Source organism: Leptodactylus fuscus, chromosome 9, assembly GCF_031893055.1.
Source record: "Leptodactylus fuscus isolate aLepFus1 chromosome 9, aLepFus1.hap2, whole genome shotgun sequence".
Classification (NCBI taxonomy): Eukaryota; Metazoa; Chordata; class Amphibia; order Anura; family Leptodactylidae; genus Leptodactylus; species Leptodactylus fuscus.
In genome coordinates this window covers 7,856,288-7,917,235 of record NC_134273.1, presented here as the reverse complement: position 1 = coordinate 7,917,235, position 60,948 = coordinate 7,856,288, and the positions used below count along the sequence as shown (strand labels likewise).

At 42.7% G+C, this 60,948-nt stretch overlaps 1 protein-coding gene across 1 annotated transcript; it reads right to left on the bottom strand.

The window, feature by feature from the left end:
* Positions 1 to 14,549: 14,549 nt before the first annotated feature.
* Positions 14,550 to 31,169, bottom strand: ALG6 (ALG6 alpha-1,3-glucosyltransferase). Its single transcript, XM_075287737.1, has 14 exons — positions 31,044 to 31,169; positions 27,928 to 28,012; positions 26,880 to 26,969; positions 26,380 to 26,468; positions 25,564 to 25,646; positions 24,694 to 24,758; positions 23,500 to 23,685; positions 22,028 to 22,163; positions 19,222 to 19,307; positions 18,649 to 18,733; positions 18,434 to 18,504; positions 16,704 to 16,772; positions 16,423 to 16,621; positions 14,550 to 14,826 (listed from the first exon to the last, which is right to left on the bottom strand). The coding sequence occupies exons 1-14, from the start codon at positions 31,120 to 31,122 to the stop codon at positions 14,629 to 14,631; spliced, it is 1,521 nt and encodes a 506-aa protein (XP_075143838.1). The 5' UTR covers positions 31,123 to 31,169; the 3' UTR covers positions 14,550 to 14,628.
* Positions 31,170 to 60,948: the final 29,779 nt, after the last annotated feature.

The window sequence follows — 60,948 nt, the reverse complement described above, 5'->3', positions numbered from 1 at the left end:
AGAGATAGAGGCGTAAGGAGAGAGATTTGTATGGAAGCTCTAATAGGTTTTATTAAATAAAAATACTATAAAAGACAGTAATGAATAGGCCGCAGGATTCGCACCCAGGCTGGAGGGGAGAAGGAATTATTCTCACCCAGATTGGATTTATATTACCTTAGACTTTTTATTGACGCGTCTTATATATTAGGTGTGTGGGGGGGGGGGTAGAGGGAGAATATTGGCCTGTCGTAGCCACCTAGGTGGCCGCTGCTATACGGAGGAATTTTTTGTTTATTTTTATCTATTAATTTTTTTTTTAGCTGCATTTACGGTTCTGTAGGCTTCAGAGCAGCGCTCCTTTCTTAGTGGGAGCTATATAATATGTCATAATATGCTGAGGGAGAATATTGGCTTGTCGTGGCTGCTGCTACAGGGAGGAATTTTTTGTTTATTTTTATCTAGTAAATTTTTTTTTAGCTGCATTTACGGTTCTGTAGGCTTCAGAGCAGCGCTCCTTTCTTAGTGGGAGCTATATAATATGTCATAATATGCTGAGGGAGAATATTGGCCTGTCGTGGCCGCTGCTACAGGGAGGAATTTTTTGTTTATTTTTAACTAGTCATTTTTATTTAGCTGCATTTTTGGTTCTGTAGGCTTCAGAGCAGTGCTCCTTTCTTAGTGGGAGCTATATAATATGCTGAGGGAGAATATTGGCTTGTTATAGCTGCCTAGGTGGCCTCTGTTACATAGAGGAATTTTTATTTATTTATTTATTTTTTAGCTGCATTTATGGTTCTGTAGACTTCAGAGCAGCGCTCCTTTCTTAGTGGGAGCTATATATGTCATAATATTCTGAGGGAGAATATTGGCCTGTCGTAGCTGCCTAGGTGGCCGCTGCTACAGGGAGGAATTTTTTGTTTATTTTTATCTATTAATTTTTTTTAGCTGCATTTATGGTTCTGTAGGCTTCAGAGCAGCGCTCCCTAAGTAGTGGGAGCTATATTATATGTATAATATGCTGAGGGAGACTATTGGCTTGTTATAGCGCCTAGGTGGCCGCTGCTACATAGAGGGATTTTTTTTTGTTTATTTTTATCAATTATTTTTTTAGCTGCATTTACGGTTCTGTAGGCTTCAGAGCAGCACTCCCTTAGTGGGAGCTATATAATATGTTCTAATTTGCTGAGGGAGAATATTGGACTGCTGTACCTGCCTAGGTGGCCTCCGTTACATGATGGAATTTTTTGTTTACTTAGTTCTGGGGGGGTTTTAGCTGCATTTATGATTCTGTAAGCCACAGAGCAGCGCTCCTTTCTTAGTGGGAGCTATATATAATATGTTATAATATGCTGAGGGGAAAACTTTGCTTGTTATAGTCGCCTAGGTGAGCTCTGTTACATGGAGGAATTTTTTGTTTATTTTTCTCTATTAATTTTTTTAGCTGCATTTATAATTCTGTAGGCTTCAGAGCAGCGCTCCCTTCTTAGTGGGAGCCATATTATATGTTATAACATGCTAAAGGAGAACTTGGATTTTTATAGTCGTCTATGTTACATAGAGTTTTTTTTTGTTTATTTTTTATCTACTTACTTTTTTAGCTGCATTTATGATTGTGTAGGCTTCAGAGCAGCGCTCCCTGCTTACTGGGAGCCATATAATATGTTGGGTGTTGAGGGTGAATATTGGCTTGTTATAGCCCTCTAAGTGGCATCTGTTACATAGAGGAATTTGTTTGTTTATTTTTAGCTGCATTTATGATTTTGTAGCCTTCAGAGCAGCGCTCTCTTCTTTGTGGGAGCCATATAATGTGTTATTACATGCTGAGGCAGAATATTGGCTTCTTTATAGCCGCCTAGGTGGCCTCTGTTACATGGAGGAATTTTTATTTTTTATTTTATTGAGCAGCATTTATGATTCTGTAGCCTCAGAGCGGCGCTCCCTTCTTAGTTAGAGTCATATTATGTGTTATAATTGGTGAGGGAGAATATTGGCCTGTCCTAATTGCCTAAGTGGCATCTATTACATAGAGGAATGTTTGGTGCATTTGATTTTTTACTTTTTTGAGCTGCATTTACCATTCTGTAGGCTTCAGAGCAGCGCTCCCTTAGTAGTGGGAGCCATAAAATATGCTACAATATATTGGTGGTTGAGGGAGAATATTGGCCTGTTATAAGCCACCTAGGACAGTCTCTACCCCAGCAGAGTTTGCACCTAGTTTATGATGTAGTCGTAGTCATAGCAGATGTGAAACTCGACTACAACATAAATTTGGTGCAACACCAGTGTGGAAAAACTCAGTCCAGTGTTTATTCTAGCAACAGCGCCACAACTGCAGAGAGGATGAGTCTGGTACTGCAGCTTAGTTTCACTAAAGTGAATGGGGCTGAGTTGCAATACCCTGCACCACCTGTGAAGGGTTGGGGCGTTGTTTTTGGAACAAAGCATCCACGTTTGCCTCAGCCATGAGGCGATGTGGAACTACGACGGTCGGTGCATGCTGGGTGTTGTAGTCCCACTGCACAAGTTACCAGACTCGGGCTCCTTGCCGCACCTTGTCTCGACTCCTCCATGTCGCTGATGATGAATACCCTCCATATTGTGTTTTATAATGTCACCCTCCCGCTGTACGCCCTTTAGATAAGAGAACGCGCCGTACGGTTATTTGCTGTATCGGATTGTGTGAGTAAACACAGTAATTCAGATTTATTTAACTGGAGCTTAATGGAGGCGTCTGATGATGGAGTGTTCCGGAGCCGTCACACATATCGCCGAGCTCACAGACAATTGCGCCTTGTGTTTGTCTAGCTCCAGGGTTCCCGTGTATTTCACAGGGACGCAGCAGCTAATATGACCCTTTATTTTCCTCCTCCCGGTCTGTGTGGTCTCTTTTATGGGATCGGTCGCTCTCAGCTGTCGCCGAGCAGGTTCACAAACATAAACTTTTCCCAGAGTTACCTTATAAACCTGCAAACATGGCTCCTGGTAAAACAACTGTTTGCCTTACATTAAAGGGGCCTCTCAGGTTGTGGGGACATCTGTCCACCGTGCCTTTAAGATGCCCCAATAGGGGTGAATTAGGGGGCAAGGAGTGTGCACTATGGTCTATGGCGACACTAGGGCTTTAGGGGGCCTGATCAGAACGCTTCCCCTATAATGTAGGCTCTGGATGGCAGTAGTATATAGGCTGTGTATGGCAATATTATAGGCATACTATATGGCAGTAGTATGTAGGCTGTGTATGGCAATATTACATTTACTCTATATGGCAGTATTATCTAGGCTCTGTATGGCAATATTATATTTACACTGTATGGCGGTATTATGTAGCCTCTGTATAGCAATATTATATGTACACTATGTTCCAGTTGCATGCAAGCTGTGTATAGTAATATTACATTTGTTCTACATGGCAGTATTATGTACACTCTCTATGTCACTATCATGCAGGCCTTATATGGCAATAGTTTATTGGCTCTATTACACAGGTTATATTGTATTGGTTCTGTATGATGATAATATGTAGACTCTATATGACATATGGTATTACTTAAAGGGGTTGCCCAGGAATTACAGATAGGAGGGCGGGGCAGGTGAAATATACCCCCCCCCATCATACTCACCTGTCCCCCACCACCGTGTAGTCCAGTGCATGCCAGGTATTGTAAGCCGCACGTGACCACTGAGGCCACTGATTGGCGCCTAAGAAATGGAACCCAAGATGTATGTGAGTGATGTCACCGACTCATACAGGCCGGTATGACTTTTTTTTTTTATGTTTCATCTGCTCCGGCCTCCTGCCCAAGTGCTTTAATTCCTGGACTATCCCTTTAAGCTCAATATAACTGAGCTCTGCCTCCTACAAACATGGGAGGCCCCCTCAAATTTCCTGAAATTCCCCCGAAATGTAGTCTGAGCTTTAGTTTTATCTGACGGACTACCTGCAGTGTACAGACTGTAGAGATAAGATTCTGCACCTGGCAGACTACCTGCCCAGTACAGGCTGTAGAGATCAGATCCTGCACCTGGTGAACTACCTGCACAGTACAGGCTGTAGAGATCAGATCCTGCACCTGGTGAACTACCTGCACAGTACAGGCTGTAGAGATCAGATCCTGCACCTGGTGAACTACCTGCACAGTACAGGCTGTAGAGATCAGATCCTGCACCTGGCGGACTACCTGCCCAGTACAGGCTGTAGAGATCAGATCCTGCACCTGGTGAACTACCTGCACAGTACAGGCTGTAGAGATCAGATCCTGCACCTGGTGAACTACCTGCACAGTACAGGCTGTAGAGATCAGATCCTGCACCTGGCAGACTACCTGTACAGTACAGGCTGTAGAGATCAGATCCTGCACCTGGCAGACTACCTGTACAGTACAGGCTGTAGAGATCAGATCCTGCACCTGGCGGACTACCTGCACAGTACAGGCTGTAGAGATCAGATCCTGCACCTGGTGAACTACCTGCACAGTACAGGCTGTAGAGATCAGATCCTGCACCTGGCAGACTACCTGTACAGTACAGGCTGTAGAGATCAGATCCTGCACCTGGCAGACTACCTGTACAGTACAGGCTGTAGAGATCAGATCCTGCACCTGGCGGACTACCTGCACAGTACAGGCTGTAGAGATCAGATCCTGCACCTGGCGGACTACCTGCACAGTACAGGCTGTAGAGATCAGATCCTGCACCTGGCGGACTACCTGCCCAGTACAGGCTGTAGAGATCAGATCCTGCACCTGGTGAACTACCTGCACAGTACAGGCTGTAGAGATCAGATCCTGCACCTGGTGAACTACCTGCACAGTACAGGCTGTAGAGATCAGATCCTGCACCTGGCAGACTACCTGTACAGTACAGGCTGTAGAGATCAGATCCTGCACCTGGCAGACTACCTGTACAGTACAGGCCGTAGAGATCAGATCCTGCACCTGGCGGACTACCTGCACAGTACAGGCTGTAGAGATCAGATCCTGCACCTGGCGAACTACCTGCACAGTACAGGCTGTAGAGATCAGATCCTGCACCTGGCGAACTACCTGCACAGTACAGGCTGTAGAGATCAGATCCTGCACCTGGCGGACTACCTGCACAGTACAGGCTGTAGAGATCAGATCCTGCACCTGGTGAACTACCTGCACAGTACAGGCTGTAGAGATCAGATCCTGCACCTGGTGAACTACCTGCCCAGTACAGGCTGTAGAGATCAGATCCTGCACCTGGCGAACTACCTGCACAGTACAGGCTGTAGAGATCAGATCCTGCACCTGGCGGACTACCTGCACAGTACAGGCTGTAGAGATCAGATCCTGCACCTGGTGAACTACCTGCACAGTACAGGCTGTAGAGATCAGATCCTGCACCTGGTGAACTACCTGCCCAGTACAGGCTGTAGAGATCAGATCCTGCACCTGATGGACTACCTGCACAGTACAGGCTGTAGAGATCAGATCCTGCACCTGGCGAACTACCTGCACAGTACAGGCTGTAGAGATCAGATCCTGCACCTGGTGAACTACCTGCACAGTACAGGCTGTAGAGATCAGATCCTGCACCTGGCGGACTACCTGCACAGTACAGGCTGTAGAGATCAGATCCTGCACCTGGCGGACTACCTGTACAGTACAGGCTGTAGAGATCAGATCCTGCACCTGGCGGACTACCTGCACAGTACAGGCTGTAGAGATCAGATCCTGCACCTGGCGGACTACCTGCACAGTACAGGCTGTAGAGATCAGATCCTGCACCTGGCGGACTACCTGCACAGTACAGGCTGTAGAGATCAGATCCTGCACCTGGTGAACTACCTGCACAGTACAGGCTGTAGAGATCAGATCCTGCACCTGATGGACTACCTGCACAGTACAGGCTGTAGAGATCAGATCCTGCACCTGGCGGACTACCTGCCCAGTACAGGCTGTAGAGATCAGATCCTGCACCTGATGGACTACCTGCACAGTACAGGCTGTAGAGATCAGATCCTGCACCTGGTGAACTACCTGCACAGTACAGGCTGTAGAGATCAGATCCTGCACCTGGTGAACTACCTGCACAGTACAGGCTGTAGAGATCAGATCCTGCACCTGGCGGACTACCTGCCCAGTACAAGACTGTAGAGATCAGATCCTGCACTTGGTGAACTACCTGCCCAGTACAGGCTGTAGAGATCAGATCCTGCACCTGATGGACTACCTGCACAGTACAGGCTGTAGAGATCAGATCCTGCACCTGGTGGACTACCTGCACAGTACAAGGCTGTAGAGATCAGATCCTGCACCTGGTGAACTACCTGCACAGTACAGGCTGTAGAGATCAGATCCTGCACCTGGCGGACTACCTGCACAGTACAGGCTGTAGAGATCAGATCCTGCACCTGGCGGACTACCTGCACAGTACAAGGCTGTAGAGATCAGATCCTGCACCTGGCAGACTACCTGCACAGTACAAGGCTATAGATATCAGATCCTGCACCTGGCGGACTACCTGCACAGTACAGGCTGTAGAGATCAGATCCTGCACCTGGCGGACTACCTGCACAGTACAAGGCTATAGATATCAGATCCTGCACCTGGCGGACTACCTGCACAGTACAGGCTGTAGAGATCAGATCCTGCACTTCTCACAACGGAGTAAACTTCTCTTGCTGCAAACTTTTTGAAACTTTTCTCATAACTGTTTTAGCCTCTCACCAGACGGCTCGGCACATAAGGAGTTAAGCAAGCGTGGTGCCCTTTAAAAAGGATTCCTTGCAATGTCCTGACGGGCAGCAGAATGCCTTCATCGTGTCAGTATTATGTGTGCAGCGAGCACCTCCCATGTCCGCAGCACTTCATCTGCACATGCTTCCTTGGCCCGCAATAACTTATTTCATTGACCATATTTTATATCAAACAGATCCGAGGGGGAAAAAAAAACACCCGGGGGGCGATCGCCAGGACATAAAACCGCATCTGCCTCGATCATCTTAAAAGAGAAGTTTAAATGCTTGTAAATCTATCTGCCCGGCGAATACCAGCTCTGGAGGGCTGCGAGCAGGGGGCAGGTGTTTGGCTAGATTTAGTTTCTTGCGTCTAATTTAAACTTAACACTGTACTCAAGCGGCTAATCTCAATGTAAATAGAACATATCGGAGATGCAGGACGCCCGCCCCCACCGCCGCCGGACCCAACATCTGGACCGCTCAAAGATTGCGCAGAGTCAGCCCAAGCCATAAACCGCCAACATCTAAAAAAAAATTGGCAAATAATTCAGGGGTTAAGAGACCATTTTGTCAGCTTAAAGGGACGGTCATCTTCTTTCCGGTACCGGTATTGTTCTGTGTGTGCAAACTGACCCAATGCACACACCCATGTGTTAGGGGGCATAAGCGCTGAGCAAAACTCATATTCCGGTCCATTTTAAGGCCCGGGCTCAATGCTGGAAATGAATGGGACACAAAAATCCTGTCCCCTTAGGTATAGCGGCAATAGCCGTCCAGAAAGCTTTAGCAGAAGACGGCAGGAGAGGTGCAGGTTGCGCTCCATGTACTTTGTCATTGCAAAACTCGTTGACCTGCCAATAACACCTGCAAGGAGCAGCCGCCGGGGAATCCGCTGATCGCACCAGGGTCTGCACTTACCAATACCTGATTTTGCCCAGGGATACCATGGCCAGGCAAGGGAAATGTACAACTTAGTATTATTACATGGTGGCTGTTCGGCGGAATGACCGTCCATTTAAAGGGATTTTCCAGGACTGTAATATTGATGACTTATCCTTAGAGTTAAGGAGGGTTGAATACCCAGGAACCCTACAGATCAGCTGAGATGACTGCAGTGTCCAGGTGAGCACTGCAGTCTCTTCACTAAATACTAAGCACAGCGCTGTACATTGTGCAATGGTTGTGCTTAGTATTGCAGCTCACTTGAATGGGGCTGAACTGCAAATAGGCCATGTGACCGCATACTGGGATATCACGGCTTGTGAAGTGGAAGCAGCACACACCCAAGTTGCTGCTTTGAGCACCTGATCTTTGGGGGTCCCATGCATTAGAGCCCCACAATCAGATAGTGTTCTATCTCCCAGCTTATCACCTTGTAAACCCCTTTAATACAAGGATGACCCCATTCCTCCAGAACTGAGCACAGCTCTCAGTTCAGACTTACAGTGGGAGGTCTCAAGAAGGGAAACTCCCTTTAAGATGCCCTTACGCCCTATAGAGTGTTTGGCCAACGGTTATCTTTAAGACGTGGTAGATGAGGCCCTGGCACAGTTTTTGCATTGGGGCCTAGGAGTTTAGAGTTATGCGCCTGCATGCAACTTTTACTAAGACAAATTTGCAATCATTCCTCACCTTCAGGCCGGGTTATTATAGGAAGGCCCTGCAGTAATGTTTATGAGGCCCCCCACCCCTTCTGTCCACCTGGGGTATATAGAGAGTAAGCAAATGTTTGCATTCTCCATTAATTAGTCTTCGCAGACATTGGGCTATGATACAGTATACGGGCCGGCTGTAAGGGGCTCGCTGAGTGAGGAGGCTCGCACCAGCCGCAGTGTCAGTTGTCAGTGGCTGCATCTCCATGCTTGACCTTGCAGGTCACATGTAATACAGAAAGGTCGCGGGCCCCATATAGCATATATCTGCCGTGTACGTTGTGACAGGATAATGTTCCCAGTAATGTCCTGTCTATTAGCAAACATTTGTCACGGATCTCCTCTTAATATATTCATTTTAATTGAATTTTTACCGTGAAATTAAATTACTTTTACAACCGACCCCGAATAATATTTCATTAGAATTGAAAACAAGTGACAGCGGCAAAAGATCGGATGGAACTACAGGTCGCAGAACGGCCTCAGGATTTATGTAGTAAATGCTGCATATCTGCCCATGCGTCCTGCCTAACCCTCAGATGGCGCAGTGACATCATCTCAGGCACCAGGCAGAACTCATACTGGACTGGATAGAGCCATACTGACTACCTGAGTGGTGTTATCCTTTATATATAGACTTAAAATACTATAAATCTGTGATGGAACATATAAGATAAAGTTGCATGATGGCGCATCCTGTAGAAATCATACAGAGGCTTCCCACAGGGGTGTACGAGCCCTCAGATACACCGTAAAGATGAGAAAGTGGAAGGGAAAAAAAGAAAAATATCCTACATAGTCTTTGCTTATTTACCATGGGTGCTAATCGTGGTGACTCAAAATACTAGAAATCTGTGTTGGAGAACATAACAAAAAGTAGCACGATGACGCGATGATCCTGAAGATGGAGATTTCCTTTTATAAGTAAAAGAGGAAAAAAAGAGGAAAAATAGGAGTTGAAATCTGTGGCTCTAGATGTCACATTCTAGACTATATTTGAAGGCTCTAGATGGCACATTCTGGACTAGACTTGAAGGCTCTAGGTGTCACATTCTAGACTAAATTTGTTGGCTCTAGATGTCGCATTCTAGACCAGATTTGATGTCTCTATGTGTCACATTCTGGACTAGATTTGATGGCTCTAGATGTCACATTCTGGACCAGATTTGATGGAATTAGATGTCACATTCTAGACTAGATTTGAAGCCTCTAGATGTCACATTCTAGACTAGATTTGAAGCCTCTAGATGTCACATTCTGGATTAGATTTGATGGATCTAGACGTCACATTCTACACTATATTTGATTTCTCTAGATGTCACATTCTGGACTAGATTTGATAGCTCTAGTCACCATATTCTGGACTAGATTTGATGGGTGTAGAAGTCATAGTCTGGACTAGATTTGATGGACCAGTCTTTAGGTCTTTGCATAATAATCTTGGATCCTATTAGTGGAGTTGTCCCTTAAGAGTAGACTTTAAAATACTCTTAAATCTGCGTTGGGCCATTGAATACAAAGTTGCATGTTGGCGCATCCAGTAGAAATAATAGAGAGGCCTCCTGGAGCGCGGCAGAAGGAAAACATGACGGGATTCTTCTAGTAATGATTCTCGTCTGCTCAGCATTTATACCGTAACCTTTGCTTTCAGACTCACATATGACAAAAAATTGCAAAAACAATGGGCGTTTTTGAGTGGCCCTTTCTTCTCTGTCTTGTTATTTTGTGTCATTTACAGTAAAGTTTATTATTTTACAAACCCCCCACCACCAGTGAATCATGCCCAATTTTAATATCTGCTGCATAGTACACAGGCGCCCACGCGTCCCCCATGGAATAATGTCACCCATTGTAGATGAAAGCCGGCCAGTGGGAGCCCAGGACAAAAGTGCTGAGGGTTTGGAGGACAGACATTTCTTTCTGGACGACGCGATGAAAACAAATGGGCCCTGGTGTCTCGGAAAGGCCTGACTCTGAGATCACACATCCCACGCTCGGGGTGTTTATGTACATTCAGCTACAAAACCTTCATTATTGCGGCAGATTAAACAATTGTCTTTATGCTCCTCCTGGTAACAATGTCCGTGTTGTTGGGCGCCCGGAGGTGTCTGTACACAGGGGCTACCAGAAACGTGAAACAGTTGACTTTAGTGGAGACGCCCACCCCAAGAACTGGGAGAAGACGTCTTCTGGAGCCAGTGGGACCTTTCCAGGCTCCTGACAGTGCAAGAAATTCTAGCACGTCCTGTGTGTAGATAATGTAACCCCCGGCGCACTCAGGGCCTGCAGATTTATTATGGTAAGAAAATGTAGCAAAAAATATTATTGTATGATGACCAATTCATTTGATTAGGGGCCATGCAATACCACATTTCTCCTGTAGAGGCCACTGTAGGAGAAAGTTTTAGTTATAGAACTTGCGACGATCAGCTGAGGTTCTCTTCTTTGTACCTTAGTATTTGGGCTCTTTTAGGCCTCTGCTCACAGGTATAATATAATACCGCTCTGGTGTAACCCAGGGGAGGGCCGTCGTATTTACACCTGATCAACTTTGCCTTTATTATATTAGTTCCTATGATTTTTTTTTAAGCTTCTATTTTGGAGACAAATCTAATATATAAAATGATACAATATTCTGACAGTCACGACGGTCCTTGGCGCTGCTCTGCTCCTCCTTAAAGGTGTTGTCCAGGATTAGAAAAACATGTCCGCTTTCTTCCAAAAACAGCGCACACGTGTCGTCTATGGGCTGTGTCTAGGATCGCATCTTAGCTCCACTGATGTCAGTTTAGGATACAATACCAAATACAACCTGTGAAAGTAGGTGGCGCTGTTTCCAATTCTGGACAACCCCTTTAAGAACATAAAACACAACCAGTAATTTCTACTTAAAAGAAGTCTAACCATATTGTACATTGGCTGCCATTGTGGGGTGTCTAAAGTAGGATGAGGCCACCACCAAACTTCCAGAGGTTGTCCAGGATTAGAAGAGCAGGACTTCCAAAAACAGCGCCACCACCTTCCCTGTCTGGTCTTGCATCTTGGCTCCATTAAAAACTCTCTCTCTATATACTAGCATTTCCCGTGACTTCGTCCATGCCGCCCCACACCCTTCCGTCAACAGCTCACCCCCCCACCGTGCTGTATATATAGCAGCTGTGGTCCGGCAACCCCGAAGCACCCTCGCGCGTGCGTGTGACCACGTCCGGGGGCCCTCGTAGTACCGTGGGGCCATTCCTCACTCTTTGGCCCCTCCCACGTGCCCCCGCTCCCAACCCCAAATGGTCGCCACTTTGCCCCCCCCTTACCCGCTGCTCCCCACTCATGCCACCCATCTCCCTCCTCCCCAAACTGCGCTGTCGTGCGCACACCCATCCCAAGGGCCTCTGCCTCTACAGCACAGCTGCTCGCTCCGGGGCTTGCAATGGGAGGCATGTGCTACAACGTCCTTAGGCCCACGGCATTGTGTGGGCGGCACTATCGGAAAGCGGCTGAAGCAGAGCAGATGATGTCATCTCTGCTCCATTAGCCTTGCGGAACAGCGAATTCGGGGCTTATGGTGGCGATGTGTGGGCATTTAGCGGCTTAACATGTAGCCTATGTATCTTTCCAGGTTCCAGGGTATGCATGTTCCAAATATGAGCCGAATCCCTGCAGCCGTTTTTGCGTGTTTAAGGAACAAACATGCAAACACACAAACTTTGACATATTAGTAAGTAATTATAGGAAGGATTTCCATTCTGTGTAATTTCGCAGCGGTGTAGACTATCCCTCTGATGTTCAGGGGGGGGAGGGGAGGGGGGGGTAACGCCCTTCTTTTTTGCAACATTTTATTTTTGCCATTTTTCAGCCTCGTTCGCATTTTCTGTGTAATCTGTGAATTTTATTGGCAGCGGCGTATTGCTATTGATAAGTCTGTGCGGTTCGGCCGCTGCCAGAAGATGATTAGATCAGCATGTGCCACAATACGCGCGCCGGTTATTACTAGAGCGGCCTTGGAGGTTTCAGATGTACAATACAGGACGGCCATGCTGGACGTGATAGATGAGTTTTTGGTAAATTTATAACATTGACAATAGAAGCCGGAGCTCAGGAGACAAGTGGAAGTGAAGGTGATCTGACGCCAGCAGGACAACGTATAGAAGAACAAAAAAAATAAATAAATAACGCACAAACTTTACTTTGAAATGACTATTAAAGGGATTTTAGAAAACCCCTTTAATGTGATCCCTTCCCCCTCCAATGATAAGATGATTGTTTTTCTAATAAAACCTATTAACCATCTGTAGGAAGCGAAGCTGCAATTAAGTGTTCAATTTCCCTGCAGCGCCCCCGCAGGGGAAGTGAAGAATTACAGTGTCCATTTAACTCAGTGTCTGTGCAATGTATGGACATGCCAGGTCCCCCAGAGCAACAGCAAATCCTGAAATTCCCCATAAAGTAAGGCAGGGTTCACACGAGCGTCGGTGTCCGATGCTAATGTCTGAGCAAAATCTTGTGCAGAGTTTAGCATCGGACACTAGCTGTATATATTTTGTTTTTACATCACACAATATGATTGTCTATAAAAGGTACAAAAAAAAAATAAAATTATTTTCACGCTAAGAAAAAAAAAATTGCACTTGAAGAATGATATTGATGCATTTTTTGCTTATTTATGTTTTCTGTTATACACGACACAGGTAATAAGTAACCCTGACAAATGTGTAGTGAATAATCCCATAGTGGATAATAAGACATAACAAGCCCATAACAGATAAGGAAGATGAATGATGACGTTTACCCGCAGCGAGATCTCTCCCATGTGACCCCTTCGTACATGATCAATATCTAATCCATTGTGGCTCTGGTCACACTACATTAGGATTTTCAATATGATCTGCTCTATGATCAGCCCTGAGCTGTTCATTCTGCCGGGAGGACTGAACTATTCCGGTCCCGGAACACTACAAAGACCAAAACTGGGAACTATGGGGGGGGGGGGGGGGGATCAAAATTTTTTGGAGAGAGGCAGCGAGTGTCATGACTGGAAGATAAGACCCACTGTAGGGTCAAGTTCAGATAGACATGAATTAAGATTTATACAAGGCTTGTTACAGCCCAGTTGTGTTCTTCTATCCTTCCTACTACTACTTTAATTAAATTTTCTAATTATTATTTTCATTTTATTTAATTTAAAGTTTGGATGTTTGTTCCTCAATCACGCAAAAATGGCTGAACGGAATTGAATTAAATTTGGCACACAGATAGATTGTAACCTCAATTAAAACATCGGCTACTTTGTATCCCGGTAAATGACATGGCTTCACGACTGTTATGAATTTATGTTCACATACTATATTACATTGTTCCTGCAGCAGCCTAATCTCAGCCAGGGCTGTTATCTCTCTATGTAACCCTCAGTCCATTATATACAAGCATTTGCATATTATCTGATCTGCTCCAGGCAGTGCTAACACATTGAGATGGGAAAACCCCTTTAATCCAAATTGGCAGTTTGCTACTTTTAAACATGCCGGGAAAAAAAAAGAATCTAATTTGTTGCAAAATTCTAAAACAACGAGAGCTATGAAGGAAGCCAAGCTCTCCTCAAGCGGAGCTGACGGGGATCAACACGCTCATTATATGGCATCCCAGTGAGCTGCCGGAACAATCACAGGCACAGCAGGAGGAATGAGTTCAGTGGCAGTCCAGCTTGACAGCTGCCGAAACGCCAGAGCAGGTGGATCATCGACAACAACAACGCGCTCATTATATGGCGTCCCAAGGAGCTGTTGAGATTCCGGAACAATTACAGGCACAGCATGAGGAACAAGTTCAGCAGCAGGACAGCTTAAGAGCTACCGAAACACCGGAGCAGGCGAACCATCAACGGCAGCAATTTGTTGAATATAGGCGAATCATCGGCGCCAACAACACGCAGACGAAGTCAAAGTAAATGACATATATGAGTAAGAATATGTTGAGGTTGCCAAGTTGTTATTTTTAAATTTTTAAATAGATTTATCCCTTTTCAATTACCAAACCATTTATTTTCTTGGTCATTGTACATACTTTTAAAAGATGGAAAAAAATAAAAAAAAATTCCAGGCTTCTCTATTAGAGCGCAGGCAGCTTTTATTTTTAATATTCAATATTTTTTACATAAAAAAAATAATCAAATGAACAAACCCTTTATTTGTCAAAAAATAGTTTATTTGGTCCTCATCAATATATACCATTTTTTATAAAAAAAAAAAAAGTTTTTTTATAAAAAAAACAAAACAAAAAAAAAAAAACAAAATCCAAAAACTAAGCCACTTTTTTCTTGGGTCTTGCATCCACGTTATCCCAAATGTGAACAATACTGAAGTAGAAGAAGAAGATTAGGAAATGAATGCAGGAAATGACGGAGATCACGACCGGGAAGAGATCGGGGAGAGCAGGGGGCGGAGTCAAGACGCAGCTGGTGGCGGTCAGCGCTGCCATGGTCAGCATGGAGGAGAAGAACTGCAATGACAGAGCGGCGCTAGGATTAGAATAGGCTGCTAAGTGACAAATTAGGTTATGAGCCCCTGGGCGGGAGTGAAGGGGTTAAACCCGAAGCATTTACACATCACACATAGTTTTGATTTAAATATATAGCACTCATGAGGCAGATTTAGCCGTCTCATGTGCCGTTCTCCAATGACCTCCAAGCATTTCACACATCATCCAAGAAGCATTGCAGGGGCCAAGATGATTTACTGAAGCATCTTGTCTTGTAAGATCACTGGATCTTAAGACACCGCGGAGAGGTTTTAAAATACACGGAAATTGTAGAGTCAATGGCAAATGTTATTTAATAATCCGATGGGCGAGTTACAGAGTAATAATCAATGGCAATGACCAAAGGTCAATATCTCCGCATATCAGACGTTACAAGGCGATTAGCTCTGCAGTCCGGGGTCACAGGGTCAATACCTACCGGGTCATAAATACAGGGGGCTTATAGGGTCTCTTCGGGTGTATAGGATTGGAGTAGGACATAGCACTTGGTAGGGACTGACACGACTTGTGGAGATCCAGGCTGTAGAGCAATGCTTCCTGGGAAATAGATGCAAAGTGGCTCTACTCTCTAGCACCCCCTATAGGCAGATCTAGGCGGCGTTGGTCGAGGCCGCAGTTTTTCTGAGCCTGAGTTAGGAGTGGATTTACCAGTACAGAGAGAAATATGGCCGTGAATGAGTATATTCATGTCTGGGTTTTTTTGTATGGTTGGGTGACATACCAGTACTGGACCGTACCAATTCTCCCTGTGAAGGTTCAGCTGGTGTCAACGGGATATACAAAGTGATTACAGGTCATGTCTAATAGTTCTATGCTATGTGGGGCAGGGACATGATGGCCTTCCTAAGACAGAGGTCAGCAACTATTGGTACTCAGGCTACAACCCTGACAATGTGGATTTTTAATACTACAGCGTTGCAGATTTTCAGCCTTTGCAAAGCATAAAGTGAAGTCCAATATAAATCTGCAACAAATCTGCACACAATTAAAAAAAAAAAAAATAATAATTACCAGTTTGTGTCTACAGCTCCTCTAAAGATCTGTGTACCTTCATGGTTATAGACTACACAATACACCCCCTCCAGTCTCATGTTATTCTTTCTCTTGCATTGTCATCAAGAAGAGGGGGCAGAAGTACTGGGAGTAACAGGATCTGAATACAGAGGTTATGTCAGTAGTCTATACCCATGGAGATTTTTAAAGGAGGTTTCTAGGACTTTTTAAATGATGATCTATCCCTCAGATATCCTGCGGGTCGTCTGTTTGATGTTCCCCGACAGTCACTGCCACGTCACAGGCCACGTAATGTCATGTTCATCAGTCACATGGCCCAATCGCAGCTCAGTCAAAAGAACAGCTGCTGATACAAATCTAGGACGCCGTGCTTGGTAAGGACCGAAGACACAAACAACTAGTCAGCTGGGGGCGCGGGTGCCGGACCCCTGCCGATCTGTAATGGAGGACCTAGGTCATCAATTGTGTAGCCTGGAAACCCCCCCTAATATATCCTGGCACATATGAGGACGAGCGTTTTGCTGGAGCACCAGGGTTACGTACCAGCAGTTTCACCAGAGATTCGTTCATTCTGAACCAGGGAAGGTATCGTCTGACACAAGTGCAGAACGGCCTCAACTTCAGGGAATCTTCAGACGTTTTCTCATGAAACGATAAGAAGGTGGCGCTCGCCAAGAGGAAGATCAGAGTAGTGATCATGTACGCCATCACCAGCCCGTCCTTCTGTAGGAGCGGCAGCATGCTATGGGGGAGGGGGAAGTCAAGGGGTCACAGTCAGATCTCAGGACATGTGCGAATAATTCATTACAGAAATGAGAAGTTACCTGAAGGTGGAGGTGACCAGAAGCCAGGTGGCCATGAGAGGAAGCTCGCTGAGGAGTAAGCAGGCCGGCCTATAAGAGAAGGGGGATTACTGGGATCATCCAATACCAGCGCCTGTATAGGGGGGATATACATCCCAAGGACAAGGTCAACGTCCAAGCCCCCCTCCCCAATGGCCGTGCAGTCGTAGACTAAATAGAATTTCTAATAACGAGACTATTTTATCTAGAAGTTTCTTAGGTGTCGCTTGGTTCGGGGTCAGTAGAGTGAACGTCACCCAACTTTTCCTAAATAGCCACAACATGCAACTCTGGCAACTTAGAGTCCAGGAAAAGTTGGGTATTTGTTGTAATGGCAGCTAAACGGTTTGCCACTCAGCTTTCCTAGAAACAGATAGGCTGAAGTACATATTGGCAGGAACAGCGTCACACTTGTGTAGGCACCATGTGTGGAACTGCAGCTCAGTCTTGGTCAAAACAAGCTGCAATACCAGAACGGCCCATGAACCAGGGTGGCGCTGTTCCACATACAAAACAGATCCGTTTTGCCAATGTTATACAACCACTTTAAAAACGGCCTCGGCATCATGCTGATACTTGTAGTCCCACAACAGCTTGAGAGCTGCAGGTTCCTAAGAAACTTCTGGTCATTTCCTCAGCACAACAAAGGTGGTGTCACTTCCTCCTTGTGTTATTTGTGGCTCCTTTGACAAACTCCTTTGTGGCCGTGCGGCTTGTGAAGTGCTGAGTAAACATGGCGGTCAGGACAATTACCAGAGATTAGGCCTTTCACATCTCATTGAGAACCAGTCAATGAAACTCAGCAGTGGTCTGTCAGAAAACTGGCCCGGCCGCCCCGCACATCCTCACCCCGCTGCTCAGGTCAATGACAACCCTCGAAAAGAGGAGGAATAATATTTGCAGAGAGGAATCCCATTGAATGCAGTGAAGCCACCCGACCCCCCCTCTACACCTCTGGGAAAAAGGCCAGGGGTCAGGCATTGACATTGTATATTGGTCATCTGCAGTTTGGCCCCGGCACACGAGGTTAGATATATCTTACAGTGGTCAGTGTCAGGCAGGAGCGTCAACAGCCCCAATAAATTCATCATTGACTTAACAGATCAACATAGAAAAGGTATATGGAAAGATATATGGGTATATGGAAGATATATGGAAAAGATCCTTGGGGTGGGCGGGCGGACAAAACTATGGGATCATCTCCTAGGGCACATAATAACAGATAGGGACACATTGATGCTGGAGGTCCATTGGATCTGAAGATCAGCGGCACCTTTTTCTGTCTACTTTAGATGCTTCCAAATTCCCTGAATTTAAAGGGGTTGCCCTGTCCCGCCCTTAGGAGAAGTCATGGTTCAGCTCAGTCTCATTGAATTGAATAGGAGAATGAGGTGTAATACCAAGTACAGCCACTATACAATGTATGGCGCTGTGCTTGAAAGGTAGTGACAAGGCTGCAGCAATGGGGGTCCAGTGGGCGGTCCTAGTTAGTGATTGACAGTTCTCTATACACATTCATATATGGAGGCCTGGAAGTCACAGACTAGGACCACCCACTGGACTCCAATGACAAGTTATACAGAATCTTTCCCCATAAGACTATCAATCCGTTCCGCTCCTCTGGGTCTATAAGATGATGTGGATTAGACATCATGTACAATGTGACAGGATCCCTTTAATGATGGGCGCAATGAATGGAGGGAATTACTTACAGAGACGCCAGCAGGATGGACTTCTCATGGACCTGAAAGGAGAACAAGAAGAAGGAGAGGGCGCAGTTCACCTAAAAGAAAAGCAAGTCATGAGCTACAGAGGGACAATTCCTGAGCAATGGTGGGGGAGGGGTGAAAACCTAGATGGAGAGATAGATAGGAGAGATAGATAGGAGAGATAGATAGGAGAGATAGATAGGAGAGATAGATCTTACCAAGGAGAGTTTGAAGCCCCTCATGGTCGGGTGCGCGGTCAGCTTCATACAGGACGGTAACACACCCAGCAGTGTACAGGCAAAACTGAATAGGAAATGAACATAGAAAACAGATGAACATATTTCTGCTTAAAGGGGACTTTAAACCTCTTCCACCAACTCCAACTCTTTCCATCCTCCTATAGCCGCCCCTCCACCAATTCTGGAGCAGTTGGAATTTTTCCTCTAGCCCTCACCATTCCTGAGCAATCATTGCTGTTAATTACAGGACAGTTATGTTTTCTACTGTAAAGTGGGCGGTGCTAAAGTGGCACAGCAAGACAGAGACCGCCCACCTGAGAAGAGAGCATAACCGTGCTGATTGCTCAGGAACGCTGGGGGCTAGAGAAAAAAATTCCAACCGTGCCAGAACCAGCAGAGGGGCGGCTATTGAATGATGCAAAGAAACGGAGTTAGCGAAAGGTCCCTTTAAAGAGAATCCTGACTAGCACTAGGCTTTGGCGGCAGGAACATGGTTTGCTCCAGGCCCCTGGTCACATGTAGTATCTGTCTATTGATGTCCCCTAGATTTACCTGAGTTGTAGCTGAACCTCCGGAGATAGAACGCTCTTGATCTTGAGGAGGACGCTGAGACTGCACCAGACGTTGGCAACTTTATCCTGAGAGGAGAGGGAAATAGTAATGTTGTAAAAAAATATCACCCTTTGCATGTCCCCTGACACATTATATGACAGGTGTATTGTACGCCGGTCTTTATGTCCCCTGCACAGAAAAGGACAAGCTTAAAAGGATCATGCTGTTGGGGGAGAAGGGTCAGATCTATTGCAGGAGTCCAGTGGGCGGAGCTTGACACAAATTCTCCTTGGTGTACCGTAAATCCCTTTGCTCCGCCTCTTCATACGTAGAAAACTAAAATACTCATAACCGTAGGCTGTCTAATCTCATGTATGCTTCTATCCATATACTGAGTGATATTGGTCGCTCCTCATATTACGCTTCGCTCCGATTATTTTAGGCAGCGCTGGCCCTTTAAATGGTTACTGGGAATGAGATGAATGACTGGGACGGAGAATCTCTGCTGAACCTTCAGCATTCCCCTGTAAGAATCCGCCTGCCGTCCCTGGGGTCTGAGCCAGCGTTACAGTGTCACATAGCCGGCTGGCAGTGACGGGGTTAACAGGCCATAAATCAGGGGCGGTAAGGACATTAACAGTTGTGCTAGGATCGCTTTCAAAATTAAATTCGTAACCACAGCGATCGTGTCAGCGAAACTCATCCGTCAGGCAGCTGCTAACTCACAGCTGTGTGTACACGGGCAGGGAGCGGAGACATCCTATATACTCTGCCCCTAGTCACCAGCATACAAGATCTCTGCTTGCTGGCAGTAACATGGCGGCCTGCAATCACATTAACCCCCTCCTGCAATGTCATTAATGAGGACTCTGACACCGATACATTGTAGCAACCACCAAGCAGTGAGTGATGCCTCAGTTTAGGTATCAGCAGGGAATAAGAACCTGGACAGAGACCGCTGCTGCAGCCGTTTTGTGCAGATATGAGATTTCCTACACTGATACACTGTAACAAACCAATCAGCTGTGAGAGCAGGACCAGGAGAGGAGAGAAGGAGAGGAGAGAAGGACAGTGACTCCTGAATGGGAATAGGAAGGTTTCCATTCACTGACAGAAAGCGGTGAAGATCTGGAACACGAGACTGAGTAAGGCTTCATGCAGATGAGCGAGTGTGTGCAGCCCAAGGGGGTTATGATTCATTTTTAAAAAGAAGGCGCATGGATGAAACCCCCCTAATCAATGGGGGGGGGGGTCAGATCTGTTCAGGATGAGTTTTATAATTCCTGAAATGAAACATCGTAATCCGCCCCAGACCGCACACACTGTCATGACACCTAATGTGAAACATGTAGAAGGTGGCGGTAGAGAGGGAAATGGAAGGATGGAAAGAAAGAGAAAGGAAGGAAAGAACGAAAGTGCAAACGATGGATGGATAGAAGGAGAGAAAGAAAGGAAGAAAGAAAAAGGAAGAAAGGAAGGAAGGAAGGAACAGGAAAGAAGGAAGGAAGGAACAGGAAAGAAGGAAGGAAGGAAAAGGAAAGAAGGAAGGAAGGAAAAGGAAAGAAGGAAGGAAGGAAAAGGAAAGAAGGAAGGAAGGAAAAGGAAAGAAGGAAGGAAGGAAAAGGAAAGAAGGAAGGAAGGAAAAGGAAAGAAGGAAGGAAGGAAAAGGAAAGAAGGAAGGAAGGAAAAGGAAAGAAGGAAGGAAGGAAAAGGAAAGAAGGAAGGAAGGAAAAGGAAAGAAGGAAGGAAGGAAAAGGAAAGAAGGAAGGAAGGAAAAGGAAAGAAGGAAGGAAGGAAAAGGAAAGAAGGAAGGAAGGAAAAGGAAAGAAGGAAGGAAGGAAAAGGAAAGAAGGAAGGAAAAGGAAAGAAGGAAGGAAAAGGAAAGAAGGAAGGAAAAGGAAAGAAGGAAAGTGCACACGATGGATGGATAGAAGGAAAGAGAGAGTAAGAGATGGAAGGAAAGAGAGAAAGAGCAAGATGGATGGAAGGAAGGGAAAGGTAGCGAGAGTTGAAAGCAAAATGAGCGCGAGATGCAAGAAAGGAAAGAAAGATAAAAGGACAAGATAGAAGGGATGACAGAAAAAGCAAGGAAGGAAGTTGAGAAGAAAAACAAACAAACAGCCAAACAGATGTCAGATGAGAAATAAAGACAAATCGCTATCAGAGAGAGATTCCTTAACCCCGTCATGGCCGAGACCTGAGACAGGGAATTCTCAGATGTTGTGGATTACAGGATTGGTTACAGTGCACACATCTATATGGGTGTAAATCTTCTGCCCTTTTTACAGCGCCCGCTTCCTCCCAGCCCGGATCCTCCTCGGTCCCTTTACAGCCCTGACAGGAGGAAGCAGATTTGCAGCCAAGACGGACAAGGGAAAAAAAAAAAAAAAAAATGAAATTGCAAATCAATTTTTCTAGAAAATAATTGTGGCATTAAAGCAGCAGAATGATTCCGATAAAAAATAATTATGGCTTTAAAAGGCAAACAATTAGCATAGCACATTACAGGCTGAAGACTAGAGAGCGGGGAATGGCTGCCGCGTTTATGAGGCTGCGCTGGCACGCACGCCACCATGGAAGCTAGCTCACTGGAAAATATCTCTGGGCTTTAATGAGGCCATAAGCAGAATATGCCGGCACACGGCTCCGAGCCAGGGGTTAAACACTAAAGGGGGCCGGTGAGAGCTCCCGGGCCGGGGCCACTTATTACTGAAGGGGGGGGGGGGGGGCCCTACTGCAAATCCCTAAAGGTCACTGGCAAGTGATTCTAGTGTATGTGAGACAGAACAGAGAACACTTCACCGACCTCAAAGAGTCCGCGGCCCACCGGGAAAAGTCTTCTGAGGACTTGGAGGATTTGTTCTATGTCTGTCAAGAAAGGGATCCAACAGAGGCTGAAGGCGGTAATTACCGTCACCCCGATCTTCAGCAGCAGAAGGAACCTGTGGGGGGGAGAGAGAAAGCGGCCGGGCCGAGATAAGACTCCTACAGGAAACCTCTGGTGACAAAACACGACACGGTGTCAGGATTAAGTGGACGAGGAACAGTCAGAGACTCATTGTGCGACATTTACAAGAACTGAGGTTGGAGGAGATCTGAGGGTCCTACAAGGAAGACTCTAGGGGGCTCAAGATAACGGTCACTTAAAGCGGTCCTGGGACTATGATATTGACGACCTATCAATATGGGGTCCGACATCCTGCACCCCCACCTAGCAACTGTTTGAAGGGCCTGTGAGTGCTGCATCCTCTTCTGAAGTCAGTGCCATCATGTCCATAGATCACATGGCCCGTTTGTAGCTCAGCCCCATTCAAACGTAAAGGACTGAGCCGCAATACCAAGCATAACCACTATACAACATATAACGCTGTGTCTGGTATACAGCAAAGAGGTGGCAGAGCGCCTCTGAACACATCACATGATTCACATAATGTGAAAACCGCCACAAAGCACACAGCCATTTAGCACAATAGCGAGAATTGACCATGGACTTTGCACCAGTTTTTGCATATTTTGGTGCCCAATATTTTTGGAACTTTTTGCACTTTTACAGTTCTATCATTTTGTGGGCAGGGCTTAGCTGTGGGGGCGGGTCTATCTAGACCTGACATTTACTATAATTTACATCAGCTATGAGCTGATGTAGATGCAAATAGAGGTACAGAGGAGCCAAATGTATCAAGAGGCGAGTAATTTTAGGTATCTGCTTAGAACTAGCAATGGGTGAGGGAATCGAGGGAATAATTGCAAAGTTCATCCAATCTGAAAGTCCCTTTATACTCTGGGGTGTCTCCCCCTAGTATAGTAACTGTAGGCCCAGGGCTGGTGCAGAAAACAACTCGCTTGGTCTTCAGTCTGAGAATCTCCGGCCTCTTCTGTGATGTCAGCAGCCCCGGGTCACCCCCAAGACCTGTGATTGGGCCTCTGCGGTCACATGGGGAGCACAGACATGACACTTTTGAAGCACCATGATATACCCTCTCCTATAGGAGGCCCAAACCTCGGGGCTGCTGACGTCGCAGAGGAGGCCGGATATTGGTAGAGTCACATTAAGGTGAATAGGAGCCGTTGATTCATTTTCTGCACCTCCGATTATTACACTTTGGGATCCCTGAGATATAAGAGACCCCAGAATATAACAATGGTTTGTGAGTGATGAACCCCAAAAATTCGGAATAAACCAATTTGCTCATGTCCACTTATTAGCTGTTTTTAGCCTTTTATTTTTGGGTTTCCTGAGATAGGACATTCCCTCCCCCCACCTTTCCACACACTTACCCCCAGCCGGTAATTCCCTTCTTGATACAGGACCCCAGGAGGAAGCAGAAGAACGGCAGCGAGTGGTAAAGCTCCATTTGTTTATAGTTCAGGGCGAGGCAAAACGCCAGCGAGCCGAAGGCCTCGAAGCCACGTGACAGCGCGACGATCCCCCACAGGGCGAAGCCGAGACTGACGGAGTTGTATGTGTGTCTGTGTTAAGGGTAACGGCAGTAGGACATGCACATTTCTTGGTGCGGGGAAAACACAAAAGTGCGTGCGGGGTCAACACAGTAAGCGCACACCTTGTATGGCGGGGTGGTAAGATAGGGGGCGCCACATGCTGAGTTTAGGGACAGAAATTATTCACAGTATGGGAGGAAGCTACAGCTAAAGAGGATTTAAAGGGGTCTCCTCACTTCTATGGGACTGACAGAGTTAACTATAGATCACCTGCTGTCCCACCAAAGTCACACGTACAACAATGCTCCATTTACACAGGGGCGTGGGACACCCCCCTCCCCCCATTCTTGTGATCACTGGGGGTCCCATGGGTTATAGGAAACTTATTCCCTATCCTGTGCATAGAGGATAAGTGTTGTGGGTGACAAATCCCTTCTCAATGGGATTTCAAGGACTTCTGACTATAGGATCATGGGGAGTCTGACACCCAGAACACCCACTGATCAGCTGTCTGAAGAGACCGCACTGTGCACCACAGATTCTTTACCGAATACCAAACACAGTATCCTACATGGCGTTAATGGCTGGGCACGGAATGAAAACATTCACTTGAATGGGACTGAGTTATTGCATCACATGACCAATGAATAGAATATACTGACAATATAAGGGCAACAGCCTCTAAACAGCTGATCAGCAGAGGTCCAGGGAGTTGGATCTTTATCAATGGTCTATCCAAAATCCCCGAAAACCTCTTTAAAATGTGTGTAAAAATGGATAGCGTATTGCTAGCATATGCATCACTGGTGGGGGTCGGACCTCGGAAACCTGCATGAATCTTGATAACGAAGAGGTCACAGCACTAACCCGACCAACCAGTGTGTGCGGCCCTGCTCACCGATGTCCTGTACAGTGACTGGTGGGGGCGCCGCAACATTAATTGCCCCTTCATTCTCACAATTGGTCAGGCAATTGTGTCGTCAATTTATAAGACGGGGACACGACTTTATAGGGTTTGTGCAAAAAGGATATTGGAAATGTCCATAGTCTATCAGGATGAGGCCGGGATAAAGCAGGATACAGAACGACAACAGCGCCTAAGATGAGAAACCGGGAAAAAATAAAAATCAGAAAAAAAACCCAAAACAACCCACAACATAAAGTGTCACAAGTGTAACATAATACGAAGAGGATTCTACAATCCAGATACTGCAGTCAGGGGGTCGGCCGTTACAATATGGCCACTGCAGTGCTACATGTGACCATGTAATGGTGGAGACCAGACTCTGAGATATTCTGTAGAAACATTGTGTCAGTATTTAACAACCCCGTATAACACTAGAGAATTACTACAGAATTTAAAGATTGAAAAAAACATGGCTGCTTTACTTCCATTACAGCGCCACACCTGTACATGGCTGTGTCTGGTATTGCTGCTCAATTCCACCGACGTGAAAGAGACTGAGCTGCAATATCACACATAACCTGTGGACAGGGGTGGCGCTCTTCCTAGAAGAAAGCAGCCATGTTTTCAATCTCTTGCAGAGTAAGACCTTCTCCATAGACAGCCTTTGTCCCATGAATCCGATTGCTGTATTAGGCGACCCCCTTTTTTGGAGTGGTACTCTGCCCTGGATAACTGGAGACCCCTTTTAGGGCCACTCTTTCTTAAAGGAACAGTACAGGTAAAACGGATATATAGTCTTATGCCTACTGAGGGTTAAGGGGGTAGAGAGTGACAATTTTTTGCTTCATGCTCCACCCCCTCAGGCCCAATACTAGGCATATTACTCACTTAGGCCGGAGTGTTCCTTTAAGTGTTCCTTTAACCCCTCAATTTCCAGTTGAGAAATCCACATCCAATGGCACTCCGGCAGGATTCTGCTCGGGGTCATCACTTACCTTCCTTTTCGAAGAGGTCTCTTGCAGGTGTGAACAGTACAAGATGACGGCAGGGATGTAAATGAGGAGATCTGCCACTAAAACTACAAAGATGGCGGATATTAATATTACATGGGCTGCCACACATCACATCACTCACAGCGCCGGCAGCAATTAATGGCCGCGCGTCATCTCCGCAGGAGTCACCTTAGAGGTTACAAAGCTAAATGTCTCCATATTTCATGGCAAATAATTGTAAGTCATCGGCCAACAGGCGGCGGGAAGACGTGTCAGGCGGATCCATAAAACCGTGAGCGATAGGAGGGTCTTCCGGAATAAATCAAGGGAGCGCCACGTCTGAGGTATCACTCCGCCACTTATTGTTTTCTTAAAGTAAACCCGACACATACAAATATTCCTCACCTCTATGGTGACTCCGCCTTCCAGGGGGTTTCCAGGCTTATTCATCGATGACCTATCCTTAGGATAAGTCATCAATTGACTATAGGCCGTCGTCAGTCACCCAGGACCCCAGTCAGCTGTACGAAGAGATGCTGCAGCCTCTCCACACGAAACCAAGCACAGCGCCACACATTATATAGTGGCTGTGCTTGGTATCGCAGTCAAACCAATTTACTTCTATTTGATTGAACGGGACTGAGCTGCAATACCAAGAGCCAGCCACTATATGACGTGCGGCGCTGCGACACCCCGAGAACCCCACCAAGTTACACAGCACATTCAGCTCTGCTACATCTATAAAGGAAGACAATCAATGTCCATAATGGCTGAAGAGAACATTCACATACAACCCATGTACTGAATGACGCCACGTACCCGTTGCGCGCATGAACAGCTTGTGGTGGAGACTCTCGTATCCTCGCGATGAGTTCAGTGCCACCCAGTCTGGATTGATCAGGTGAGCTCTGCAACACAAAAATGGGATTAGTACAATAAAATCCTATCGCCAATGGTGTGAAAAGTCTGCTAATGCGGCACATGGTAAGGTAGACGGACACTAGTGAAGGGGGAAAGTGACCCCGTAGCCATAAGGGGTATAGTGTGGGGTCCAGCAGAACATTTATATCTCCATGTGGGAGCTAATACTGGATATCTGTCTACTATACCAGCCTGTATATAGGTTTAGTATTTCCACAACTCCGATGCCAGATTATCAGAATATGGGAATACAAATGGGGGGACTCTGGGGTCGTGAGTAACCTGCGTGTGTCAAACATACAGTGTCGACTACAGGAAAATCAGTCCCTGATATTACTAGATTATATGGTATGTGGCCAAGTAGGGGTTAAACAATATGGAAATGATGTCATACGTACATGTATCCGCATAGAAGGCTATGATAGGCCGTCAGAGGGGGGTAGTCGAGACCCCAGTACAGGAGGTCATTGTCAGTGGAGTTGAAATACCTGGAAATAACGGGAAACAATAAGAAGCTTTACCGGAGGTTGGCGAGCAAATAGCGCTGCAGTACGGAGAAGGGAGCTGGAGAGCGCCATCAGGAAAGAGGTGCGCCGAATAGCAACCCCATGGGGCCACAGCTATGGCACCTCTGCAAGTCCTCGCTGCACGTGACCACTGGGGCCAGGCAGCGGCCTAAGCAAAGGCCCCGGGAGGTCACAGGAGATGTACTGTATATGAGCCATATCCCAAACCCTTTCCTTAGGCCACCGATTGGCCCCAGTGACCTAAGGAACAAGCCCACGGGCCCTGCTGGACTGGACAGTGGGGAGAGGACACCAGAGCGCTGGGGACAGGCCAGTATGGGATTTGGTTTTTTTTCCCCTTTTGTTCTCCTTCCCCAGCCTTCAGGCAAACATCTGTAATTCCTGGACAACCCCTTTAAGAGTTTTTTTTGTCTGTTGGTAAAAATTACTTGGTAGGGTTTCCCCAAGAAGTTTTTTCCAAGGGCGCACCGAGTCTGAACAGGCTGCTAAACACTGGTGTTATGTGTATGGGAGGGAGAATAGGAAGAATGGACAAAAAAACAACAATGATGGGGTATTGGCACTTTAGTCATACGTTCCAACAATCCAGGGTTGATCTCAGAGAATGGCACATGGGCCCACAATGCTCATACACTGCCGTGCGGGAGATTTGCCCCCTCTTCCAGGACTCCAGGAGGTCACCGCTGTTTTCAGGAGCTTTCTGATGTTCTGGGACACGGCAACTTTAAAAGATACTCAAATTTTAAAGAGGCCTGGCACCATGTCTTCAAATCTTCTACCCTGCCACCCGCACACGGTATGGGCAGCCATTTAATCTACCAATATTTACATTCAAACGCATACTCAATGCCAGGCAGCTGCTCTACTAAAAGAAAGCCAATTAGAAATGTATTAGAATTCCTTGTAGAACTATACAAACCATTCCTGCACTGGCACATTGAGGGTTACTTCTTGCCAATGTCTCTGGGCCTCGTAGTCTCCAAACATGGGCGGTGTCTTGGCCCCTGTGATAGATTAGAAAAGACGTAAGTAATCCCTTTACGCCATGATGGAAGTGCCACTTAAGCAATGACCTCCTACATTCGTTTCTTAAAGGCATGCGGCGCCCTCCTATATTCAGAATATGACGTAACCTAAAGTTACAATGTAACAGGAGCGACACATTCTAGAGGGAATATGACAACACTGCCGGGACATCCTATTATTGCTTGTGGTTATTTAGGGAATATCTGGAAATTCTTCCAAGCACCAAGTTTCTAAATTAACTCCTTCCTTCTGTGAGGCCCCCTCAGAAATAGCAGCACGACCCCCCAGTGCGGTGGGTGTCACAATACATTGGGTGGTCTCGGCTGCTGTGCAGGATTTCCCCTAGAGGTATATACATTGTGTGGCATCCCATTCACACAGTGAGAGTGTAACCTTTATAGGGCTCTCATGCCCCAACAGAGCCAGGCTAAACATTTCAATTGCCCCAGCGGCAGCCAGTGACAGTAAATCATGGCCGCTTGTCTTCCTGCAGAGGAACGCGCTGGGGGCCGCACCTGTCCCACCACAATATAGATGTGCCTTTGACCACTAAGTAAAACACGACTAATAGGATTAACCTCCTTGTACCCTTCTGTTTATAAATGGGCCGCTCCGCCCCCAGAATAAACATTGACCGTGTGGGCGGAGCCTCGGATCTATGGGAATGATACAATGTGACTATTGCGGCAGGTAATGACACCTAGTGACAAGTCTGATTGCAACAATGTATCCATGAAATGTGTCTAGGGGGCAGACGGTGCATTGTAGGAATGGAAGATCAGTCTTACTAGAATGAAGATCTAGCAAGATTCTTACAGACTTCCAGGATGACGTGGTTCCAGTTGTTAAGACCTCTGCTGACAGTCAATAGGAACCGTCACTGAGATATAGATGGGCAAGGCTGTAAACTATGAAGGTTCCTACTGAATGACAGCAAGCAGAGACCAGGAATAATTCACTGAGAATTGGAAAATTATAGAACATTTCATTGCAAAAACAATAACATTTCATTTGACAAAGCTGAAATATTAATATGCTGCATTTTTTCGACACAATGTCTGGATGAGATCAAATAAAATGTCATTCACTTTGCTGAGATTATAAAATGCAGCAGCAAAATAAAAAACAAAAACAACCAATCACCATGCGTTTCCACAACGCGGGGCTAGAGTCTCCATCGGGTTCTGATTGGACCAGCTAAAAACGCACTTCCCGGGTTCTATTTTGGATGCACTTTGGGTTTCCAGGCCGGTTCCAAGTCTGGACAGCCTGCACTTAAAAGGGTTTGTGCAATTTTTGATACGGATGACCTGTCCTATCAGTACGTGATCTGTTAGGGTCCGACCTCCAGACCTCGCACAGACCCGCTGATTTGGTCGCCCCCGGGAACTGGAAGCAACTCTGTCTCTGGTTAAGTAATAGAGTGTTTGGGCCACCGCTATACACAGGGCAACGACTGCCATCCATTATACTGCAGAGCCTTATGCATTGAATGAGCAGATCTGTGCAGAGCCTGGGCGCTGGACCCTCCCCCGCACCCCTAACCTGAGAACAGCTCATTAGTATTAAACTGTACATGAGACTGGAAATCCCTTTTCATGGCTCATTCCACCCTATATAATCTTGCTAGTCTATGTCATCACTGATCGGTGGGGATCCGGGTTCTGGCACCCCCACGATCCTGAGAATGAGGGGAACCCTGCACTGATTATGCACTGTACCCCCTTCTAAGATTCTTTGCATGTCAGTGCTCCTGCCGTGTAAACGGCCCCCCTTCACCTGAATTAAAGGGGTTGTCCAGTGTTAGAAAAATGTGAAGCAGCGCCCCAACCCCCTTCCAAGTTCTTGTGAACAGGGGTGGTGCTGTTTTTAGAAGAAATTAGCTACAACCTGGACAATCCCTTAAAGCAGAACCACAGATAACTTTTGATTTTCTGGCGATATTTGTGTCACTCCTACAGTTTGTAATAAACTTTATGACTGAATATTTTCTGGGACTTCTCTGTTCTTTCCCATGTTTTGCTATTGAGATCTGTATACCACGCCTCACCAGGTTAGGGGTGCAAGTGCTCATATATAAGGCGGGGGAGGGTATACAAGTATATTCATACCATATAGTACATAGGACATTCATCCTGGTGTTCTATGAAGGAGATTCTCGGCTTCTGCATGGCATATAGCTGTAACATTTCCCAGCTGATTGGGATATTTAGAGGCGAGGCCTCCCCCAGTCCCAATTGTTGCTCAGCTGGCGAATTCTCTGATATCATTGCCCTATCCCAGAGAATCCCAAGAAACACACCGGTGTTCAGTGTTATGCTGCAGTCATACGACCGAGCCCATGTACAGCGCAGGGTCGTACAGCGCAGGGTCGTACAGCGCAGGGTCGTACAGCGCAGGGTCGTACAGCGCAGGGTCGTACAGCGCAGGGTCGTACAGCGCAGGGTCGTACAGCGCAGGGTCGTACAGCGCAGGGTCGTACAGCGCAGGGTCGTACAGCGCAGGGTCGTACAGCGCAGGGTCGTACAGCGCAGGGTCGTACAGCGCAGGGTCGTACAGCGCACAGCCCCCCCAATCCAATCCATAAAATATAAGACATTTCACGTATACAGATCTATATACCAAATATCTCAGGCACTGCACCCCAGTGTACAGGGTCATGTGACTAGGTGCTCGTGCAAATTATGAGGCACATGGGGCAACAACGACTCAACTTTCTAATCTACTTGACATCTGGGTTCACTGTCACTAATAATGATCTGCTTGCTGTCAGTGAATAGAGACAATCTTGTGGGAATAGATTGGATTTTGCAGAGGTACATTGGGGGCCCCTGAAGTCCTCAGCACTACACAGTCTGCTGCCAAAGCTGAAACCTCCTCCTGCAGCTGACACTGCTGCAGGGCCGTCACAGTGTGTCAGTGCGCCGTACCCTTGTGTATTCACTGACAGCCAGCAGAGCTCCAGGCCCCCAGTATAAGGCAGTATGGCGGAGTATCCTGCAGTGTTACCTGAGTACGGGTACAAGGACACAGCCCAGCGCACAGTGACAGCCAGCAGGACACTCAGCGCTGTCATAGGACCGTCCATCGCTGCGCTCCAGCTCACCGGCTCCTACGTCACACACGGGCGACGGCGCGATATTTACGCGTCGCGCTCTGACAGGCCTTGGCTTCCAGGTTACCAAGGTAACAGCAGGCGGGAAGGGAAGCGCCATTTTTGTTGAGGGAATAGAGTCATTTGTAAATGTAATAGGGATCAGCAGCGCCGCAGCCTCCCGCCATAGTCTGGTGACACCGGGGCTAAGCAGCGATGGAGGGCCTGTTCTGGGAGGCTGAGGCCCTGACACAACCTCGAGCTCTAGTTGTAGCCTCAGGCTCTATCATTTCTCCTATTTCTACACAAACGTTGTCCCAAATATAAAAGCTTATACAGTTTAGTGATGGCTGTGGCGACAAAAACATGGCGGATCCCACCGAAATTGCAGCCACTGTCGTGTTGGTCAGTGATGGTCCCCGCGGGGGTAAAGCCACCCAAATTTCAAGCCCAAGGGCCCTCATTGACTTTCATATGATATTGGCAAGGTTTGCACCAAATGTAATGAAATCCCAAACCTCTTAAGGAAGTCGCCGCCTCTATGAGATGTTCGGGCTCTTGGCGTCACTTACTGGGAGACCGTCCTCACTTATTGAGTATGACATTGAGGAGAAAATTGACAGTTTTGTTTCACCATAAATGCAAAATGTAGGCGCCAAATGTAAATGACCTCAGTCAACCTAAATCAGACGCTCGTAAGTCGCTACGTGTGGTTGTCGCACCGTAACACGCCACCTGTCTGCATTCTGGTTTTATTTATTATGCTCACTTGTATAGCACCATCATAGTCCGCAGCGCCTTACAGACATTGGCAGACCCTGTCCCATATACGGCTCACAATCTACATTCTCTATCAAGATGTCTTTGGGGTGTGAGAGGAAACCCACACAAATATGGGGAGAGCATACTCCTTGCAGATGTCGTCCTTGGCTGGATTTGATCCTAATTCTTCTGCGCTGCAACAGTATTAACTGCTGGTTACATAGGGGACTTGGTCTCCATTTATTACAAAAGCCACAGGGTTGTGATAGGCTCTACTTACTTAGGAGGCTGAAGGTGTTGGAGTCACTTCTTAGGGCCTTTTTCAGCTCTGTGGTTGCTTCAGCCATCTTTTTCGGAGTGGCCTGCTGGGGGCGCTGTATACCAGCCAGGGACAGAAATAGACTCGACAGGCTGATCAGGAGGGCCAGCTCTGTCCTGGGGAGCCCCCTGGACCCAGTACAGGTGGTGGGTGACAGAAGGATACTGTCCGTGGTGACCTCCATGATGGAGAATAAATCCCACCCCATGTATGAGGCCGTGATAGCACTGGGCTGTACTGTCAGTGACCGACTGCTTCACCCCAAGTGTGAGAAGGAGCGCTAGACTGTACAACCAACATCGAGCTAAGCGGAGATCACTCCATATAGAGAACTGAAAGATCCTGAGGTTGTGATATCCCTCCTACTATCTTTTTTACCTATTTGTCACTGTAATGCCTCTACCGTCGAGCTTTTGTATTATTACTGTATTATCCATACTGCTGTCACACTGAATTTCTCCATGGTGTGACTATTAAAGGATTATCTTATCTTATCTTATCTTAGATCTATTGCAAGATGGTCACCAACATTGACTTATGAAGAGATGTCTACATCCACCGAGCTGTCCATTGCCAGGAACCATGACGCTGCACGCCATATCAACATGCATGCCAATATTTTGTAGCTGTCTCCTGACAGACCAGCACTTCAGGTAAGTCCAGATCTCTTTTTGCGAATACCATGTCCCTTTTTGTGAAAGTTACAATGCTACCTATACCCTTATATCAGATGTCACCAACACATAAAGTCAGGTTATAAAATGACGGACGGCATGGTGGATGCTGAAGATGTCAGAGCTCTCTCTTCTTTTCAGGAGCCTCCCAGATATTACAGGAAATTTGGTAAGTATGATTGTCAACCACAAAGCAATATATAGGGAAAAACCTGGCCGCTAGGAGCTTGCAATCAAAAGGGATCATAGGACAGGGATATGAGATGGAAAACGCGCAGCGGTCTATGTCAAAGAGAACAGGCCCCATTATTGTGCTAGGTTTTGCTTCTGACTACAAAAATGCCTGATCCTTGTTTTCACAACCAATACCTTCCCATGTCCTTTGGGACAGTTTTCCATCACTGGCAGATACTCCGAAGAAGTGAGTCCTGAATGGGTTCTTTCCACCTAATAGCAAACTAAATGGGACCAATCAGGCCTTGGCTCCCTTCTTTGTAGCGCCCCATCACATCTGTCTGGCTCTATGGTATGTACAGTTTTGATGGCAAGACATGATGGTTGTCATATCTGCGCACTGACTTCAGCGAATGGAGCCAACCATGTGCTGCCATTTAATCCTCATGGTCGTATGCATGTTACATAATCATATACTAAACCCATTAAGAGACTGGACATTTCTATACTGGTGAGATGTACAGTAGATATCTCACAGTAGTAAGGGGTGCGGGAAAAGTCTCCTTCATTTGGCACAGACCACTAGTAGACCATGGATTTATTATTTGTGTAGAGCTGTGCCCTTCATCAATATCTCACAGTACTTATAGTTATTGTTTGGACTCCCAGGCTTTGTCCGGTGACATCACTGCTCCTGTGCAGTGATGTCACCTAAAGGACTTGTCTAGTTTAGAATTCCCATTTTCATATTCCTTGGTCTGTGTTCAGCCCCCTCATCTCTCCCTCTGGAGGACTGTCCTGTCCTGCATTACACACTCATCTTAGGGTGCATTCAGACTACGTAACGCCGGGCGTGTATGAGAGCCGTACACGCCGGCATTACGGCAGACTGCCGAACACTTCCCATTCACTTCAATGGGAGCGCTCGTAACAGCGGCGTGTACGGCTCTCATACACGCCCGGCGTTACGTAGTCTGAATGCACCCTTACTGATTTAAATGGACACTGTGTAATACTTCATTTCACCTGTGGTGGTGCTGTAGGGAAAGTAAACCCTTATTACCAGGTCCATTCAAACATTACAGCTGATCATTGGGGATCCCAACAAGGGGGACACTTTACGTTCAGCTTATTGTCAAGGGAGTCTTCAAACAAGTAGGGATGATCCAAAGTGGAGAACCCTTATAATGCTGCAAAAGTGTTCAGGCCACACCCTATATAAAGTAGCCACGCCCTATGAGTAAAGACACACCTCCTTTTAGTGGTGTGAGTACGACGTACTAGCGGTGTCCGGTTTTTGGAACCTGGCACATAAAGTGTCCACATCTTGTACAAAGTGCTTGCTAGCCTAGTGGATACAGGAGCATTTCACTGGCCTCAGGACTCCGGTAGGTTTACCATGTGTTTTGGGAGCCTCCAACCCAATTTACTTGCCTCTTCAGGTGGTGTTGGGAGAGAAGGGCCACACTCTGACCTGCTAGGACCTTAGGCCTATATATAGTCATTTGTATTATTCTTATATCTGACCTCTATTTAATGCTATACCCCCCCAATACTTTTTCCCCATGGACTCTAGTATGTAAATGAGAGGGTGGGCACAATTTAGCCAGTGTATAAATAAGCTCCCAGCTGAGACCCTCGTAGGGTTAACATTCAGTCATGTCCATGCTGTTGGGTTTGGCGTTGGGTGAGGCTCCCCCAGCACTGAGTACGGGTGCCAAGGAACGCACACAAGGGCCTCTACTGCACGTTCTAGGGTTTCTGGCCTCGTAAGCCGCATAGTGTTCTCCGGGGTGAAAAAAAAGAGTGTACGGTTTCAAAGAGAGCAATCCTGATCTGACATCAAAGGGCACTAGAGATGGCCCACACATACATAGCTGTAATAAACAAGGCCAAACTCTGCCCACTGCTCCCTGTGAATGGGGCTCGCTCTGCCCTCTGGACTAGTAGTTAGAGGGAGAGCAGATGATGGGCACCGGCGCTGCTGTCCTGGCTTGTATCACAGTAAGACTATTGCACCCTTGTGCGTTCATTAACCACATTAACTAATGACTGGGCATGACAGGCTAATAACCCATAACAGGGCGGGCGACCTGTGCCACATAGGATGGAAGGGACGGTAGGGTGATGTTATAGGATTACTCACATGTGGTATGAGGCTGGGGTCTGTAGACGCTTCCTAAGGCTTCATCTATAGGGTCGCCTCCAGTAGTGCAACATTTTGACACCTTTTCTTTTTCGTTTGCCACCATGTTTTTTATGCATTCACTATGCCATGTAGTAATCTCATGGGATTAGACTTGTGCATCAGATTATTTGTATTGGTCAATAGCCCTTACATGTCGTGTATGTTTCCAAACCTAAAATATACCACACCTTGCTTAAAAGCTGCATTTATTTTTGCAGATTTTACAGGATTTTTTTTTGCAAATCCATGAGCAGCTTCAAAAGGAACCGGAAATCTCAAGTAAGAGTTTATACTGTGCCCTGCACCAAAACCACAGCAAAATCTGCAGCAAAAATGCAGCTTTTCTGCAACTGGTGACAAGTTCTACAACTTTCTCATACTCTTTGTGTTTCAAGTTTTCTCAGTTCAAGATCTCTGCTTGCTGTCAGTGAAAGGCAGTTTTGTTTCCCTTGGTCCTGCTCAGAGAAGTGCAGGGCTTGTGACAATGTTTCGCTCTTGCACCTGTGTCAGTTGTCAGGTCAGAGATCTTAAAGGGATTGGTCCACCTGACTCCAGCATATCACCCCGGCCCCCCAGATATATCATTTAGGGTCTCCTGAATCAAGTGCTGTTTTACCCTTCTGAATCGCTTAATTTTAACCATGAACAAATAATGTGATCATTGTAAGTGTGATGCTCGTACTCTGAGCCAGTCATGTGTCTTCCCTTTCCTGCTGCTCATCCCCTCTCACACAGTAGGCAGTTTCACGTGCACAAAAAGAGAGAAATTGCAGCTGCATCCCCCTCCTGTATTTTATTTACTGTGGAGATTTCTGGATATTTACAGAGATGGAGACTATGGAAGATGAGGAAGATTACACTATTATCAAGTGCAAGAGGTAACCCATAGGCCTGTAGAAAATCCTGGACACATCCCACCTAGAGTAAAGTCATCAGTCACAGTACAGGGATAATACACACAGTGATGTCACAGTACAGAGATAATACACACAGTGATGTCACAGTACAGGATAATACACACAGTGATGTCACAGTACAGAGATAATACACACAGTGATGTCACAGTACAGGGATAATACACACAGTGATGTCACAGTACAGGATAATACACACAGTGATGTCACAGTACAGAGATAATACACACAGTGATGTCACAGTACAGGATAATACACACAGTGATGTCACAGTACAGGGATAATACACACAGTGATGTCACAGTACAGGATAATACACACAGTGATGTCACAGTACAGGATAATACACACAGTGATGTCACAGTACAGAGATAATACACACAGTGATGTCACAGTACAGAGATAATACACACAGTGATGTCACAGTATAGAGATAATACACACAGTGATGTCACAGTACAGGATAATACACACAGTGATGTCACAGTACAGGGATAATACACACAGTGATGTCACAGTACAGAGATAATACACACAGTGATATCACAGTACAGGATAATACACACAGTGATGTCACAGTACAGGGATAATACACACAGTGATGTCACAGTACAGAGATAATACACACAGTGATGTCACAGTACAGAGATAATACACACAGTGATGTCACAGTACAGGGATAATACACACAGTGATGTCACAGTATAGAGATAATACACACAGTGATGTCACAGTATAGAGATAATACACACAGTGATGTCACAGTACAGGGATAATACACACAGTGATGTCACAGTATAGAGATAATACACACAGTGATGTCACAGTACAGAGATAATACACATAGTGATGTCACAGTACAGAGATAATACACACAGTAATGTCACAGTACAGGATAATACACACAATGATGTCACAGTACAGGATAATACACACAGTGATGTCACAGTACAGGATAATACACACAGTGATGTCACAGTACAGAGATAATACACATAGTGATGTCACAGTACAGAGATAATACACACAGTGATGTCACAGTACAGGATAATACACACAGTGATGTCACAGTACAGGATAATACACACAGCGATGTCACAGTACAGGGATAATACACACAGTGATGTCACAGTACAGAGATAATACACACAGTGATGTCACAGTACAGGATAATACACACAGTGATGTCACAGTACAGGGATAATACACACAGTGATGTCACAGTACAGGGATAATACACACAGTGATGTCACAGTACAGTATAATACACACAGTGATGTCACAGTACAGGGATAATACACACAGTGATGTCACAGTACAGGGATAATACACACAGTGATGTCACAGTACAGAGATAATACACACAGTGATGTCACAGTACAGGATAATACACACAGTGATGTCACAGTACAGGATAATACACACAGTGATGTCACAGTACAGGATAATACACACAGTGATGTCACAGTACAGGGATAATACACACAGTGATGTCACAGTACAGGGATAATACACACAGTGATGTCACAGTACAGGATAATACACACAGTGATGTCACAGTACAGAGATAATACACACAGTGATGTCACAGTACAGGGATAATACACACAGTGATGTCACAGTACAGAGATAATACACACAGTGATGTCACAGTACAGGATAATACACACAGTGATGTCACAGTACAGGATAATACACACAGTGATGTCACAGTACAGGATAATACACACAGTGATGTCACAGTACAGGATAATACACACAGTGATGTCACAGTACAGGATAATACACACAGTGATGTCACAGTACAGGATAATACACACAGTGATGTCACAGTACAGGGATAATACACACAGTGATGTCACAGTACAGGGATAATACACACAGTGATGTCACAGTACAGGATAATACACACAGTGATGTCACAGTACAGGGAGAATACACACAGTGATGTCACAGTACAGGGATAATACACACAGTGATGTCACAGTACAGGATAATACACACAGTGATGTCACAGTACAGAGATAATACACACAGTGATGTCACAGTACAGGGATAATACACACAGTGATGTCACAGTACAGAGATAATACACACAGTGATGTCACAGTACAGGATAATACACACAGTGATGTCACAGTACAGGATAATACACACAGTGATGTCACAGTACAGGATAATACACACAGTGATGTCACAGTACAGGGATAATACACACAGTGATGTCACAGTACAGGGATAATACACACAGTGATGTCACAGTACAGGGATAATACACACAGTGATGTCACAGTACAGGATAATACACACAGTGATGTCACAGTACAGGGAGAATACACACAGTGATGTCACAGTACAGAGATAATACACACAGTGATGTCACAGTACAGAGATAATACACACAGTGATGTCACAGTACAGAGATAATACACACAGTGATGTCACAGTACAGGATAATACACACAGTGATGTCACAGTACAGGGATAATACACACAGTGATGTCACAGTACAGGATAATACACACAGTGATGTCACAGTACAGAGTAATTGTCTCCTTTCTGACAGATGAGGGCTGTGTATCAGGAGTCTTGGTCACTTGTATCTCTCCAGTGCACCAGAGAGCAGGGGGAATAACTATTTGATGCTCTCACTGCCGGACATCAAAGGAAATCAGAAACAAGATCAAAGAAGTGTAACTAACCCTAGTGTGGGGAGGGGGGACTTGTGGGCCCCTCTGACTTAAGGGCCTAAGGGCAGCTGCGACCAATGCAAACCGTTACGTCAGTGCTTATGAGCTCCTTAAGAGTTGGGTGTAACTGCGCCCTCTGCGCCCCCTCAAGTCATGTCCCAAGTACATGGATATATATCCTAGCGCAGGCAGAACACATATAAACCTGATGATGTCATATGTAGGTATAATGAGCATATAACACAGTAATAGTGCAGAAATAATACTGCAGGGAGGCAAAACTGCACTCAGCCGGGGTAACCATGGGGCATAGCATAAGGTCTTAGAATGGGCCACATTAAAGGGGTTGTCTAGGCTTAATTTTTGTTATGGCCTATCCTCAGGACTGGTACAGCCTCAATGGGAGCAGAGGACGGAGCTTTCTGCACCAGAAGTGACTCCATAGAGCTGATCGGCCTGGACCAAGTATGGCCTAAGCAGAGGATAGGCCATAAAACAACTGAGCCCCGACGACCCCTTTAAAAAAAACCCTCTAATTATCATTTTTAATAACATAATAGTAAGAGGCGAATTAATTCTGCACTTGCGTGACACCAGAACTTGCCGCTTTCCTCTCTTTGTAGTCACAGCCGGCGCGGTGTATTAGGAATTGTTCCGTTCCGGACCCTTGCAGTAGAATGTTTCTTGGCCTTGGTATTTATTGAGACTTAATGTCATCCTGAACTCGCTTTGACATTAAGATGTAATATTTGGCATGCGATACTTTATTCATGAGCGAATTCCGTTAAAATGTCATACCACTGTCTGTGAGATAAGTCGCACAGGCAACGGCTTACTGAATTACACTGGCCGCGTAGCATCAGAGAGATGCCGTAACAGCCCGGGCAAATTATTAGCCCCCAGATTATGTGATAATATTACGTGACCACCAAGGACGTGCACTTTATTCTTTTTGAAAATTGCAAATGTACGAGATTTTTTTTTTTTTTTTAAATTTTTATTTCAAAAATATTTTATCAAACGATCGTTACGTGTATTCTTCTTTCGGATTGCTTTATTGAAAATTTTGCATTTTAAATTCATTTTAGAAATTTTTTTTTAAGCAATTTTGGTGAATTTAAAATTTGCAAAATTCATCAAACTGAACTCGTCACTTAATATTTCTCTGGATTAACATTGCAGGATTATCAGAGCTAGAGGGATACATGGAAAGTGACTAAATCCACCCATTGTAGGGCACCAGCAATTTTTCCTACTACTTTCTATTTTTATAAAGTGAAATTTGTGGATTTTGCAACAAATTTTCAAAAATCCATATTTTTAAAATCGGATTTTGCTGCGGCAACGTTTACAAGGAACGGGCTGCCATTCTGCTTGTAGTTATTAAATCTCTCTCTTTTTCTAATCTGCTTCTATGTTCTGACTGTAGATTTTTTATATTCTATTTTCTCTCCGTGATGACGGGGGCGGCCATCTTGCCTGAGCTTCTCCTCTGTTCTGATTACAGCATTTAGTGATCCGCTTTACAGCAGGCAGCAATAGACTGGAGCCGACTCATTGTAAGTCGAGGGGCCAAGACATCACCATGGCAAAAAAAAAATAATTTACCTTATTTAAAAACATTTTTTTTTACAAATTTTACAAAAATTTGGTTTAACAAATAGGTAATTTTCTGGTGGTTCCAATAAAAAAAATTTGCAAAAATTTGAAATCTTTTTGTAGCAGGTGGATGAGATTTACCATCCACTGCTATGCTACTATATTACTAGGTGGATTTTCTACCCATTGCAGTATAACCCCCTTGTTAGGGGGCAACAATTCAATTCTGACCCTTTATATGGCAGTCAGAATAAATGTCTTGAGCAAGGACCCATTTCCATGCCTTGCACTAAAATTTCCTCATTCTCTGGCCGAGACACATTAATAGACCAACTCTTGCTTTTGCATTGTGTGATTTTGCATCGCGTGCAGGGTCCGTGGGTGTGACAACCCATATGGGCGCTGTAGGGTATGGCCATATAAGATGAATTTAATGCAGATTTGTGTCCAAATTCAAAGTGATTTTTGTTCAGCGGAATTTAGAACATTCCATAAACCACTAGATGATAGGTCTATATACTATCCATAGACTATATATACTGTGCATAGTTTATATAGTAATTATATACAGATTATCTGTATATACATGGATATTCTACCCTAGAAGCAATGCGTCCTTAAGGTTCGATGAAAGCACAATTTTTTTTCCATTGTAATTCTATGACATCTCACAGTATAATCCTTCTCCATGATTCCTTGTGAAATCAGAGACCTACAGAAGTGTGGGGGGTAATAAAGGGCTTGTGCACCCCTATGGCCCCGTACAAGTGCTGTGTATACGAGCTCAGGGCCACCTTACACTTTTAATGGGGCTGTGTCATTTCCCGATCTATAGGACGTCTTATAACATTATATAGTAATGCTGAGAACTTGCCCCTAACTTTACCTGGAAAAAAAAATAACAGTAAGGGTGCATGCACACTGAGTAACGCCGGGCGTGTATGAGAGCCGTACACGCCGGCGTTACAGCAGGGCTGCCGAACACTTCCCATTCACTTCAATGGGAGCGCTCGTAAACGCCGCTGTTACGAGCGCTCCCATTGAAGTGAATGGGAAGTGTTCGGCAGTCTGCCGTAATGCCGGCGTGTACGGCTCTCATACACGCCCGGCGTTACGTAGTCTGCATGCACCCTAACATTAAATAAATGTTTAATTATTTTTCTTTAATTTTTTTTTTTTTAGATATATTTTATAAATTTTTGAAAATTTGTTTTAATTTTTTTTACATGATTTGTTAATCTGACGTGCCATGGGCAGGAGCGGCCATTGGTTTTACGGTGTTCACTCCAGAGGTAATTTCCCATAATTATATACAAGCATGGACCTCCGAGTGATTTTTCTGTAATTGTTAATCAATGCCGGTTCATGTAATTTCAATAACCTATTAAATTGTGGAACGCTGACTTCATTATACCGCCTCTCCCACGGATCATTATGGAGAAATATGAAGATGCAACAAGTCGTCGTCTTGAAATAAAAATATGGAAAACTTTACGCACAGGATCATTATATTTTTGGGGGGGTTTTTGTTTTTGGATTTTTTAATTTTTTAATTTTTTTGGATTATTTTATTTTTTTATTTTTGGATTTTTATTTTTTATGTTTGGATTTTTTTATTTTTGGATTTTTTTATTTTTTTAGTTTACTATTTGTATACGCTTCTGTTTAGATTATTCTAATACTTTTATATTAATCGTAATAATTACAAATTAATATAAGTAAAAATTTTAAAAAAATAAATATAATAATAATAATAATAATAAATCGAGAATAGGAAATACATTTATAATTTTTTTAAATAATTTTTTTAATAACGCCGAAAAATAATTACAAAGACAAGGTAAAGGATGGAACTTTTCATAGCCAAAGTTGTATATATATATATATATATATATATATATATATATATATATATATATATATATATAATTTTCTTATTGCACCGTAGCTTTTAATGAATCCTTAAAAATAAAAAAATAAATTGCACACAAAATTAATCTAAAAAATTTTAATAAATTTTTAATGATTTTATCTGATGCACATGCAGTCATTCTATAAAGTTCTCCCCCTGGACGGTCTGTAAAAAATATTCGACCTTTTTTTATAATACAGGACTGGAATTAAAAAAAGAAAAAGGAGAAAATAAAAAATATTTTCCCCTTTTTTAAATTGATTCTAATTATTTCTCAGTTTTTCTGAATTGATTTCGGGGAGGGGGATCTGTTTCGTGATACCCACAATATCCCATTTATGTCGTCACCCCTGGAAATTCGTATGGGATTTCCTAATATGGTGACAGATCTGGTGGGCCAAGGTGTGAGGCTTTCTGCCCTCTTGCCAGGATACCAAATAAGGAGGCCACCTGGTCGGTAATTTGTTGGAGTTGACGTGAAGCGGGGTGTGAACTGCCAGCACTATTAATAGGCCGGAAAGCGATAGATGAGGGACAGCATTTTTATTTATTCAGGAAAAGTTGCCAATGGAGACCTGCGGGATGTGCGAGATGAGTTATTACAATTGCGGGATATGCTGAGCTATACATGGCACCGCATCAGACCTACTAATCCAAGCTTGGTGTATTAGATTCGGAAGGGGCGACTGGTTGTTTGTCGACTGGGACTCTATGTTTAATTTGGCAGGGTACAGGGGAGATGTTGCTGTCAGCAGGGACAGCTTTAGGGTTGTGTATGGTAACCTGAGGTTTATGACCGCCATTATGTGTACACTAGTAATATGTACGCTGTAACTTGCAGGGCCCTGGAGCCGGTAGGTCAAATCACTGACTATGACGATTTTGTCATCACCCAACTCCGACTCCAACTGGTTGGTAAACAGCCTTGGTCAGTCCGAAGCCGTAAAGCTCCTCTGATTCTTTATAGACCCAGTGATTGAAGTTATAGAAAGGTAAAAACGATGTTTCTAATTATTATTGGGGTTCAGATCTTGAGATTTCAGGATCGATTTTAAAATCCGATTTCCCATCATTTTCCGGCCGATCGCGATCGTGAAATTTGCTCGATCCCGATCGCTCAACCCTAGTAATGATATATACATGAATAAGATTGAGATAACCTCTGACCTCGATCCTGCTGGAAAAGATCGGGATCAGAATTCCGATCGCGATTGTGAAATTTTCTCGATCGCTGATCGGAATCGGATCTTTCCCAATCCCGATCGCTCAACCCTAATTATTATACAATATCAATAATCGCATTGTAGAATGAAAAGTTCTTATAGAATACACAATAATTCAGCATTTTATTTTGAAGTCAGTGTCGGCAACTTTCAGACTCCATCCAAAATTGGCCGTGACTCCAACCCCACCGCTCCGACTCCACAGCCCTTGTTATTTGGTAATTATGCGTGCGCTATATGGTGATATGTACTGGAGCACTGCTGCTTAGGCACTGTACAGTTTATGGTGGTGGCAGTGGTATATAGCATGGTTGTCTAGGCAAGTGTATGACGCTGTTACTTGGAAACCATACTATATGGGGCTTATAACCGGGGCACTGTATGACAGTAGACCAATGGAGGTGCCCACAGGGGTAAACCAAGATGGCAGCTATCCAATAGTTCTTCTTTCTAGATTGCTAGTTTGCAAGCAAGCAAGCCTGGCCTATCAGAATCCTTGCATCAGCTGACAATACTGTCATGGCCGCCGGATCAGCTGATCGGCCCAGGTGAAATCCTCAATGTGCAAAACCCCTTTAAGCTCCATAAATAATATGGGATTCTCAGTACAGTTCTCATGTCTATGTTCCCCTTTAATCTGTGGATCTTAGCTGTACACTATACATTTTTGGAAAAACTTGTTCAAACATTTCCAAAGTCTTCCTAGTTGTAAGAAAAATAAAATAGCGTTTGCACCTTTAGGCCCATTTCTCTATCGTGTCAGACCTCCAATCATGTCTAAATAATGGGGGCCCCAGCCTTTGTCCTAGACATCTCTTTAAGATTTACCGGGCTCCTCATTGACTTTATGGAGTCACTTGGGATTTCTTATTAAAGGCATTGTCACTGGAGAACACTTAGCCCCTCCTCTTATGGCTGCGAACCCCACCGATCATGAGAATGAGGTTCCCATTTCTGATGGTTTGGTCCGGCCAGCACTCAAAACTCCCTCATGCTCCTGATAGGTCGGGGTCTGAGTGATCGGACCCTTCCCATTAACCTCTGTCTAATGAGATAGGAATACCCCTTTATTTGGAGTGTCAGTGGACATGTCCCTGCTGTATTAAAATGAGGGGGACTTAGGACCCCTGTTCTTGTAATAAGTGGGGGTCCCAACATTAAGTGCATAAGTAACACCCCCAGCAGTCGGACACTTGTCGCCTTTCCTGTACATAGAGGACAAGTGTCCATAGGACAACCCTTTGTAGTCAGTGGCGGGTAGGGTTGAGCAATCAGGATCAGAAAAGATTGGATTCCCATCGGCGATTGAGCAAATTTCACGATCGGGATCAGAATTCCAATCCCGATCTTTTTAGGCGGGATCGAGGTCTCACGTTATTTCCCACAATGCTTGGCTACTGGCCAATCATTGTGAGAAAAGCTAACATTAGCGTTCAGTGATCGGGATCGGAAAAGATCGCATCCCGATCGGCGATCGAGCAAATTTCAAGATTGGGATCGGCTGAAAGAATTATGGAAAATCGGATTTTAAAAACGATCCTGAAATCTCAAGATTGGCTCAACCCCAGCGGCGGGCCTGACAGCACGGCTATTATCGAAATTCCTGAGCTCTGACCCAAATGGGCCCCTGCCCGACTTCAGTCTATCGTGTGGACCCGTCCCGTGTAAGCAGAGCGAGCTGAGTTTGCCACGTAGCGACATTACCTTGGTTGTAAACCCCCCCCCCCCCCAAATCCTGTATACCGACCATATCAATAATTCCGTTTTAATATGCAAATTTAATTGAACTTTTTTCCGGGCTCGGCCTGTGCCGCGCTGCGCTCAGTCATCTGTGATCTGCAGAGATATTGGAAAACAATCAGGAAAGTTAAATATCCAAATGAATGGCCGTCCGCATGTAGATACAAGTGACAATTAGCCCACGGCTCATCAGTCACTAAGTGCTCCTCTCCCGGTCTCGGGCCGCCGCCGCAGCAGTGGCCGTCCTTTCAGCGTTCCACGGATTTTGTTGCTCAGGGGCTATTACTCCTTCACTGTAGGTAAAGCCTGGAGGTGGCAGTTTAGTTAATTCCTGGGTACACTTAATGATCCATTATGGAGCACCAGGAGATTACTCTGCCACGATACCGGCCCGCCATCTTCATAAACCTGACAAGCCCCCCCGGCCCCCCGCCCGCCCGGCCCCCGTACCTTCTCCTCTTGCTTACTGAATCCGGAATAAAATTAAGCCAAGTTTACTTACTTGTTTAAATAAGAATAAATGTCAGATTTCCGATACTAGGAGAGAATTCCGCCCGCCGCTGACCTATTTTCCCTCTGTGATTTCGGAAAAAGGCGAGATTAGCATGGAGATTGCGTTTTCAAGGACCTCGCCACTATTAAATAGACTGTTAAGTGCATTTTATGGCTGGAGAGTCTGTTCCCTGCTCAGTACAGGAGACGCGCTAAGTTCATCTGTAGCTGCTACATTGAACATTCACTGAATAAAAATTCTTCCATGGGAGGTTAATGCCTGGTGTAGCCTCAGTCCATAATCCGCATCACCTTAACCCTTACCACCCCGAGATGGTCTATCGTAACTCAAGAGCGGGCGGTAAGGCTATAGGGAATGGGAACTGCTAAAAGGGAATGGACCTTTTTTTATTTTCTACATTTAAAAAAAAATTAAAAAATTTATTATTATAGATTATAAAAAAAAAAAAATACTATAGCCTGCAATTTTCACTCTGGCCGCTAAACCTAAAAAAAGCAGACTATTACCAAATCTCATCCACAGGCTGTAAATAGAAAAAAAGTTTCATTTCTAATTCGCAGTGTGTCGTTGTAAAGGGAATGTATCACCAGAAAATGATCAATGTATTCAACTGTGGTATTATTTTTGTTAAACAGATTTTTAAAGAAATTTTGTTAAGTTTTTGAATAATTTCCCATGTCACTATCTATGATTAAAAAAAAAAAAAAAAAAAGTATTATACCTTGCAGTTTTCACTTTGGCCACTAAGGCTAGTGAACCATCATGACATAACTACTGACAATAGATGATGTCTTGGTTTATCTCCTCCCCCTCCATATACAGAGCATAAAACTCTCCCATGGTCCTCTGTGAGTCGGCTCCAGTCTATTGCTGTCTATGGTCATGACTGTGCTGTAAAGCAGATCACTAAATGCTGTTAACAGAGCAGAGGAGGAGCTCAGATAAGATAACATTAAAGGGAGACTTCTACCACCTCAGCCAACTTCATGGTTTGTATTCTTTATTAGAAACCCTGCCAATGATTTTGGAATAGTTTCAGCACCAATATGCGGATTAGTCAGGTGGGCAGTACCAAACTGGAGCAGATAGTCAGAGACTGCCCACCTGACAGTATAGAGCCAAATTAGCATATCTTGTGATCAATGACTGTACCAGCAGAATAGTGAGTGCAGCTCTGGAGTATAATACAGGATAAGTAATGTATGTACACAGTGACTGTACCAGCAGAATAGTGAGCGCAGCTCTGGAGTATAATACAGGATAAGTAATGTAGTGTATGTACACAGTGACTGCACCAGCAGAATAGTGAGCGCAGCTCCGGAGTATAATACAGGATAAGTAATGTAATGTATGTACACAGTGACTGCACCAGCAGAATAGTGAGCGCAGCTCTGGAGTATAATACAAGATAAGTAATGTAATGTATGTACACAGTGACTGTACCAGCAGAATAGTGAGCGCAGCTCTGGAGTATAATACAGGATAAGTAATGTAATGTATGTACACAGTGATTGTACCAGCAGAATAGTGAGTGCAGCTCTGGAGTATAATACAGGATAAGTAATGTAATGTATGTACACAGTGACTGTACCAGCAGAATAGTGAGTGCAGCTCTGGAGTATAATACAGGATAAGTAATGTAATGTATGTACACAGTGACTGTACCAGCAGAATAGTGAGCGCAGCTCTGGAGTATAATACAGGATAAGTAATGTAATGTATGTACACAGTGACTGTACCAGCAGAATAGTGAGCGCAGCTCTGGAGTATAATACAGGATAAGTAATGTAATGTATGTACACAGTGACTGTACCAGCAGAATAGTGAGCGCAGCTCTGGAGTATAATACAGGATAAGTAATGTAATGTATGTACACAGTGACTGTACCAGCAGAATAGTGAGCGCAGCTCTGGAGTATAATACAGGATAAGTAATGTAATGTATGTACACAGTGACTGCACCAGCAGAATAGTGAGCGCAGCTCTGGAGTATAATACAGGATAAGTAATGTAATGTATGTACACAGTGACTGTACCAGCAGAATAGTGAGCGCAGCTCTGGAGTATAATACAGGATAAGTAATGTAATGTATGTACACAGTGACTGCACCAGCAGAATAGGGAGCGCAGCTCTGGATTATAATACAGGATAAGTAATGTAATGTATGTACACAGTGACCGCACCAGCAGAATAGTGAGCGCAGCTCTGGAGTATAATACAGGATAAGTAATGTAATGTATGTACACAGTGACTGTATCAGCAGAATAGTGAGCGCAGCTCTGGAGTATAATACAGGATGTAACTCAGGATCAGTACAATACTTGTAGATCAGACATTACCTATAGACACCAGTTTCGCAGTTTCTATTAAGATGCAGACCCCCTTCCTCCAAACCTTGCCGGGGTCAGGATAAAACTATATTTCTCCTTGTGTTTTTCTTGACCCCTACCCCTTCTCTGACCCGGCATCTGACGCCATCATAGATTGGATTTATCATACCCATATAACATTATTGTTACTCCTTCCAATTTAACTTTGGGGAGAAATCTTAAATGTAATGGTCGGTGTTGGTCATAGCCAGTAGTCATGGGGAAATAGCTTATAAAATATAAATCACCGTATTATAATGAGTCCCCGGGAATAGAACGATGTGGAGGAAATCTGGCCCATAGATCAGCCGGACGCCTTACATACGCCCTACAAAAGTTTAGTTCTTCTGCCATCCTTCACTTGTATATTGTTGTCATACGGAGCAGGCTATGGCGGGCGGCTGACACTCCATATAAATAGTGGATATCCCTGTCATTACACATCCGCCATATATTATAAAGACATGAAATATTCAGGCGGCAGCATTGTATATTTTATGTATTTTCACTTCTGGACTCCAGTGAGATTATATGATATTATATCCGAGTCTGGGCCCTGTATCTGACGGACGGCTCCTGCAGATTAGATACGGATGTCTCCTGTGGATTAGATACAGACGGCTCCTGTGGATTAGATACATCTTCATTGCCGTATATCTTTATTACCACAGATAGAGATTTATTTAAAGAGACAGTAACCCTAAGAAGTGTCTGCTTTCCATTTATTATGCATGTGAGTCAGTCTGTTGTTCCCTGTTATCAGCCTGGATAGGCCAATTGTAGTGTCCTGCGATGGAGGGAGGAGTATATATTATACGTATATGTGTATCATATACTGTATATATTGGCATCTCTGCCTATATCTAAGAGTTTTATTTGTTCTTTAGCTATTGCAGTGAATGTGTCTGATGATGGATCTGTATGATGGATCTGTATGATGGTCTCCCCTAGATACAATACATCTGCAGCAGAATATCTCTTTCCTACGCCAGGTCCATAGTACTTGCTCCATTCCAGCTCAATTTGCAGATTTTTTTGCAGTTTCCTGGTGACTACACTTGTCAGTACAGATATGTCTGGTCCATAGAAGTCTATGGAGATGTTACAGTATACATATACAGTACTGTTTTGTACATCTAGACAACAATTACTTGATTTAGCCTCTTTTCCTTTTCCCCCACTTGTCATACATGTTGGAAACCAAGATCTAAAATAGCACAAGTAGTCACATGTACAATGAGTGCCACGTGCGTCATCTTTCTAATACACGTCTACATGTTATATGACCTGTCCCTACAGTCTGACTTTCCTACAGTATAAAGCTCTCTAGTACATAATACTAATATATAATACTAATACAGCCATGAGCCATAATATTATGGAGGTGATCTTGACGTCATAAATACAGTGTTGGCCAAAAGTCTTGTCCCCCCCCCGCAGTTCTGTCAGATAATCCTCGCTGTCCCCCAGATAATGATTACAAGCACAAACTCTTTGGTAATATCTTCAGTTATTTTGCTTACAATGAAAAAACACAAAAGAGAATGAAAAAAAAGTCACATCATTGATCATTTTACAGAAAACTCCAAAACTGGTGCGGACAGAAGTATTGACGCCCTCAGCCTAATACTTGGTAGCACAACCTTTAATTGCAGGGGTGCCAATACTTTTGGACAACACTCTATCTCCTATCTATCTATCTATCTCCTATCTATCTATCTATCTATCTATCTATCTATCTATCTATCTATCTATCTATCTATCTATCTCCTATCTATCTATCTATCTATCTATCTATCTATCTCCTATCTATCTCCTATCTATCTATCTATCTATCTATCTATCTATCTATCTATCTATCTATCTATCTCCTATCTATCTATCTATCTCCTATCTATCTATCTATCTATCTATCTATCTATCTATCTATCTCTCTCCTATCTGTCTATATGGGTTGCAGAGTTTATTTGTGTGTCCACTTTTCCCATTGGATGTTTGAAGCCTATTCTATGTACTGGATATAGTTTCATGTCCTAGGTCACTTCCAAAATAACCTCGCCTGGTGGGGTTCATAGGTCAACTGGTATATATAAGTATATAGTAATAATAGACAAGTATTTCAGTGAGAGTTTCTAGATATACAGACAGTTAAAACAGATGGATAGATAGATAGATAGATAGATAGATAGATAGATAGATAGATAGGAGATAGATAGATAGATAGATAGATAGGAGATAGATAGATAGATAGATAGATAGATAGATAGGAGATAGATAGATAGATAGATAGATAGATAGATAGATAGGAGATAGATAGATAGATAGATAGATAGATAGATAGATAGATAGATAGGAGATAGATATGGGATATATGTATGTGAAGATAGATAAAAGAAATATAGAAAAGAGCAGCACAAATAGCTACATTTTGGTCAGAAGCCGTCTATATATATATATATAAAATTAAAAAAATGGGCAGCACACGAAAATGTGAAAATAGTGTACTTTTATTAGCTGTAATGGATCTTGCACACTGAGTATACACTCCGCTCATTCTGAATGTAAAACTCGTTTAGAATGAGCGCGTAAAAACCAGATCCCATTGACTTGAATGGGTGCCGTCATACGCGCGCTAACCATTGGAATCAATAGGAGGCTTTTTTCCCTATTGCATTCAATGTGATACGCACGTACTCACCAATTCAAGTCAATGGGATCTGGTTTTTACGCCGCTCACTCTAAACGAGTTTTACGTTCAGAATGAGCGGAGCGTAACTCCGTGTGCAACACTGTTTCAGTTCACAAAGAACCTCTATTAAGCATTGGAGAGAGATCAAAGTGACATCATATATAGTGCAAAATGTATCATCAATAAGGAATCAATTCCAATCAATAAGGGAAAAAAACAATATAGTCTATATATAAGATATAGTGTAGATATAAGATATAAGACATAGTGTGTATATATAAGATATAGTGTAGCTATAACATATAGTGTAGATGTAAGATAAGGTGTATATATAAGATATAGTTTGGTTACAAGATACAGTGTAGATATAAGATATAGTATAGATATAAGATATAGTGTATATATAAGATACAGTGTAGATATAAGATATAGTGTAGATGTAAGATAAGGTGTATATATAAGATATAGTGTAGATATCAGATATAGTGCAGGTATGAGATATACCGTAGTGTAGATATAAGATATAGTGTAGATATGAGATATAGTGCAGATATGAGATATACCGTAGTGTAGATATAAGATATGATGTATATATAAGATATAGTACAGAAATAACATATAGTGTAAATATCTCAATCATGTAGAATCACAGATATGTATAAAAATAAGTGTAAAAAAAATAATCCACAACCACTCAAAATACAGTAACAATAATGTAATATAATAAAGAACATCCATATAATAATGAGCTCTCCCCATAGGCTGGTCAGATTACAGTCCACATGTATTCCTGTATGGCACCATGACAGCGTCTTATATGTGCAACTGCGCAGGCGTGTATTTTATTTGGGTAATGGGCCACAAAGCAAAAGAGAATACGTGGCAGTCATGTGACCTCCTAGTGGCAGCCGCTCTTGTGCAGATATTGTTCATTGAAGGGCATATTAAATAAGAACTGCTTAGTGCCCAGACATGTATGTGCTGTATATTATATCCATCATAATGTATATGGTTATTAAATAAACCAATATATATATACTCAATATTACAATATATTCTCACATGGGGTATTAGGTTATATAGCACAGAGTATACGGCGAATCAGAGACCCCGACACTCCGGTACAGCGGTATCAGAAAATGAGGGGGAGCGACTGCCACATATTCCCTACTCACCTATACTGCAATACATCTATTCATATACAAAACATAACCCTTATACCCATACCCAAATAAATGTGATTACCAAAGCAGTCGATATGGGATGGTCGCGCCCCCTCATTTTCTGATACCGCTGTACCAGGAGTGTCTTAGTCTCTGTTTTAGCAATTCACCATACTCTCTGTGCTATACAGTCCTATGAAAAAGTTTGGGCACCCCTATTAATCTTAATCATTTTTAGTTCTAAATATTTTGGTGTTTGCAACAGCCATTTCAGTTTGATATATCTAATAACTGATGGACACAGTAATATTTCAGGATTGAAATGAGGTTTATTGTACTAACAGAAAATGTGCAATATGCATTAAACCAAAATTTGACCGGTGCAAAAGTATGGGCACCTCAACAGAAAAGTGACATTAATATTTAGTACATCCTCCTTTTGCAAAGATAACAGCCTCTAGTCGCTTCCTGTAGCTTTTAATCAGTTCCTGGATCCTGGATAAAGGTATTTTGGACAAACAATTCAAGTTCAGTTAAGTTAGATGGTCGCCGAGCATGGACAGCCCGCTTCAAATCATCCCACAGATGTTCAATGATATTCAGGTCTGGGGACTGGGATGGCCATTCCAGAACATTGTAATTGTTCCTCTGCATGAATGCCTGAGTTGATTTGGAGCAGTGTTTTGGATCATTGTCTTGCTGAAATATCCATCCCCGGCGTAACTTCAACTTCGTCACTGATTCTTGAACATTATTCTCAAGAATCTGCTGATACTGAGTGGAATCCATGCGACTCTCAACTTTAACAAGATTCCCGATGCCGGCATTGGCCACACAGCCCCAAAGCATGATGGAACCTCCACCAAATTTTACAGTGGGTAGCATGTGTTTTTCTTGGAATGCTGTTTCTTTTTGGACGCCATGCATAACGCCTTTTTTTTATAACCAAACAACTCAATTTTTGTTTCCAAAATGAAGCTGCCTTGTCCAAATGTGCTTTTTCATACCTCAGGCGACTCTATTTGTGGCGTACGTGCAGAAACGGCTTCTTTCTCATCACTCTCCCATACAGCTTCTCCTTGTGCAAAGTGCGCTGTATGGTTGACCGATGCACAGTGACACCATCTGCAGCAAGATGATGCTGCAGCTCTTTGGAGGTGGTCTGTGGATTGTCCTTGACTGTTCTCACCATTCTTCTTCTCTGCCTTTCTGATATTTTTCTTGGCCTGCCACTTCTGGGCTTAACAAGAACTGTCCCTGTGGTCTTCCATTTCCTTACTATGTTCCTCACAGTGGAAACTGACAGGTTAAATCTCTGAGACAACTTTTTGTATCCTTCCCCTGAACAACTATGTTGAACAATCTTTGTTTTCAGATCATTTGAGAGCGGGCTGTCCATGCTCGGCGACCATCAAACTTAACTGAATTTGAATTGTTTTGTAGAAAGAAATGGTCCAAAATCCCTTTATCCAGGATCCAGGAACTGATTAAAAGCTACAGGAAGCGACTAGAGGCCGTTATCTTTGCAAAAGGAGGATGTACTAAATATTAATGTCACTTTTCTGTTGAGGTGCCCATATTTTTGCACCGGTCAAATTTTGGTTTAATGCATATTGCGCATTTTCTGTTAGTACAATAAACCTAATTTCAATCCTGAAATATTACTGTGACCATCAGTTATTAGATATATCAAACTGAAATGGCTGCTGCAAACACCAAAATATTTAGAACTAAAAATGATTAAGATTAATAGGGGTGCCCAAACTTTTTCATAGGACTGTATAACCTTATACACCATGTGAGATCATATTATAATATTGGGTATATATATATATATATATATATATACATATCTACACATATCTGTGCACTAATCAGTTCTTATTTAATATGGCCTTCAATGAACAATATGGCGACAGTCCGCTATGTAAGAGCGGCTGTCATTGGGAGGTCACATGTGACTGCATTGCCATTTGCTTTGTGGCCCATTACCCAATTAGAATACACGTCTGCGCAGTTGCACATATAAGACGCCGTTATAGTGCCATACAGGAATACATATGGATTATAATCTGACCAGCCTATGGGGATATCTCATTATGATATAGACATGGATGCTCTTTATTAAATTACATTATTGTTACTGTATTTTTGAATAATTGTGGATTATGGGAATATTTGTTTTACACTTATTTTTATACATATCTGTGTTTCTACATGATTGAGATATCTACGCTATGTGTTATATCTACACAATGTCTCATATCTACACTGTATCTCATATCTACACAATGTCTCATATCTACACTGTATCTCATATCTACACTATATGCTATATCTACACTATATCTCATATCTACACTATATGCTATATCTACACTATATCTCATATCTACACTATATGCTATATCTACACTGTATCTCATATCTACACTATATGTTATATCTACACTGTATCTCATATCTACACTATATGCTATATCTACACTGTATCTCATATCTACACTATATGCTATATCTACACTGTATCTCATATCTACACTATATGCTATATCTACACTGTATCTCATATCTACACTATATGTTATATCTACACTGTATCTCATATCTACACTATATGTTATATCTACACTGTATCTCATATCTACACTATATCTCATATCTACACTATATGCTATATCTACACTATATCTCATATCTACACTATATGCTATATCTACACTATATCTCATATCTACACTATATGTTATATCTACACTATATCTCATATTTACACTATATCTTATATCTACGCTATATCTTATATCTACACTATATCTCATATCTACACTATATGTTATATCTACACAATGTCTCATATCTACACTGTATCTCATATCTACACTATATCTCATATCTACACAATGTCTCATATCTACACTGTATCTCATATCTACGCTATATCTCATATCTACACTATATGTTATATCTACACTGTATCTCATATCCACACTATATGTTATATCTACACAATGTCTCAGATCTACACTTTGTTATATCTGCACTATATGTTATATCTACAATATATGTTATATCTACACTATATCTCATATCTACACTATATGTTATATCTACACTGTATCTCATATCTACACTATATCTCATATCTACACTATATGTTATATCTACACTATATGTTATATTTGCACTATATCTCATATCTACACTGTATCTTATCTATTCTGTATGTTATATCTATACTATATCTTATATTTTCACTATATCTCATATCTACACTAATTCTTATATCTACACTATATTTTACATCTACACTATATATATACAGTACACTATATGTCATATATTTACAATATTGCTTTTTCACCTTGGAATTGATTAGTTATTGATATGATACATTTTGCACTATATATAATATCACTTTGATCTCTCTCTATTGCTTAATAAAGGTTCTTTGTGGACTGAAATGTTGCATTTGGGCTAATAAAAGTCCAGATAGATAGATAGATAGATAGATAGGAGATAGATAGATAGATAGATAGATAGATAGATAGATAGATAGGAGATAGATAGATAGGAGATAGATAGATAGATAGATAGATAGATAGATAGATAGGAGATGGATAGATAGATAAATAGATAGATAGATAGGAGATGGATAGATAGATAGGAGATGGATAGATAGATAGATAGATAGGAGATAGATAGATAGATAGATAGATAGGAGATAGATAGATAGATAGATAGATAGATAGATAGATAGATAGATAGATAGGAGATAGATAGATAGATAGATAGATAGGAGATAGATAGATAGATAGATAGATAGGAGATAGATAGATAGGAGATAGATAGATAGATAGATAGATAGGAGATAGATAGATAGATAGGAGATAGATAGATAGATAGATAGATAGATAGATAGATAGGAGATAGATAGATAGATAGATAGATAGATAGATAGATAGGAGATAGATAGATATGAGATAGATAGATAGGAGATAGATAGATAGATAGATAGATAGGAGATAGATAGATAGATAGATAGATAGGAGCTAGATAGATAGATAGATAGATAGATAGATAGATAGATAGATAGGAGATAGATAGATAGATAGATAGATAGATAGATAGGAGATAGATAGATAGATAGATAGATAGATAGATAGGAGATAGATAGATAGATAGATAGATAGATAGGAGATAGATAGATAGATAGATAGATAGATAGGAGATAGATAGATAGATAGATAGATAGATAGATAGATAGATAGGAGATAGATAGATAGATAGATAGATAGATAGATAGATAGATAGGAGATAGATAGATAGATAGATAGATAGATAGGAGATAGATAGATAGATAGGAGATAGATAGATAGATAGATAGATAGATAGATAGATAGATAGATAGGAGATAGATAGATAGATAGATAGATAGATAGATAGATAGGAGATAGATAGATAGATAGATAGATAGATAGATAGATAGATAGGAGATAGATAGATAGATAGATAGATAGATAGGAGATAGATAGATAGATAGATAGATAGATAGATAGATAGGAGCTAGATAGATAGATAGATAGATAGATAGATAGATAGGAGATAGATAGATAGATAGGAGATAGATAGATAGATAGATAGATAGATAGATAGATAGATAGATAGGAGATAGATAGATAGATAGATAGATAGATAGGAGATAAATAGATAGATAGATAGATAGATAGATAGATAGATAGATAGATAGATATGATATAGATTTTTTTCATTTTCACAGTTGCAGTTTTGTCACATTTCCCCACAGTGAATATACATTAACCATTAGATTTCTGGGCTGGATATTTACTGGATACCTGAGCTTTCTCCTTAATATTTGCCTTTGGTGTGAGTAATTGATATTTTGCGGCTTCTCCTGAGTCTGTTCCATACAATGTCGGATCTTCCATGTATTCCCTGCAGTGTAGCCAGGACAGAGGGGATCCAGGAGACTCCTGAGCTCTACTATAAGATATTACAGGACACATAATAAGGTGTCACTGTCTGACTGATCCACTTACTGTTATACACTGTGTTATATACCTACCATAGCCGCAGCCTGTGTGGATACAGCTGGTGTATAGGTAGTGGCTTCTATATACACTGGGTTAAGGGGTTATCTGGCGTATAGTGCATAATAATCACTATAGTGCACTGGATATAATAGATACATGGGGCAAACCTTTGTAGCCTATAGTAGGGTGTAATGCATATACTCTAGTAATCACTATATACAGTATATAGATGATAGATAGATTATATTTTTTTTAATTTTTATTAGATTAAATATTTATTATATTAAATATTTTGTATTCATATATTTTATTACAGTTTTCAAGATCGAAAACATTAATAAAATATAAAATTGGAAGAGATCATATATATGTAAAATAAGAAAATAAAACATTAATATAATGAATAAATAATACACACACACACACACACACACATATATATAGACAGACTTTGTTTTCCTCACTTCTTTCTTGATGCTACATTTCCTCCATTCCCTGCCTGCCTTTTGCTCCATTGCTGAGCTATTGCTCCCTGTTATCCTGCTTTTTTTGCACCCGCTTGCAGCCGTCTTATGGGCTTCGCTGTATTCAGTGTCCTGGCCAGTGAAGGGTATATTTTTCCATTGTTGTAAATCACCAGTGAAATGTTGGCCCTGGATGTTCGTCCAGCAACTGTTAGGAGCAGAGCTTGGTCATTTTCCCCATGTTTAGTATCCGGTTACGTTTAATACACCCGCAGGACAGGCTGCTATGCTTTATACTAATAGACATCTGTCACTAACAGTGTCAGGTTTTCCCATGTGTGTCAAATAGTTTATTGAAGCTGAGAGAAAAGCACAAAATAAGACCGGGTTACATGGACGGAGCTGGAAGTTCAGTGGCAGCAGCCAGCACTTGTACATGACATTACAAAGCCGCAGCTCTGCACTGACACCTCCATCCAAAACCATTACAGGAAGCTAATCCTGGGGCTGAGCCCTAAGTGACATCTCATCACTGCTAATACAGCAGGACATGAGCGAGTACATCCAAAATCACCAATAATCGCACCAATAATAAATACTAGGGACGTGTATCTTTCTGTCTGTATTTCAACCTTACTAATTGTACAGCGCTGCGGAATATGTTGGCGTTATTGAAATAAAAAATAGTATTATATAGCAATTTATATAATATACACATTACTGTATCATTCTATAGAATTGCTAGAATTATATATTATACATTGAAATATATCTATAGGATATGTGTATATAATATATAATATATAATATATATATTATAAAAACACTAGCTATATATCTATTTATATATACATTGTATCTATCTATACATTATATAAATATACAGTATTATATATTATATTTATATATCCATATATACACATATTAATACTGGAATGCTACAAAAGCAATTAGGAACTAACACTCAATTATCATTCAGATTATATATATATATATATATATATATATGTGTATATATATATATAGAGAGAGAGAGAAATATATATATATATATATATATATATATATATATATATAAAATCTGAATGTTAATTGAATATTAATTCCTAATTGGAATCTTATACATTATATCTAAACCAAATACAAATATTTAAATATAAATCTCTATTTGTCAGCAATGGTGTATACATATTTGTATATGTATATATATATATATATATATATATATATATATATATATACACACACACACAAATACATAGCATGCCACAAAACAATTAGAAATTCCGATTTATTCAGATTTATTTGAGTCTCTATACGAACAGAAAAGGTTAGAGTATTATTATAGCAAATGATTTCATTTTTCAATTTCTAAGAATACAAGATGAAATGTTTTGCAGAGGAAAACCATTCCCAGGATGACAAATCCCGCTTTGCAGTATTGCCGCTCTGCCACCTAGAGGCCGCAGCCAGTCCTGCAGCACATCCCCACTAGCGGCTGAGATATAGTGATACCTAGTATCTAGATGCTAGTAGTTTTATGTTCCCTTTGACCCCATAAGAGCAGAAAACACAGCTGTCCAAACTCTGGTGACCATGTTATTTCTCCAGCCTCGTGGTGGGCTCTCGCTGTCATTTGCTAATTATACTCATTAGCTTTTATTTTATTTTTTTTATTGAATTATTACATTTTTTTTTCTTAATCAAGCGTGTGGCATTCTTATAACCAGCAAAGTAAAAGGGGGGAAAAAGCTCAATATTGTTGGTAAATGTTTGCCATTGTTTATTAAGAAATAAATTTAAAAAAAAAAAACAACAAAAACATTTAGAACAAAAATGATGAAGAACAAAATACAAAAAAATAAAGAACAAAATACAAAAAAAATCACAAAATGCAAAAAAAAATCACAAAATACAAAAAAAATCACAAAATACAAAAAAAATCACAAAATACAAAAAAATATATCACAAAATGCAAAAAAATAAATAAATCACAAAATACAAAAAATAAATCACAAAATTGCAACCACTGTCTGTAAACTATTTACATTGAATGAAAAAAATTGAATTAAAAAATATATTTATATTACAAAAATAGAACAAAATCAAAGCTATGAAAATCTTTTAGACTGCATCAATAATGTGATATAAAATACAGATATCTAAGTAACATTCCTGATTGCAAAAAAATAAAAAAAAAATCTAGTAAAAAAAATGTAAAAATATAGAATGTGCAAGAAATATTTATTGTGGGCGTGCAAATAATAATAATATAACAACAATCTATAGACACGCGCACCATGCATCTAATACTAACATCTAAAAGATTAATAATATAAAATGATATTATAAAATAAAAAATAGGATTAAAAATAAGTAAAATAGGATTAAGAATAATATAGGATTAAAAATAATCAAATAATAGTAATAAAAGGAAATTAATAGCACAATAGGAATAATATAATCATAAAAATATACTGAACTATTAAGAATATTGTACTACTAAAGGATGTAATAATATACTAATAAAAAATTAATAATATACCAAACTATTAAGAATATTGCACTGCTACTAAATAATATACAAAGTCTATAGTATATAATATACTAATATACTATGCTAACCTGCTACAGATATGTTACTAGTAATATGTGATACATCGAGTACTAGTGTAGTGGCGGTGAAGGCGGAATAGTAATAATGTAACATAGTAATAAAACTATAGTAATAGGCTGAAGTATTGGGAATAAAGGACACAGAGCGGCGGTGGTGAAAGTAACGGAGTAATAATCTAGTAATAATAGATGGTAATGTGCTAATAAACTACTAAGACCATTCTACTAGTCAGAGGAGCAGAGAAGTAAATCATTAAGATGGAATATTGTAATCAGAATATAGTAAGACGTAGCAGTCAGTGTGTGGTGTAGTGTGAGGCCGCGTTCCCGGCTGTCTTGCGTTCCCTGCTCAGCCCTGTCTCTCCCTCGCCAGCTCCTGTCAGCCGGAGGTATTGCTGCTATGTACTGAGATATGAAGAAGTAATTTTATAAGTAACAAAGGATCAGGCCTGGAATGAGACCCTGTTATCCAATGCCATTTAGAAGCATCGGATCAGCAGCTTCTTGAGCCTAAAAGTGAATTCAAGAAGACAAGTCCTTTCCCTTTTTCCCAGGGGGATCTGCTATATTTAGTCCTAACCTCCCTCTTGTACAAATGAAGGACCATTTGCTGTTTACTCAGAACCGATTAACCAGACACAACTGTGAAGCAAGTTTTATCACCGCAGCAGCAGCCGCCGCCGCAGCCGCCGCACATGGAGTGTAATGTGCACTGTGCTGTATGTGATACATAATCCCCCTGTATTCAGGTGACTC

Bases quoted from the DNA above. Each gene is read 5' to 3' on its own strand.
- ALG6 (XM_075287737.1), bottom strand. From the start codon at position 31,122: ATGGACGGTCCTATGACAGCGCTGAGTGTCCTGCTGGCTGTCACTGTG. The intron at 26,469-26,879 runs GTACGTATGACA...TTTGTGTTGCAG, and splicing joins AGCCTTCTATGCGGATACAT to AGCTCACCTGATCAATCCAG. The intron at 16,622-16,703 runs GTAACTTCTCAT...CCTCCCCCATAG, and splicing joins CTGGTCACCTCCACCTTCAG to CATGCTGCCGCTCCTACAGA.